The sequence below is a fragment of the Panicum virgatum genome, chromosome 1K, assembly GCF_016808335.1.
Source record: "Panicum virgatum strain AP13 chromosome 1K, P.virgatum_v5, whole genome shotgun sequence".
Taxonomy (NCBI): Eukaryota; Viridiplantae; Streptophyta; class Magnoliopsida; order Poales; family Poaceae; genus Panicum; species Panicum virgatum.
Genome location: NC_053136.1, coordinates 33,737,798 through 33,802,117, shown reverse-complemented (window position 1 = coordinate 33,802,117; position 64,320 = coordinate 33,737,798). Strand labels below are relative to the sequence as shown.

General features: G+C 46.0%; 4 protein-coding genes across 5 annotated transcripts; 2 read left to right on the top strand and 2 right to left on the bottom strand.

Annotated features, from left to right (window-relative positions):
* Positions 1–8,670: 8,670 nt before the first annotated feature.
* On the top strand, positions 8,671–10,377 carry LOC120703505 (CEN-like protein 2). Its single transcript, XM_039987612.1, has 4 exons — positions 8,671–8,982; positions 9,068–9,129; positions 9,404–9,444; positions 9,620–10,377. Exons 1-4 carry the CDS (start codon positions 8,782–8,784, stop codon positions 9,835–9,837), a joined length of 522 nt encoding a protein of 173 aa, XP_039843546.1. The 5' UTR covers positions 8,671–8,781; the 3' UTR covers positions 9,838–10,377.
* Positions 10,378–13,901: 3,524 nt separating this feature from the next.
* LOC120703497 (probable sodium/metabolite cotransporter BASS4, chloroplastic) lies at positions 13,902–28,779 on the bottom strand. The gene is made up of 14 exons (XM_039987608.1): positions 28,492–28,779; positions 28,305–28,395; positions 26,221–26,328; positions 26,076–26,143; positions 25,455–25,533; positions 25,279–25,337; positions 25,105–25,173; positions 24,399–24,512; positions 23,971–23,992; positions 23,811–23,878; positions 21,101–21,186; positions 15,460–15,589; positions 14,281–14,382; positions 13,902–14,200 (listed from the first exon to the last, which is right to left on the bottom strand). Exons 1-14 carry the CDS (start codon positions 28,750–28,752, stop codon positions 14,132–14,134), a joined length of 1,326 nt encoding a protein of 441 aa, XP_039843542.1. The 5' UTR covers positions 28,753–28,779; the 3' UTR covers positions 13,902–14,131.
* A 6,468-nt stretch (positions 28,780–35,247) lies between these two features.
* On the top strand, positions 35,248–40,592 carry LOC120703491 (protein ADP-ribosyltransferase PARP3-like). Its single transcript, XM_039987602.1, has 18 exons — positions 35,248–35,563; positions 36,126–36,475; positions 36,569–36,764; positions 36,866–36,976; positions 37,062–37,119; positions 37,235–37,304; positions 37,418–37,592; positions 37,674–37,807; positions 37,902–38,142; positions 38,245–38,372; positions 38,555–38,631; positions 38,705–38,865; positions 38,952–39,161; positions 39,233–39,335; positions 39,439–39,521; positions 39,604–39,753; positions 39,839–40,021; positions 40,121–40,592. The coding sequence occupies exons 1-18, from the start codon at positions 35,561–35,563 to the stop codon at positions 40,190–40,192; spliced, it is 2,505 nt and encodes an 834-aa protein (XP_039843536.1). The 5' UTR covers positions 35,248–35,560; the 3' UTR covers positions 40,193–40,592.
* A 19,025-nt stretch (positions 40,593–59,617) lies between these two features.
* LOC120703481 (protein LITTLE ZIPPER 4-like) lies at positions 59,618–60,694 on the bottom strand. Of its 2 annotated transcripts, none has more exons than XM_039987588.1 (2): positions 60,538–60,694; positions 59,618–60,203 (listed from the first exon to the last, which is right to left on the bottom strand). In XM_039987588.1, exon 2 carries the CDS (start codon positions 60,187–60,189, stop codon positions 59,896–59,898), a length of 294 nt encoding a protein of 97 aa, XP_039843522.1. In that variant the 5' UTR covers positions 60,190–60,203; positions 60,538–60,694; the 3' UTR covers positions 59,618–59,895. The 2 variants fall into 2 exon arrangements, with proteins under 2 accessions (XP_039843522.1, XP_039843529.1); XM_039987595.1 differs by having other exon boundaries at positions 60,547–60,694.
* Positions 60,695–64,320: the final 3,626 nt, after the last annotated feature.

The following is a 64,320-nucleotide window of genomic DNA, read 5'->3' as shown; positions in this document are numbered from 1 at the left end:
TGCTACACTTATGTGAGGTTAATACATAGGAAATTTTTCTTTCTACTCCGTGCAGATCTTCTCAGTAAGGGGTATCTCGTACATCACACATGTAACTTGCAAATTTTTCTAGGACTCCAGCTTCGATTATTATTTTTACCTAAATTCCTAGATAATATTGCGTACTAAACAAATACCGATGATTTGAAATATTGTAGATTGCTGCAAAAACAAAAAAAAACATCCGAACTAAGCCATGAAACTTCTCCCTAATACTCGATCGCGTATTGTTGGTGTGGTATCTGACTACGTTTTCTATTTTCAGAACTACGAGCCTGACACACCGATCGTCTACACACCAGACGATGAATAGAAGCGGCGTATTTGTTCCCTGCTCCACTCTGACAGTTCAGACTCGTTCAGGTTTCCTGCCAATGCCATGTCTCACGCAGTCACGCAGCGTTCGCCTTACGACTGCTGAAAAGGTCAGTTCTTTGCTCTGCTATGCGCCGGAACGCCCATTCTACGAATACTAGTCATTAGTCAAGAACACAAGCCTTTCATCAGATACAACATCATTGTAAGATCTTATTATTCTTCTAATCCGACAAATTTACGTCACCAAAATCGAGACGAGTCCATGCTTTCTTCGGTCCTCTGTCTGTTACTTCTAACCCTTAAGCTAAAACAGGTCTTTTCCGTACTCAAATTGACCCGTTCCCTGCCATGGAAATCATCCCTGATGACCGGCCAGTAATGGCCTAGGATTGATGCTGGTGACAGTCTGAACATGGGTCGTGCTTCTAGAAGAGGAGCATGGATCAATGCCGGTCTCGATTGTGACTACTTAAAGTCACAGAGTAAGTAAGATAGTCCTGATCATGGGGACAGTTCTTAGCATCTACTTTGAATTTTACGATGGAGTTCAAATTTCCAACAACCGAAGAGGAACCATTCCAATGCCTGATAAAAGGGAAAAACGACACGCAAACTCAGATCTGCATAGCACACATCAAATTTCAAAGTCACTCGTTAAACTTTGATTACCGGTAGTTTTAGAAATACTTTAAAATATACACTCTCAAAACATAAATCAATTTTTATATTTTCCTTCAACAATACCTTTCATCATCTTATAAGTTTACCACGTTTCATTGAAAAATCATGAAGATGGAGGACAGTGAAAATGGAGGATTTCATCAATAAGAACTCCGAAAGACCTCCTTTTGGATTGAAGAATTTCAACAACAGGAATTTTGAAAGAAGGAACGGAAGTGTCAAAGTTATTACGAATTAGCGGGGGTTTCCCCGCTGTGCAGTTTTTTTAAAAAAAAATTGTTACGGATATGCATGCCTATGCCTCATTCTAGGGAAAAGTCCGATATACATTCTCAGACTATCACAAAAGTTCGATTCTTAACCTTCAAATATAAAACCTGATAACGGAGGCTATCCAACTGTCAAAATCGGACAAATTTGGCCCTTGGGATGGTTTCGAAGGTGATTTTATTTGTATTTTTAAAAAATATAAAAAATTCTAACTAGATCTAAAAAATCAAAGCTAATCATTGTAAATCAGAAAAAATATGAAACTAGTACCAAATTTTTTTCTAAAAAGTAACCTATCTATTACTGCTCTATTTGAATATTAGTTGTTTAAAGGGTATAACTACGAGTAACCAAATATTATGAACATAAAAAATAGATCTGAATAATTGATAAGTACCATGCTAATAGATTGGTTATATTTTTAGAAATTTTTTTTACCTATTTCATTTTTTATTTAGCATAAATTACTTATTATTTTTTTAGTTTAAATTTGAATATTTTTAAATTCTTACAAAATGGAAAACCACCTAAACGGCAAAATTTGCCCGGTTTCAATAGTTGAATTGCCTCTTTTATCTGGTTTCATAGTTGAAGGTTGAAAATCGGACTTTTGTGATAGTCGATAGCATAAATTGGACTTTCCCTCAATTCTATAGGAAAACAAAGCATGGGTTCAAACCTTGTGTCTATGACTATGAGAAGCCCAACGCATGCATTTCTCTTTTCACTCCTCTTAATTTTTTTATATTTTGAAAGATAGCACTAAAAATATATGTTTGCTGAGACATTTCCTTCACCTGACCAAGAAATAAAAGCTGTTATATTGCTCTAGGATCAAGCATCCAATGCAAAAATGGGGAAAGCTAGCCAGCTAGTTTCGAGCCTGTGCCTGTGTGGACGTACTCTAGATTGGATGCATATCTGGCATTGCACGCTTTGAACAGTGCCAAGACAACTTTCTCAAACAGATGCAAACAATTCTCTTTCATCAAAAGTCCTGTCGTTTTTTCTATACAGGGGAACTACGGAGGATCAAGTCTCTTCATTTTCTTTCACAGGACGTCACCTTAATTTGATTGTCTTGCTGGACGGACGGCCCAAATTAGAAAACAAGTCCTGTGCTTACCAGTTAACAGGCCGATAGGCGATAGAAGCCCAGCATGCAGGATGCTGAAAACAAACCTAGGCCCTGTTTGGCAGGGCTCCGCGAGCGGCTCCACGAGCAGCTTCGGCCGGAGCTCTGCCAAACGCCCGTTTTTGCTGCAGCTCCAAATGAGGAGCCCGCGCTGGAGCCGGTTGCGGCTTCCACACGGGAGGCGGAGCCACGTTTTCGTGGCTCCAAGCGGCTCCGCTCTCCTCCGTCCGAGATTGCCCCTCACGCGGCCAGCACGGAGGAGGAAGACGGCGGTGAAGGGAGCTCTCACCGGCGACAATGGAGTGTGAGACCGGCCTCGTCCGCTCCCTTCACGGCGACGGCCTGTGCGAGCCGGCCCCGGCGGCGGCGGCGGCGCGCGCCGACCCCCTGAACTGGGGCAAGGCCGCTGATCCAGGGCGCGAGCCTGCGGCATCGCGCAGGTGGCCGCCGTGGCCGCCGGCGCCGGCGAGGAGGTGGCCGGCGGCGTGGTGGAGAGGGCCGGCGGTTGAGGGAGCTCGCAGCGGTGGGGGCCCTGACGCGGTCGGCGGCGACAGCCAACGGGGAGGTCGCGGCAGTGTGGAGGAGGAGAGGATGTGAAGAACACGGAGGGGATGAGAGGTCTGAATGGATAAGGGGGAGAGAGAAAAAGAAAGCGGGAGAGAAAAAAGAAAAAGAGAGGGAAAATAAGAAGGAAAAAAGAAAAAAAAGAAAATATATTGGAGGGTAATTTAGACATTTTACCACCTCAATCTAATAGGTGAAGCCGTTTTGCCAAACATTTTTCAAAACGGCTCCAACTCCATTAGAGAAGCCGCTCCACCAGAGGAGCCAGAGCCGGAGCTGTTTTTGGAGGAGCCGAAGCCCTACCAAACAGGCCCCTAATTAAGCAGCAGAGATTATCCAAAAAAAGAAAATAGCTAATCAGCGGATCTACGGAAGATATCATCGCCAGTCCTTCGATATGTAAGCTGATTAAGCGAAAATATTACGACTCCATTCTACTAAATATGGCAAAACATGATCGGTGGCCAATACAACATTTGTAATAAAGTTTGTAATTAAGGACTTAGCGTGTTATTCGAACTTAGTAGGTTAGTATATGGGACACCATCCTCGGACTGGCAGGGAGCATGCTCTCTGTTTTTTTTATGAAACAGGAGGGGTTTACACCCCTGCTGGTTAGTTATATGTTTTAGTAATAAAAAAGAAACAGTACAACATCCAAAAGTTTGCGGGACAAAACAAAGAAACCAAAAAAATAAGCGAAGTTACATGAGGTTGACTATCCATTCTTTCATCAAAGGTTGTAAGGGGCTCTTTGCTCTTATGATAACCAAAGCAAACTCTTTCTTGACGATGAACAAAGCATATTGTTGTGTCTGTTCAACATTTCTGAAAATGAAATAATTCCTGGCCATCCAAATATTCCAGCTGATGAGGATGATAATTTACATGAAGAAGGGTATTCTGAGCTGATCACGTGAACCCCATTTAGAAGAACTACTGAAGTACCAGAAGAAAAGATGTCCTACATCCAGTTCAACCAAACTGTCAAAAACCCTTATGCTGCATAGTCTGATGTTCATTTTGCCAAAGACCTTTTCAAAATCAAGCTTCAAAATGATGATTTCTTTTTTTATTGGTGGCAGATGTGTAGGTACTCTAGAGCCCAAGCAAGACAATCCTGGATGGTTCTGGATTTGATACATATCGATTTTTATGGACTAGAGATTGGATTACGAGTTGAGGAGATAAATCGGCCTAAAATCAGATGGTGTGGAGGCCCCATCAATCTTTGGAATCAAAGTGATAAAAGAGCCATTAATGCTTCTCAGACACACTTGACCTTGTTGGAAAGCTATGCAAAGATCATAGAAATCCTTTTTTATTATAGGCCAACACTGGCGGAGCTACGTTGGCCCCCCTGGCTATGCAAATTTTCCATTAGGTGAACATTAATTTTGGCACTGTTTATCGGTTTAGCAGCTTAATTACCACATCCCCCCCCCCCAATTCAGTGTTCCAGCTCCGCCACTGTAGGCCAGCATTTCTTCAGGAAGTCAGTATTAAAACCATCAGGTCTTGGTGATTTGTCGGTTGGGAGAGATTGGACAACCTTGTCAGTCTCCTCATGAGTGAATGTTTCTTCTAGAAAGGAAGGTCGACATTAATTTCTAGGAGAGTTTGGAGATCAAAAACATTTCCTGAAACTCTAAAATGCTCAATCTCTCTTTAAAAGCCAAGAGAATATTTGCTTTGTCGTTGTGGGAAGTTTTGTCATGTCCATGGTTGTTTTTCAACACTGTGATTAAATTTCTTCTGTTTCTAATAGTGGCATTTGCATGAAAGAATTTGGTTCCTGCATTCCCAAATTTAACCCACTTTATTGTCCCTCTTTGCTTCCAATAGATTCTCTATTGTTTTACAAGGTTGATAAAGTTATCTTCCAGGGTCTTTTTGAAATTCCATTCTGCCAGAGTTAGGTCCCTAGGGGCCTCAATGGAGCTAAGAAGCATGCTCTCTGTTACTAGGCATTATTGGTATTATTACAATATTGATTGAGGAGCAAACAATTCCAATAACTAAGGAACCAACAAACAATTCTATAAAATTTAATTTAATGCTTATGACACTTATACGAAAGATTGCGTTTAGCGAGGCGCAAAGTTATGTGAGAAGGAAGCAAATTGCTATGCACACGAACCCGTCGTCGTTGACCCAGTTCCGACCATGATTGTGTCGAAGTGGTCGTACAAAAAGCTGCGTTGATCAAGAAATCATTTTCCCTCTCTACTCTATGGTGGGATAACGTGCCACATCTCATGCCTATATAGTACCCACTACTCGCAAAAATGTATCCTAATCCTAAAGACCTTCAAACAGACAAAATTTCAGAACAAAGCATCGCATGTACGAAGCCTCCTTATAGTTCCGGCCCCGACTGCCAGACGATTCTCTTGACTTCTAAGCCCTAAACTAGCAGAGAACTGCAAGTGTTCTAATAGCGTCTTCAGAGAGGCACATAGGTGTCCTATTGATGCGGCATCTGTTCCAAAACTCGTAATGGCACAGCAAAAACTACTACAAGTGCAAGCGTTGAAATATATATAAAAGAGGAGATCAGGAATTCCGTACCTGATATTAGTGTGCTGGCTTATGATTGGATCGTTGCATTCTTTTCTGTGAAACTGCGTAGGAACGCAGCTTTCAAAAAAGAAAAAGAAAAGAAAAGAAAACTGCGTAGGAATGCCCACCGTACGTAATGAGCTCTTCCAGTTTCCACCAGTTTCGCCTATTCTGAACAGAGACAACCATACAACCTGACATAATTTCACATAGAATGATTACATGTGTATCGCAGATGCAAAGCCACAATAAATCTTCAGCCAGTAAAAGAACCAGATGAAGAATGAAAACCAAGGATCCCTTTTTCTTTTCCAGCTCTGAACAGAGCACATTCTGCAACCCAGACATATTTGCACATAGATGATCTTTTTTTAGATTAAGTGCACATAGATGATCTACGCGTCATGGATACATCTTCTCGACCATTAAGATAACCAGGTGACGACTGTGTTAAACTTCGCCCTTTTTGGTTTAAGGAATGGCTTATTTTTCTTCCCCTGCAAATAAGCTTTGCTTTTTTCCATTTGAGAACGGAGAACATTCCCCAGAGCTAGCATGTGCCAGAAATGATAAAGCATTTTGCATTTAGCATCTTCCAATCTTGACGCTTTTTGGGGCGCGTGATTTCAACATCCTGCATATATGTGTCCTTAAAGCAGTCTCAATTGAATCAACAACTCCTCATGGGCAACAAAACTTTTCCATTTGCACAACAGATTGCTGGTATTTTCTCACCTAGTGAACAGATTGAATTCTTTTCACCTGTTAGCTACCATACTACCCCGTCGCAAACCAACTAGCTAGAACGCTTAGTTCTAATGATGGATCCTGTCCTTGCTAGTCCAAAAATATGAAGTGCCACTAGGCTTGGAGCTTGGCTTGTGCCATGGCGCGAACCAACGTCTATGCTTTGCTTGCTTGGTCTGTAGTACAGTGGTCTTGACCCCACTGCTTTGGTCAACCGAATTCAATTACAGTTACAGAAGGTGTCGCAATCCAGTGCCATGGTTAGCCTGCACTGCAACACCAGCCTTTTCAACTTCCTTGGGTGCCACTCGCTGTGAAATTTAGCACCATCAAAGCAGAGGAAGAGGGAAACTCACTCACTCGGCGGCAACCAAAACGATGGGAAGGACATCTGCGTAACCTACAATTTTTATTCAGTGGTTGTGGAAATTTCTGTACAATAGAAAGGTATTCAATACATACAAAGGATACTAGATTATTGGGGATGTTTTCTAGAAGATGGTCGAGATAATGTAAACTTGATCAGAGCAGATTCGCTTGGGATCGGAGTTTGCTGCACGACAAAAAATCTCTTTCAGTTTGTTTAGTGATGGTTTGGCCCATATGTTGCCACTTAATTTCCTTGCGGGAAGAGAAGACAGGTGAATGAACCACCGCCATCAACTCCATCCTGCATATGCTAGCAAGCAAGCATGGAATGCAACTATGAGAGCACGTATGTTAGTGCTAGAAATAGAGATTAGAGTACGCAAAGGACAGGCATGTACCTGTAGATTGATCCACTATTTTTGGAAACAAGAGCACTGACCTTTGCCTAATGAAGAGTTCATAATTGATGAGGATCTCCTTTTCCCTCAAAAGAAGTTTTACGATCAGAGCACTTCGACACAGGGCCACTATGTGAAGTAGTGGAGGGGGCCTAGCCCACTTGAACATAGTTTATGCCCTCCTCTTGCTCCTGCCTGGCAGGAATAATCACCAGGAGTGGCAAGATCGGGCAAGTGCAATGCTGTTTTTAGGGCATGCTCTTTTGCAGCTCATAGCTCAGCAGGGTGGTCATTCAGCGTGCCTCACTTTTTACCTCAAGAGAAAAAGATACGCCTATGGGTGGAGCTGCGCGGCAGCTTTCAGAATACCCAAGCTCACACCAGCTGCAAAAGGCAAAATAAAATACGGTGTTTCAGCGCTAAATAAAATACTTGTAAGCAAAGGGATAATCGATGGAGAGAATTCACATTAATATTGTGTGCTTCTTTAGAAAAGGATGGGCAAAAGACACAGCCAAAAGAATTAGCATAATTAAGCTGCCATCTTTGACATAGTTCGTACCTTCACCACCACACATTGTGTCTCAAGGTATTTCAAATATATACCTATTACTAAAGCGAGTAAAGTTTTCGCCTAAATTTTTGGTTTGGTCCGTCTCGTGTCATTGACAAGTGGGCTTTAGAGCATCTTCAGCATATTATTTGTCTCTCATACCCTATATATTTTTTCTCTCCATCACCAATAATACTTTTTGCGTTATAAATAAATGAAGTTCATGTTTTAGTGAAGATTCTTTGGCGGTTGGCACTCTACTAAGCATGTTCTTAAGCAGCCCTGCAAATTTGAATACATATAAATGCATAGTTCCAATTTTGTGCCAAAAACATTAAGCATGTTCTCAAGCAGCCCTGCAAATTTGAATACATATAAATGCATAGTTCCAATTTTGTGTGAAACACATAAAGCTGTGAAGTGATGAGATGGATCATTACTCATTAGTATGTCAGCGAACTTAAAGTTTTGCAAGGTCCACATATAGATGAATCTCTAAACACATGTCACCTCCATCAATAAAGTATGTAATGCATATGAAATAGTACAGGCTTTATATATTTGAAAGGTATTCATTTGATATTTCAAGGACTTGTGCAGTTGATTTGAGTCAAATTGCGAAATTATAGTATGGACCTAAAGAGACTTTTCTTTTTTTGCCAAATGTGGATTCTAGGCACACAATTGATTATTCACCTTGAATTCTCATAAATCTTCTGCAGAGAATAAATATCTTTAAGGTGCATGTGTAATATATTGGATAATGAGGAACTTTTGTGCCGCAAGTGCCCCTAAATATTCTATAATCCACACCTGAAGGAAAATGACCATGGGACTACAACAATCTAGCATGTTAATCTGATAGCCACCTTATATTACGTGATGATAGAGATGCTCCAACCTGAACTTTTTCAGAGAACTTCTGTTTGGAATGTGTAATATATGTTCCATGCATCACTCTCAGTTCAGAATATAGGTGGTGGCCATCCAGAAAGATAAGGCTCGTCTCTCACACATCTATAAATAGAGGCAGACTCCTGCTGTCCCAGCACACACGCACAAACCTACATATCGATCACCATCTAGGAAGCACAAAACAACACCTACTGATCATCGCAAGTTCAGCTCAGGTTAAAGGGCTAGACATGTCAAGGGCGTTGGAGCCTCTCATTGTGGGGAAGGTGATTGGCGAGGTGCTGGACCACTTCAACCCCACCGTCAAGATGATGGTCACCTACAACTCCAACAAGCAGGTCTTCAATGGACACGAGTTCTTCCCCTCCGCAGTGGCCAACAAGCCGCGTGTTGAGGTCCAAGGGGGCGATCTCAGGTCCCTCTTCACATTGGTGCGCACACAAATCTCTTCTCAAATCTCTCAGACAGAAGCAGCAGGTAAAACATGTTGGCGTGCTAACTACCGTGCTTCTTCAGGTGATGACTGACCCTGATGTGCCAGGACCTAGTGATCCATACCTCAGGGAGCACCTTCACTGGTAATTTAACTGGCCAGACTAAATAGAGTAACAATTATAGCAGATTAAATAAGGGTACGGTATCGCCTAGCTAGCAAAACTAAGAAGGCATCCATGCTACTTGCTATGTGTAGCATGATTAGTGTTCAGCAAGATTCAGGCATGCAAATAGTTTACACAGGCGAGTTAGGACAAGCATGCATGGTCTCAATTTCCAGGCCTTTATTTATATATAAAGAATAATACCTGAAGCTACTAATCAGGTGTTTTTTTTTATTGGACCACAAATTGGCAGGATTGTTACTGATATTCCTGGGACAACTGATGCTTCTTTTGGTAAGTCTTTTTCTTGTACAAGTTGCTTTTGCTCTTGCTAGTTTTTGAGGGGAGTTGGTACAGAGTACAGAGGCGCAGGGCCAAACAAATGGCTAGAAAGGGTCGCCGTGTATTTTTAATCAGCAGCTCCTTGTCTTCTCCCTCTTCTTCTGAAGCTTTTTGTGCATACATGCAGGGAAGGAGCTAGTGAGCTACGAGAACCCAAGGCCAAACATTGGCATCCACAGGTTCATATTCGTGCTGTTCCGGCAGAGCCGCCGGCAGGCGGTGAGCCCGCCGCCGTCGAGGGACCGCTTCAGCACCCGCCAATTCGCCGAGGAGAACGACCTGGGCCTCCCCGTCGCCGCCGTCTACTTCAACGCGCAGCGCGAGACCGCCGCCCGCCGGCGCTAGCCGCTGACCAACTGCAGCTGAACGTACGAAACCCGACCCCAACCAACGACCCTACGCACGCACCTGATCTTGCATGGACAGACGAGAACCTACGATTTAATCAATCAATTAATTTAGCTGGCCAGGGTTTTTCTTTCTTTTTTTCCTGTTTCTCTCTTGATGCATGTTTGTTCAAATAAGAAAAGGGTAGTAGCTAAATTAGCTGCTTTGCTTGTGAACGCACGAGCTAGCTAGCAGCTACTATACTACAGCCTACTGCTAGTACTTGCTGATGCACATTCTAGTTGATTTGTGGAGGTGACAAAATCATTGGGAGGGTTGCAATGTTGACTGGGAACAGTAGTGTGAGAGCTCATAAGCAATGGCCATGGAGGAGTACGTGTCGAGTGGTGGAGCTGGAGGGAAAGCAACGGCCATGGCTCTTGTATTTCCCTTGCCCACTATTCTGTCATATGGGCTCCTCACTGGTGCTTGCAGTGTACTGCTTGTTTTTGTAATGCCATGGTCTTCTGTAACAAGACGTGCATACATATGTAGATATGTATCGATGTACAAAATAGTGGGCTATAGCGGTGTTATAGCGTTTTTCGACCACTGCAGCTATAACAATATTGTACTAAATAATAGGCTATAGCGGCTGAAAAGAGCTCTCCGCTCATTTTCATAGCCCGCTATTTTATACACTGATATGTATACATCTGTTTATAAATACACTTTGGTGCTGCTCTCACACCGGCCAGCCATATCTCTAGCTCAGCTTCCTCTATGAATTCTATCTTGGGAGTGCAGCTGCAAACAAGAAGGCAGCATATATTCTAGACCTCCTTTTTTACATCATTTCAGTCGTTTTATATACACGATCCTGCAGTGCTACATCAGTAGCATCTATGCCTATAATCGCCGTCCGGTCATTAGGATCACAAGCGCATTTATCTTAAAGTAAGTCTATGAACAAATATTCGTTCGAAGATGTATTAGGTCACAAGCCGTCAGTTGACATATATTAGACTCGATATGAGTCACGTCAATAACTCTTTTTCAGGTGTTCTCTTAAACAAAAGTGAGAAGAGCTTTTCATATCAGATGACCTCGCATTCAAGCAATTCATACACTACAAATGATCTCTGGTAAGCCATGACCTCTACAGTATGAACTGAAGTTACAGAAGACCATGTCATGCAGAAAGGTTGTATATGACAAGCTCAGGCAACTGCTGCACTCTTGTTTCATCAGAATTTAAAAGAGTTTAGTTATCAACTGATGGTAGCAACCCGAGCAAGTAAATTTAAAAGAGTTTAGTTATCAACTGATGGTAGCAAACCCGAGCAAGTAATACGAGTCATTTGTACTCAAATTAAATCAAAGGAAGAAAGATTTAGCAACCGAGTGTCCCCTACGAGTCACAGTCTGTTTGGAAGGACTTGTTGCGGCTTCGGCTTCATCTATTTTGTGCAAAACGAGGCATTGTAGCGTGGAGACGTTTTGTATGCCGGGGTAAAAGTTAACTTGAACCTAGATGAAACCATTTTTTTCTTCACCGGTGAAACAACGGTCCCTCGGTCACAAGATTGAGATTGACACCTGCACGACCGCGCCAATCCTTTTTTCTCGGACACGCCGAAGAGCTGCGTATCTTTGTATTAAGAAGAGAGGATTGACCAATTATAATAACCAATCACCCACCTTGGGCCAGAATGGGTGACGGTAGAACACACAAAAAAACTATTACAAAAAAAAAGATAGAAGGTAGGACTTGACAACAACACCCTAATGGCACAGCTAATCCACACGGCCTACGCCGAGGGCCCTAAGCCCCTTAGCGCCTGCAGCTTGCCAGAGGTGAAGTTCATCCCTGTAAGCCTGCATGCAGGCAAGGAGCTGATCCATCGAAGACACAAGCATTACGGTGTTTTCAAAGGATCCAAGCTCCAAGCATAACCAGTGAATTAAAAAAAAAGGTTCTACGATTAAGGTGGAAAGGAAGGCTACACGAGCACACGGCCGGCCTCCTAACGACTAATCTATTGTTCTATTAAAAAAATATGTTGCACGCCAGATCTAACGCAGCAATAAATCGGTACGGTTACCACAGTAATATCATACTCAAAATTCAGAGTATCAGTAAAGTACACATGCGTCAAATCCCAACAAGAAAATGCGTGTTGTAGTAACACCGTACCTGAGCCGGGTCATTTCATTGCCGGTAATCAGTGTCTATAAAATCCAGTGAAATCCTCTTCGCATATGGTGATGACTGAGAAGCCGTTGCCAGGGTGTCGCAGAGTACAAGTGAAGCAAGCACGGCCTAGAAAAGGGTTACACAATCGTTAGATTTATGCAGAGAGCTACTGCTAACACAAACAGCAAATGAGCTACAGAAAAAGAAGAAGAACAAAAGGAGGGAAAAGAAAAGATGAAAAGTAGCTGGATGTCAAGCCGGAGACACATCACGGCACTCATCTTCCTCCCAGGACCTGACCAGGACGGCGTGACCCAGCCAGGCCAAGTACAGAGCATTGCAGGCGAGGAAGCGCGCACAGAGCGGCGGAGCCAATGCAAGCTGGCCTGGCCGCCGAACAAACATGGCCGGGACAAAGGCACGGACGGATTTGATGGTCCTTGCCACAGCGTATCCCTCGGAGCCTAGCTCCACGCGAAACCCGGTGGCCCGTCGACGCCCCCCATCCCATCGCCCAGTCCTCGATAGAGAGCAGGCACGCCACATGCATGCAGGCCCATGAATTATTATCTACACGGATCCGTATGTACGAGATGGATGCGATCTGCTGCCTGCCCCCTTCACATTTCTCCTGTTCATTGATGAGTAGGCCAAGAACCCGTTGTGTTAGCTACAGCTGCTGCAGACATCCTGGGCTTTGCAAGTGTCAAGCAAAACTGCCTACCACTCTCTTACAGACATCAGTGGCTCGAGTCCCTCTACGATACTGCAAAGGAGTCATGTCGTCGTCGCCACTCGCCAATGCATGTGCTTCTGCTCTCGAGAGTCCAAGCTGAATGAGCTTGATATGTATTCCTGTTGCCGGAGCACAGGCCTTTTCCTTGTCTTCAGCTCCTGACCTCAATCCGCATTGCTGGCCGTCGACTGCTGAAATGGTAGCCAACCAGCCACATCCTTTGCCGCTCCAGCCCACACTTTTGGCTGCACAGGGGAGAGGTGGGGGAGCAGCTGTCGGCGCGGGACACAACAGTGCACGCTGTAGATGATCAAATGTGTACAAGCCCATGTGTCATTGTACCAAGCTGCCCTGCAGTGGAAGTACCAGCACGGCAGCATCCGGAGCCTTTTTCTCCCACAGGAGCAGCGGGCACAGCTAGCGTACATGTCGGCTCCCCGGCGCGTGCCCCACGGATCCGCCCGCGTCCACCGCACCGTCGTGCCATCCGGGTACGCCACGCCAGGTGAACAATCAGGGCACTGCACGGCTCGTCAAAAGCAGCAGCGGGCTGAATCTCTCGTCCCAGCTTTTGTCCCCAAAGAAAGAGATGGGCAGGCACACTGGAGCTTGATGGTTTGTAATTGTAGTACCAGAAAACCAGCGGGGTCGGAGGCCGTCCATCGAATTTGCCGGTAGCAATTGGTCACGACTCACGAGCACCCATAGGAGACTCTGCACTCTGAAGTGAAACTGATGAGCTGAACAAGACAGTGAGTGAATAGCAGCTTAGGTTGGAACATAAATGGGTGGGCTACAAGAGTGAGTACCACTGTACCAGCCCGCCAGCCCTCTGTTATCTGCTCGAGTCACCTATGCAAAACAGCATTACCGTTCTACAGGGCAGCTGTAGCTGTCATGGCTCCCAGAATCCAATCAAACCGCATAAATCAACATGGTCTATGCAGTGCCAGGCATCATAACAGTTTGCACGGTTTAGTAACATCCCCAAAAAGAAAAAGAAAAAAGTAAGCATTAAAGGCCACCCAAAGGGTGATGCGAAAAATAGAAGTTAGTAAGATCTGTTTCTGAAGGATACATATGTGATGGTCTTCACAGATCAGCTTTGCAGTTAGGAATTCCCCCCTTTACTGAACTTCCTGGAGGACAAGGACAATCAATGCTTTGATTTATTATTCAACTATCCGAAAACGTTGAGTGGGAGGATCATGGAGGCAAGACAGTATCATTCCTTCAGGCAAGAAAGCATTTCTGTGTAAAATAATCTCGATATGGCTGCTTTCATTCAGACTGAATATGTAACCTCATTTTGCATGAGTGTCACTTGAAACTTGATAAACATTGAACACTGTTTTACATGCCAAAATTCAATTTTGATGTTAGTTCGCAGTAGTAAATTGTTGATCCCTCTTGCGCCACCAATTTACTATCATAGAATCGATAATGATCTGCAAAGTGTTTCAGACATCAGAAATGACTCCCACGAAAATGCAAGTGACAAATAGCAATACTGTGTTGCAATGAGAACCTGGTTAATGTGTGCAGCGACGCCAGGGATGACCAGAAATCCAGACTCCCCAAAGGCTCCTCCAAGCTGATCAACCACAGCAACCAACACGGGCAATGTTTTCTACAGGAGAAAGCCAGTTAAAATATTTTGATGTCATGAGAACAGAAAAACAATTTCATCTTTAGCTACAAGTGTGCCCAGTAATGGACAGAAGCAAAAGTTATGGGAAACATGCCAACTACTCAACTAGCCCAGTTTCTGTCAACCCTAGCTCGTCCAAATAGGCAGTAATTTTCCGGTTCCTCTGTTTTCATATAGGCATATTTCCCATTTGTTTCTTATCTCAGTAGTAACATGAAATTGTGTGTTCATAATAAGAAAACATGAAATTGTGTGTTTATTTGCAATAAAAGTATGACATTAATCAGTTATCAAACATGAATACCTCAGCCTACTGTTTCCTCTTCATTAAGCAACATAGACAAGCCCAGCTGACAAAACCTATACTCACCCCAACCACAGATGGTGTGCCAACTGTTAGCTAGCAAAACTGATTACAATCACTTGTCAAGGGCTTGCTGCTTGACCATGCTATGTCTTGCCCATTAAGTTAGGAATTTAAAAAACTCGACTTGCGAGGGGCAAGCCGCAAGCCACCCCGTAAGAAGAGGCCTTCTCACGCAAGCCAAAAAAATCCCCGAACCCTACCCCGATCCTTGCACAGGCCGCATGACACCAGAGCCGTCGCCCGCGTGAGAACGGGTCGTCCTTCGGGCCGCTACCTCCTTTGCTTCGGTTGCGGGGACAGGCGAGGGGATTTTTTTAACCTCAGTCTGAAATTCGCTCCCATGGGGAGTCGAACCTAGGACCCGAGGAGTGCTATTGAGGCCACCTAACCACTACAACTAGGCACCCGTTCGCTTAAGTTAGGAATTTTAGAGTTTGGATAAGTTAGGAAATAAAAGATAGTTTAAATAGTTTGAATTCTGAGTGAAGTTCAATTTGTTAGAAGAACCATCTAGACCACCCACTTCACACCACAAACCACACTACACAATCCAGGGTATGACAAAGTTGCCAATAACTTAGTCAACGACTGGAGACCATACCAGACAAGCAACCATATGGTCACCAGCAGGAGTTTGATTAGTTTCACTTACAGGCTTTCTGTTTATTTTAGTAATGATAAAGACTGACCTGACTGGCCACCAAAATGACAGCTCGTGCGTACTCTTTTTTAGCAAAGACTGAATCCCCTTTCTGTTCAAGACGTGACAAGATCTGCAACATCACGGCATTGAAAGCAAACAGAGCAAGATGTAGAAGCCTGTGACAAGAAATGTGCTCCTGTTAGATGTTGAGGTATAGCTGAAGTGAAAGTGAAAATAAGAAGCAGTTTATATTGGAAGTAAGAAAAAAAAAAGACTACGCAGTACTATTGACAAGCAAGAAAAGGTTAATAAAAAAACTTCAGTTAAGAACCATTGAAGCAAGGTAATCTCCATTTATTTCTTTTCTTTTTGCTTGGGACTGAGAGTATTGACTCAACTTGATTTTTACTTACTTAGGCTTTGTTTGGATAAACCCATTCCTCCTCAGCCTCAATATATACGGATTGGAGTTAAAACAAATTCACTACCAATCCCTCCTAATACGTATGGATTACAGGGAATTATTGTTAGATATATAGAGTTGTATATGGTCTTGTATTGTATTTGTACCCTAACTTGTACTCCAAGCCTATGCGGCCTATTTAATGAAAGGTCACCCCCCTGATTAGGGTGTGTGGTGTTTGCTCAACTCTCTACATGGTATAGAGCCTAAACCCCAGGCCTGCCTCTCTCCCTCCCTCCCTGCCCTAGCGCGCGCCACCCCCTCCCTAGCCGCGCGTGCCTCCTCTCTTCCGCTGCCCTTCGCGCCGCCGCCTCCCTGGCTGCGCACGACCAGATCCCCTCTATTGATGTCCACCATCACCCACGTGGACTCCGGTGACAGCGATTCCAATTGCACCATCGGGTTTTCTCTTCTCTTCGGCGACGACTCTGATGCACAGATTGATCCTCCCATGGCGCTCCCTTACGCCGCGATCAAAGTGCACTCCTACGTCCCGATGAAGCTTGACTTCCGCGCCGATAACTTCTCCAAGTGGAAGGCGTGCTTCGAGGCTCTGTGCGGCACCTTCGCCCTGATGTCGCACATCGACGGGACGGCGCCTCCCAATCCCCTCACCCCTCTGTGGATTCAGGAGGACTGCTGCGTCCGTTCCTGGATCTACAGCACCATCTCCGACGCCATCCACGACTTCATCATGGAGGACCCGACGGCACACAAGCTTTGGGACGGCATCGCTGCCCGCTTCCGGGCGAATCGGGCACCCCGTGCTATCTTCCTGAGTCAGGCCTTCATGACCCTGACTCAGGGGGATCTGTCCGTCGAAGCCTACGGCCAGGAGATGAAGAAGGCTGTTGATCGCCTTCGTGACGTCGGCAGACCCGTCGATGACACGATGATGGTGCTCAACCTGCTCCGTGGCGCCAATCCTCGCTTCAGCTCCACCTGCGACATCATCGCCGATGACCTGACCCCGACATCACCTTCTCCAGCGCCCTTGATCGCCTTGCCCTCAAGGAGTTGCGCCTGGCCGAGGAGGCCAAGCTGGTCACCTCCACCGCTCTCAACGCCTCCACGCAATCCGGCTGCGGCTCCTCCTGCCGCTCCTCCATGCCGCCGCCTCCTCAGCAACTCCTGGCACAGCAGCAACAGCAACAGCAGGGCGGCGGTGGCCAGCAGAGGCGGAAGAGTAACAACAACCGCAAGGGTGGCGGCGGCGGCCAACAGCCACAACAGCCACGCGCGCCCAACCCTAATGGCCCCTGGATCTGCATCAATCCATGGGGTCAGCAGGGTCAGGCGGGCGGCTTCGGCGGCGGCGGCGGCCAGGGCTCGCGTGGCGGTGGACAACAGCGCGGTGGCCCTAGACTTCTCGGGTCTGCTCCCTAGGCCCATACTGCGGTTGCTGCGCAGCAATCCGGCGGCCAGGCGCAGTGGAACATGGCTATGGCTGGCCTTGTGGCTGCTCTGCAGCAGATGTCGCTGCAAGGCGACACCTGGGTGATGGACACCGGCGCTTCCACTCACATGCATTCATCTGAAGGTATACTCCACTCGTCTTCCAGCTGCTGATTCTTCAATTCTAGTAGGCAATGGTGCACGTATCCCTGTCACGACCCGCGGTTCCTCGATTCTAGACACCAATTCCGCTAAATTCCTCCTGAATAACATCCTTATCGCTCCTTCCATTGTTCGCAATTTACTTTCTGTTCGCCAGTTTACCCGCGATAATGGTGGTTCTATAGAATTTGACGCTTTTGGTTTCTCTGTCAAGGAACCCAAGACGGGACGCGTGATTCTTCGCTGCAATAGCTCAGGCGATCTCTACACCATCTCGCCTGCTGCCCAGTCCACTGCTACCGCCCTCCTTGCAGCATCTTCCTCGGTGTGGCACCGTCGCCTCGGTCATCCTGCTCCAGCCGCCATAGCTAGTCTCAGGAAACACAATCTACTTTCATGTAATAAAATAGACCGCACCCTTTGCCACGCCTGTCAACTTGGCAAACATGCGCGTCTCCCTTTTAGTTCATCTCGTTCACAGACTGTTTCCCCTTTTGAGATAGTTCATTGCGATGTTTGAGCATCACCAGTTCCTAGTATTTCTGGCTATTCTTATTACTTGGTTTTGCTGGATGATTTCACTCTTTTTTGCTGGACGTTTCCACTTAAGCACAAGTCTGAGGTCCGTCAGCACCTTGCTGATTTTATCCCATATGTTCGCACACAGTTCGGTTCTACCGTTAGATGCTTCCAAGCTGATAACGGGACGGAGTTTGTTAACCATGCCATGCACGACGTGCTTGCTGCCCACGGCATCGTCTTCCATCTCTCCTGTCCCTACACTTCCCCACAAAACGGTAAAGCTGAACGTCCATGCCCCTAATAACTCTGTGCGCACCATGCTCATCCATGCGTCCATGCCCCCAAGTACTGGGCTGAAGCCCTTGCAGCCGCCACATACTTGCTTAACCGGCGCCCCTCCTCTTCCATTCGCAACGAAGTCCCGTACACTCGTTTGTACTAGTCTCCTCCCTCCTATGAGCATTTACGTGTCTTTGGATGCCTTTGTTACCCCAACCTACAGGCCACATCCCCACATAAGCTTGCGCCGCGTTCCACCGCCTGTGTGTTTTTGGGGTACCCCTATGCTCACAAGGGTTATCGTTGTTTGGATCTCTCCACGCGCCGGATCATCATCTCTCGTCATGTTGTCTTCGATGAGCTCTCTTTTCCGTTTGCGCGTGACTCTAGCACTCCCACCAGCTCCTTTGATTTTCTTCTCGATCGCGACTTGGATATTGCACCTTGTTCTACTGATCATGCAGCTGGTGGCCGATTGATTGCTTGGTGGGTGTGGTTCCGTACCCCCACCAAGCCCTGACGTTTCCCCGTCTGGTGGGTGTGGTCTAGTGCCCCTACCCGGCGCTCTGGGTGTCTCCACGTCCGGTGGGTGTGGTCCCATACCCCCATCTGGCACTTCGGTTGCTGCAGCTACTAGCCGTCCGGGCGGGTGTGGTCTCGTGCCCCCGTCAGGGCCTCTCGACGACGCTGCAGCCACTGGCAGTCCGGGCGAGTGTGGTCTCGTGCCCTCGTCAGGACCTGCTTCGACTACGGGCGAGCGTCTTCCTCTTGGCGGGACAGACTTCGTGGAGGCTGTTCCTGCGCCTTCTCCAGTCGCTGCTCCACCAACGCCTGTTGTTCCTATCGTCCCTGCTGCTCCACCAGCGCCTGCCGGACCTGCTGCTTTGGCTGGGCGTTTCGGCAACGTCTACCGTCGTCGCCCCGTCAATGGTCCTCTTCCTGTTCGACGGTATGATGCTACAGCGCATGATCTTCGGCCGCCTGAGCCTCCTTCCCGGCCGATGCGCGGCCCCTCACCGCCGCCTACTCTACGGCGGTTGACTCGTCTTCAGACTGGTACTATAAACCCTGTCGATTACCGGAATTTGTCTGAAGCAAGCTCCTCGTGCTTAGCACCAGCAGTTTGCCACCTACTTACGACAATTGGGTTTTGTTCCTACGGAGTCTGACCACTCCTTGTTTGTCTACAAGACTGGTGCAGACACTGCCTATCTTCTGTTATATGTGGATGACATTGTTATCACCGCCTCGTCCTCTGCCCTTCTTCGGCGCATTATTGATCGTCTTCATGCTGAGTTTGCCATGACAGATCTTGGAGCGCTTCATCAGTTCTTGGAGTTTCTGTTACTCGCTCTTCGGATGGGTTGTTTCTATCTCAGCGGCAGTATGCCTTGGATCTTCTTCAGCGTGCTGGTATGAGTGATTGTCATCCTGTATCTACGCCTGTGGATTCTAAGTCCAAGTTGTCTGCCACAGATGGTGCGCCTGTGAAGAATGCTTCTGAGTACAGGAGTCTTGCTGGAGCTTTGCAATATCTCACTCTGACTCGTCCTGATCTTGCATATGCTGTTCAGCAGGTATGTTTGTTCATGTATGATCCTCGAGAGCCACACCTTGCGCTTGTTAAGCGCATCCTGCGCTATGTGAAGGGCACGCTGTCTTTCGGCCTCCACATTGGTACATGTTCTGTTGATACCCTCACAGCCTATTTTGATGCCGACTGGGCCGGTTGTCCTGATTCTAGGTGTTCTACTTCGGGTTATTGTGTCTATCTTGGCGACACTCTGGTGTCATGGAAGTCCAAGCGGCAGCACACAGTTTCTCGTTCGAGTGATGAGGCAGAGTACAGGGCAGTGGCTCACGTTGTGGCTGAATGTTGTTGGCTGCACCAGCTTCTTCAGGAACTCCATATTCCTCTCAAGAAGGCTACGGTTGTCTTTTGTGACAATGTTAGTGCTGTCTATATGACAGCTAACCCAGTTCACCATCGACGAACGAAGCACATTGAGATTGGCATCCACTTTGTCCGTGAGAAGGTTGCTTTGGGGGAAGTCCGTGTCCTTCATGTTCCTTCGTCACATCAGTATGCTGACATTATGACTAAGAGTCTTCCTGTACAGTTGTTTACTGATTTTAGGTCCAGTCTTTGTGTTCGTGATGCTTCCCCTGCGACTGCGGGCGGGTGTTAGATATATAGAGTTGTATATGGTCTTGTATTGTATTTGTACCCTAACTTGTACTCTAAGCCTATGCGGCCTATTTAATGAAAGGTCACCCCCCTGATTAGGGTGTGTGGTGTTTGCCCAACTCTCTACAATTATAAAGTATCCAAACAAAGCCTTAGTGTGCCTCTGGGATCCAAGTAGCAAGTGTTCCAATCTAGTATGAAACCCAAAACAACACAGCAACGGCAGAATAAAGTTATATGTATCACTACTTTAATATGACACAGTAGGTGATTTGTATATCAAACTACCAGCTGGGTCAACTACTTTGCAAGCCTGCCTATCAGTAAAGGTGAAAAATAAACTAGGCTACTATTTAATATTAGTTGTGTATTGATACATAATACTGTATGTCAGGTGGAAGTTGATTTCCTAAGCAAATTCAGAACATATATTTGTATTTAGACAGGGTCTTGTGTGAAGTTGTAATAACAGGAATAATTTAGCAGATAATTGTGAAGCATAGCAGTTCAAGCACAACACTTGTGCTGTAAAACTGCACGGTGAACAATAGCAAAAGCATAACTATAGATGAACAAGAAAAATAAGGATTTAAGCTTCATCCTCCCTCAAACATTTGATCTCATATCCACATAGATTTACAAGCATTTTCACTATGATAAGATCAGAGGGTAACGTACACTCCAATAGCAATAGCAGCAGCAAAAGCTTTTACTTGAACAGATAAGATTAGTGATCTTGATCTACTAACTTGAATCCATGGGACCTGCCAAATGAAATATTTTAGGACTGGAGTCCAAAGATCACAGATGTGCAAACTTGTAAAATACTGAACACAAACTACAAGAGAAACATAAACTACAAAGGAACACCAGAAATCTTTCTCCCATGAAACACCAAAATAGTCTCGGTGTCTCTATCTGAACATGAAAGTTGATTTTATATTTTTATTGTTATATGATGGGATCAAGACGGAGCCCAAATAGGTATAAGTTTAAATTACCCCTTAAAGTATTGAGGTTCATCTACTTAGGCCCCCTGTAGTATGAAAGCAAGTATTATTTTTTTCTCTTGAACGACACATACAAGAAAGAAATAATACAAGGAGAAGCCAGCGGCCAACTCCCAGATATGTCCAATTACAGACGCATCACGTACATTAGTTACCATGTATTATACACCCTAAGGTTTTCAATACCTTCTAAATAACCCAGTAGACCAGTTTTGTAGATGGTTTCACCATCATGGTGCATTAGATGGACACGTGGCTACAATTCGTCACGTCAGACAGCATCTCTTCTTCACTCTCCCTGACACTCTGGCCTCACCTGTCATATCTTTCTCCATTCTTCATTTCACACTCAGTCAAGTGCTGCTAATGATGCCATGTCACAGGTGAGGCCATCGGCCATGCATGGATCAGGCAACACCACACAGGCGCATAGTCACAGGATTCGGGGTCGATGCCTCGTCCCACGACCCGGGAACGCCGTTCCGATTCGAGGGTCGGGGTCGAAGAGGATCAGTGTCCCATTCAAGGTTGGATCGCGTCCCGGTTTGAAAGGGGTCGCAGCCCCATTGTTTGCAGATTTAATTGGGATAAGGAGGTTAAGGACAGTGGATTGGTGTGGTTTTTGTTAGAAAATGAGCTGAATAGGTGTAGCATGTTCTAAATGTACTCTTTTATACGTTTCTTATATGCTTGGGCAGATTAATTTCTTCATTAGTAGCACATATATAGTTTTTGTTTTTATAAAGACACATGGACCCGAAGATAGCGACCCCGATGAATCAGGGTCGCGTTCCACATAATAATTTATCGTTCCATAGAGGTATACCCCCTTCGTACCACAATTTTATAAAGTGACGACCCTCGACCCCGTTCCTCGACCCGGTCGACCCAGGAACTTTGTGACTATGCACAGGCGGCAGGTTATCAAGTGCATGTGAACCAAGCAACTCCTGTCTCGGTCAGCAAGCCAGGGGTAGTTGCCGTGGCAGACCGTGCTCTCACTGTCAACGCAGCTTACGCAAAGACGAGGACGCAGGCATCAGGAAGCAGTACAGGAGTGGATCTAGTGCATGACAAGGTATAGCTGCCAATATGCCTGCTCGGCATTTCTGCACTTGGCCTTGGCTGCATCCAGGAGATCACAGACAAAGTGATGAACTGAGTTGCGTCATGTGCCAAGAAGGAACATGATGAGAATCAGAAGAGAAAGCTGTTTGTGGCCAACTGCTGAGCATTATCCAAACATTCCTTCTCTCTCTCCTACCTTTTGCTTCTGACGCGGCGGCGATATTTTCTGTATTCAGTTCTGCAGGTGTGCAGCATGTATTGCGAGAATACATGATTGCCTTGATGGATAATCCTTTGAATTCTTAATCAAGGGTTTAAAGATGTAAGATTTGGGTGTTGGAGGGGAAGTACAGGACATTTGGCCAGAGCTGCGGAGCTGGTGAGCATAGCACCGGGTGAGGTGCATGGTGGAGCAACACAAGCACTCGTGTTATGTTGCTGTCACTTGGAGAGACGGAGATGCTGGACATGGGAAAGAAAAAAAGTGGGTGAGAAATACGACATCTGGGCCTGGTGTGTAATAGAGATGAAGTGAGAGGGATCAACAAGATATGCTGAGTCACCATCATGTCATCATCCATGTGATTCGCCACGTAGGCAAAACCGGTTGCAAAACCACCTTGAGGGATCATTTAGACTGTTTTCAATACTTTGAGGGGAGCATCCCCTGGTTTCATACATCAGGGAGGTAAGTAGAAAAACCTCGAAACTTGAGAGGGACTTATTTCGCCCAAATACTTGTTGTGCTCAACTTCATGCAGGATAGGGTCTAGGCATGCATAACAACTCAGTTGCCCTCTGTCCCCACTTTGCTCCCAAAGGGTTGGCTGGCTTGAAACCACTACATTTGGACCCAACCAGTGGCGGAACGTGAGGCATATGGAAGGAGAGGCCAATTAGTGCTAACTGAGCTAGTCTACCTATGGATAACTGTGCTGATATATCATATCTCAACAAATTTTCCAGACCAGGAGGAAGGGGGGGTGCAGTACCCTGTTTGGCCTGTACTGAGGTCAACCAGTGGACCCAACAGCATGGCATGCTGAAGGACTAATCAAGGATCCAGATATTACTGATACATCAAAAAGTTTTATCCACTAATGTTGAACTAGCCTGACTACAACCGACATTTTCTACTGAAGCAGCATAATGAATGGAGCACCTGAATCAACCAATACATATATCAACAATTTTTTTGTAAGTTCATGGACTATCACTGGAAGCGGTTGTTTTAACTACTTGTGTAGAACTGACCAGCTCAATAAAAGAATCAAATTTACTTGTCAAATATGTTTCGATTTGAGACATACTAGGCTGAGAAGAACAGCACTTGCAACTGAAAAACCTTGTCGATTTCCATCAACAAAATCAGCAATACCTACATAAAGGGATACACGAACTACAATTGTGAATTAACATTCATAACCTGGAGTTACTGTCAAATAAAGGAGGAAATTAAAGTCTGCACACCTTTTGAGGCTTCTCGAGCAACCTGACAAACAACAAACCATCATAAGTGTCTCCAGGAAGCTCCAGTTATTTTAGCTTGCACTATAGTATTAACAAAAACATAGCGAGAGATGGTAAATTCAATTATTTCTTGTTTGAAAATAGAGAGGAAGTAAATTCAATGTTAAACAGAAAACTATGATACAGAACTTAAAATAGAGTTCCAATCTGAAAGGCCATTCTGGTTGTGCTTTGCATATTCTAGTCAGATGATTCATGATAATATTCATCATGAAAGGCAATTACATGAGACTCAGAGTGAGCCCTGTCAGTTTTCACTTCAAAATATTAAACTGAAAGGAGGTATAAATATAATGTGTGCAATCCTATTGTATTAATATGAAATAGTTAGGTATGTGTGGAGTACAAAGATATGAATAACCGCATACCTTCCCTATAATCAGAGGGATTAGAAGGCGGGTGACCAGACTTCTGAATAGTTGCTCAGTAGGCAGAGACACCCCAGCTCCAGCGCCAATGTACATTGCTAGAGAAAGAGGTACCTAATTCCACGATCATCACGAAGAATGACCACGTTGCACAGAGTACGGATGGTTTTTGCCTTTCAAAAAGTTACTGCACATATAAATATAGGTGGCCCATTATCTAACATCTAATTTGGTCTTGGGTTCAGGACTTCAGGGTTCACTTATTACTATTATTTAACTAACACCAAAATTAGAAGGGCTAATGCTACTAGCCATTCTGAACTCAGATGAATACAACTAAGCACCAGGAACAGTCCAAAGATTAAGTGAAGAGGTTTGTTGCATTTTATAATGTGTCTTTTACCAGTTTGTTCGCATGTTTAAGGATTAGTCGATTACATTTAAGTAACTATCATGTCCGTTTATATTTTCTTTACATGCATATAAAAGAAATAAAGAACCACACGATTTCTATCACATTCAGCCAAGAAAAGCAGTGATTTTCTATGTATCCGTTAGCATTTTACAGACAACGAATTTGGAGGAAAGCTGCATAATTATAAGCACTCAATCAAGCTGAGCTTGTAATTTCATATTGGGTTAGTTAGCACAATCACTGATGCCATTTGAACATCAAGAAAAAAAAATATAGGAAAACTTTGCTTACAAAGATAATGCCAAGTAAATTGGATACAACTGTTATTGTAAGAGCAAGTGCAGAGTTAGCGCCAACAAGCTGCATAGTAGTAAAAAAAATATATTAGATTGTAATGCTCGTCTAGCCATATGAGAAAATATGTGCAGTATTAGATGTTGGTGAATAAACGGAAACAAGAAATACCTGTGTTAGTGTGACTCCACTTGATAATGTTGTTGGCATGCAGCAAAACATTGCTAACCCTGTAAGATGCATTGTTGTTGTTAATATCAAACATACCTTGAAAAAGAAAAAAAATTGGTAATACATGAGAACAGAAAATCCATGAGAAAATTATACATGTACTGGAACCTATTTACCAGTGATAAATTCACGAGGAAAGAGCTGAAGTCGCATAATAAACTGAGCAAGAAAGGGTGTAAACAGCAAAATAGAGGCCTGCAATTATATATAATAACAGAAGAAGTTAGCAAACTTATGCCCAACAGAAGTATGGGACCTAGCATCTCTAACAGCAACAAATGGTATGGAATTTCATATGGAACTATATCTTGGCTCTAAATGTTGGGAGTAAGAACTTTCTTCAACATATTTACAGTTATGACCACATAATAATATTAGAACATTTTTTAATGTGCTACTCCAAGTGTTGTTGGAGCCTTGCTGTTGGTTACTAAGAACCTGCAGTGGTGGTGTATGGGCACGACTTGGGGTCTTTCCTTCCTAACTGCCCTAGTGCCAATGGGAGCTTAGATGTTTCGGTCGAGGATGTTTCTTTGATATATAATCACAAGTGTGAATATAATTTAACAAACTCTTGGTGCGTGGAGGGGTTTTTTTATTCTTTGATATTTTGTAATTGTAAGGGTATCTACCCATTTCTTTATTCTTCTTAATTCAAGTTCTACTGCATGGTTGATAGAAAAAAATATATTAGAGCATGCAACTCTGACAACCACAGAGTAAACATGAGATCATACTAGTCCATATAGTCCAGCAGGCCAAGCTTCTAATGCTGCACCAAGCTCCTTGGTTCGTAGGGTCAGTCCTATACCGTCAGGACGAAGCTATTAACATACAGAACTAATAGGACAAGGATTCACACAAATAGTTAAGAAACCAAACCTGAGATCACAAATATCCCAAAAGTGCTGTACTTCGACAAGGAGTATTTGTGAGCAAGGCATCCAAGATTAGGATCTAGGAGACCCAATATGACCCCACCAACAAGAGCTTAGCAATGAGAAAGACAAAAATCAGTCCATGTCAGCTCAAGAGCAGAGACGCTGCATGCTTTGTCAACTACAAAGCAACATCGTGCAACCAATTAGAGAAAAAATCCCTATACAGCCACTTTATTGTGTTTAAACAGCAGAGTGTACAAGATTTACTCCCAAACTTTCTGCATTTGAAAACCAACCTGCCTAGCGCTCATGATCTATGTTTCTGTTGTGTAGCAAAATTCAAGGATAATACACCAGCAAGGCTATTTGGAAGCTGGAGCTAGATAATCGTATTGACTTATTGTCAATCGTACATAAATTGGGTCGTGAAATACTGGAGTCTCACGCCTCGATACCTGTCTTCTGTGAGGTGTGTGAGAGCAAAGAACATGCCAAACAGAAATGTCCAGTGATGAAAGCTCCAAAGATAGTTGTACAGTGGGGTGAGTTGGATATGCAGCAGATGGTGAGGGCTTTTACCAGATTCCGCATGCACCGATCAAGAGCACCACAGACCATAAGACGGCAAAGATCACCATTGAAGGAGTCCAATTGAGTGCTGCACAACTTATTACTGAGTTACAGCGCCTAATTCCTAGTCCTAATAACTGGATTTGGGATGTCCAGGAGGATGGGCAAGACACTTTATTGTTACCATGTCGTCGAAAGATGAACTGCAGCAGGCAATCTCTTTTGGTGGAATGACTTTAAAAGATCGCAGCATGCATCTTAATCCCAAAATTCTGGATCAACATCTTTAGAAATTCCTAAAAAATTGAAAGAGCTTCCAGTGCTATGGGCTCTTGGTCCTGTAGGGGGTGGTATCGACAGTCCGGTCGAGCAGGTCTCCGCTATCCCCTTTGGTGGTACTACAGGAAAATGACTCCACCAACATGTACAATTAAGAGGCGAGCAAATTCACTTGATGAACACTCACTAGAGAGGGCACAGAGGATGGCAGGCAAGCGGAACTTGGATACTATGGAAATATTTCCTTTTTCAGTTTATCTGAAGATCGCATTTCAACCAATACATCCAACATAGGTGCCTTTGTGGGCACTAATGGGGAATAAAATTAAAAAAAAACGACTAAGAAGATTAGAATCATGGAAACTCATAGGTTAGCCACATCACCAATAGGCAATAAGTAATGGTGAAGTTAAAAGGGACCTTACTAGAGATTTAGATGATGTGAAATCACAGGATGATGATGGTTTGGATCAGTTATCTCCATGACATATTCATAATGACATTCTGGATGATAGCTTGGCTGAGGATAATAGTCACTTAGGTGATATTTATCAACTCGAGCCTAAGCAAAAAATCAAAAGCCAGAACTCCAAAACCTTCCGAGCTAGCAAAACAAAAGACAGGACAAAAGAAAACTACAAAAGCAATATCAACAACTTTTGGGCTAGCAAAACAAAGGGAAGGACAAAAGGAAAAAACAAAACAATTAGTGTCATATGAAAGGCATCTTTTGGAATAGCAGAGGTCTTCGTGACTTCGCTGGCTGAATTTCGTTTTTTTTTGTCAGGCACTACAAAAGGACAACAACTCGATTTTGTTGCTCTTTAGAAACTTGGAGAGCCAATTACACAGATACAGATAAAGTAAACACACAATTTTGCTCGCTAATCCTTTTCAGGGCTACTCACTGGATCAGATTCTGGGCCTCCCTACAGAAGAAAGAGGAGCAGGACACTATACCAGGAGCTTGTTGAGCTCAGTCGATATCTTTACTAAGAATGGGAGGCGGTTTAGTAATAGGCTTTGCTGATAAGCTGGTTACTTTTAATTCAGTGGCAATTTTGCAATAAAGGTTGGATATATTGCATTGTGATATAGAAGCCAGGATATTGAATTATTCCTTTATTTATCTAAAAAACGACATGCTTCTCATTGCGTACACAAAGTGCCGTCCAAAATTGCCCACCGCTACACAACTCAGCAACAGGTGCGACCGCGTAGAAGCGGGGAACTCACCAAGGGGGAGGAAGTTGCTACTCGCGAAGTCGAGCAGCGCGGCCCCCAGCGCTCGAGGCGGCACCGCGCCTTTGCCTCCATCACCACCAACCTGCGGAGTAAGTAGAGGCATTTACAGCCCAATCGAAGCACGCCCCCAAGGAGTAGCGGAGAACCCGAGGCGCCGGGTTTTCGGATTGGGTGCTACCTGCGAGGCGGCGGCGCGCACAGGCCGCAGGCGGAGGGGCGGCGTACAAGGGCGAGCCGAGGCGACGGCGGCGGACAGGAAGGCGTGGAGTGCTGGACGCCGGCCGAGTACCCCGACGCGGCGGGTCAGGATGGGCGGACGGAGCAGGGAGGGATGGTGGGTTATCATCGCGAAGGCGGAGGCGGAGGGAGAAGCCGGCGCGCGTGGCCACCGAGTGGGGATCGGGAATGGAAGGAGCTCCGACCAAACGGCTTGATCCATGGAGTAGACAATTGTGGCCGAATTCAAACCCCAGGAATTTCAGGGAGGGAAAATCGATGTGTTTCGGAAAATCTCTCCTCCAAAAGAAAACGACATTTTTGCTCTCAAAAAAAAAGAAAACGACTTTTTTTGATATAGTATTAAAAGAAGAAAACGACATTTACTTTTCAAGAAAAAGAAAACGACATTTTGCGCACCACTGGCACCACCGAGCAAAACAGTCCGACGGCCACGACATAAAATCGATTATTTTTACACTAAAAATAGGAAAGCTGGTTCGATCCGATTGGAGCCAAGTTTATAGTTTCAAAATGGAGGGAATGGAAGACTTGGAATGGATTGTAATAGGTCCGAAAGAAACCAGACTTTTTTTCTCGATCGGTCACAGGATTTTTTTTACCCGTCTGACAAAACTGCCACCCTCCGATTCCGGTAAACCGGACCGATTTGACCGGTTACCGGAAAAAATGGTCAAATTTCAAATAAAATCGACAATTCAACCGGTTTCCACCGGTTAGCCGACCGGTTTGACCGGTTCACCGGGCCGGTTTGAGTGGTAACCGGTCAAATTCAATTTTTTTTTAAATTCAAATGCCCGCAAAGTATACTAACTGAATGTTTGTATAACATGTTTTAGCCTAAATGAACCCTCCAACCTTTTTTACTACTTTTACATTAATACAATATATAACATGTTTTACATTGTATTTGTATACTTTTGTATGCACGCTTTTTTGTTTAACTTTAAATGCTCGCAAAGTATACTAAACGAACGAATATTTGAAAAAAATTGACACCATTAGATTCGTCGCAACTTGAAGTATTTTCAGGAATTTTTTAAATTCAAATTTAAATTTTAAATTTTGGCCGGTTTGATACCGGCCGGAACCGGTCCGGACCGGTAACCACGGTATCCGGACTGGTTCCGGTCGGGATTTAAAACCCTGATCGGTCATTGTAACCTAGACACAAATTGGTCACATCATGTAGTATCACCTGAGACTGCACATTGAGCGTCATCTGGTGCAAATGCATCTAAATTAGAACAACTTTGAATCTAGACTTGAGGTATACATGAAGCGTCCCGACCCGAAGATCAAGGCTAAACCATGTATTAATTACCGAATAAGGTCTCCGGTATAATATATGTTACATCAAGTGGAGTCCAGAGTCATACAGAGTTTTATTCAACACGTCCACGAGGGGTGAAGTGACAACACAACGCTACATAGAACAACCATAGGATAACGACTAGCATGACGGCATGGAGGGCCAGCTCTTCATCCATCACGGCTCCACTCGATCAGCTTGGGTGCGGACACGATCTACTCGTAGTCTTCTGGCACAAAATCAGTATCTTCTGGAGAAAAATCAACAGGGGTGAGTACAAAAGTACTCAGCAAGCTCCACCTCACCCTACGGGAGGGGAAATGACATGCACGACGCACATTGAACACAATGCATTAGCAATGTAACTAATGGTACGCAACTCTTTCCGACACAACCCACAGAAGGTAGCTCACTAGTTGTCAGGACCACACCGTAGCCTGCCCATACCGTGGGCACGGACCATTCGAATGGATTATACACTCTGCAGAGGTCGTACACTGTACCCACACGCTCGACTGTCCGAACGGACAACCGACATAGCCGACACCCAGCCGTGGTCACGCCCCAGCCCGGCCGCACAAACCCTCGGGCCCTGACCCCAATGGTATATACCCGTAAACCATCCCTGCGACTGTCGGGCTAACCAGTGGAATTAGGCTAAGTCCGGCCCATACCGGAACCTGTGGTCGTACTAAAGTAAGCTAGGTGAGATGTCAAAACAACTCGGTCCTTATGGTTCACCAGGGCAGCAACCATCCCTCAACATATCAACTCGAGCCTACCACCACGGTAGCACTCACCTGCCAGTCTACCACCACGGTAGCGCCTGCTCCAGCATACCCAGCTGCCCTGATCTCAGCCAGATCCCTTCGTATCCTATTCTCAGCTCTGGATATGCATGACTACTCAGATGCATGCATGAGCACACTCAATCACTCAAGTACTGGTATATGTAATCGATCCCAGACCCAGGCTACAGCTAAACGTCCTCACATGGATGCAACCGCTCACGTAGGGGTCGATGAAACTTGCCTTCGCTTGCGTACGCGTCGGCGGCGGCGGCTCCCTGCTCGTGGTACGGGTCTTCTGGCTCCTTAGCAGGCTCCTCCTCGGTCAAACCGTGATCTATGGGTGAAAACGGCACAACCGGCAAACAAACACAAGCAAGCAATAAAATAAGCTCAAATGGAGATGAAAATAGGAGGAATAGATAGTATATGATTTGAGGAGAGTTAAGCAAAAAGAGTTACGTGAAAAGGAGTTGATATGAAGGAGATATTGAGTTTACAGTATTGATTGGTAGAATGATTTGGATTGAGTGCTCACGGCCTGGTGGGTGTTTTGGGCCTTTATTAGTGTTGTGAAGTTAATGGTCGGGGGAGCTTCCTGCCATCTCACCTCGGCGCGGAACAGCTCGAGGAAGAGGGCCAACTGTTGGAGCTTTGTTTCGTGAGTGAGCTGGGCTCGGGAGGAGTGGTTCAGCTAGCGGAGCGAAGCGGCTCGGTATGCTTGGGCTGGTGACAGGGCTCGTCACGGCCTTACTCCTTTTATAGGCGAGGAGAGCAGCAGCGGCGTTGCGCAAGGACGGGCGACGGTGTGGGCTGCGGTAGCTCGCCGTCAACGCAAATAGTGGCAGCGCTGAAGGCGCGAGCCTCGAGGCGGCAAAGCCGGCGAGGACGCTGCAGCGGTGTGGGCGAGGTGGGGACGCGGGAGTGGGCGGCCGGCGTGTCGCGCGTGCGCGAGCGAGAGCGAGCGGGTGAGGCGGTTCGGCGGAAAAAAATCTCGGCCGGCACTGTGCGTGGCGACCCCGATTTTTAGCGATGTGGGTGCTGCCATGATGGGTCTTTTCAAGGTCAATGGTGTGGTTACTCTGTGGCTTCCAGGGAATGATGAAGTTATGGCAAAGGAGGTAGACGATGTCATGATTGTCTGGGAATTATGACATGGTACGGTGACTTGAGAGGCTTTTATGGAAAGAGACGAGATGATTTTTGTCGTAGGTGCAAGCATGCGTATGCTGGTTATTGGAGGGAACGAATGTACTAACATAAGACAAGAGTATAAAATAGTTTACCTAGTAGTTATGTAATACCTCGTATAACGTTAGTATTATTTTACGTACTAGTTTAATTGAAACATAAGTTTTATTTTAGTGATCGTTGGAAATTGAGGTGGCCCTGCTAAGTTGAGGATCTACACCAACTCACTTCAGAGTCGGTCAGCTTCTAGTTACTTAGTGTACCGGGTCCTTTTGACGGCAGAGCCGCCTTTTGCTTCCGGGAGGCAGAGCCTACCAACAGATGAAACTGGCTTCCGGGTGGCAGAGCCAACCTTTGATGAAGCTCATACCCTTCTGTGATCCCGGGTGGCAGAGCCAACCTTCGATGGATCACAACTTATACACTAAGTACTAAACTTAACTGGAAGACTAGCACTTATAAATACGCTTATCTTATTGGAGCAACAAAGGAACACACACCTAGCACACTCTACCTATGCTCACTTCTACCATGCCCTTGGATGTGTGTGAGATTGAGTGGAGTAGTATGGCATGGCAAGGGGTGGCACCCTCCTTGTATAGGCACCCATACTCTTTTGGATGAGTGACACTTGTCACACTCTAGGAAGTTCCCTATAAATATCTAAGTTCCCTACAAATATCTATTTCTAGAAAATTCTAAATTTTACCATGATAAGAAAATATCCAAGCTTCATGTCTTCTTATGATTCTTGTGGAGCATTCTAGAACCTTGTCATGGTGAACAAAATTATGCCATGGTTTATCTTTATTTTTATAGAATCTTCTAGATGTTTGCATTGTATATTTTAACACTCCCCTTAATCGTGATGAAAACTGGGATGTTACAATACATCTCTGAATAAATTATGAAAGCACTAAAAAGAAAAACTTTAAAGTACATTTACAAATAAACTCTATCTTTTCAACATTTTTATATTTCTTTATCAGATACGCACCATAAGATTTCAATCAAGATACAAATGCTAGGCTCGGATATTTTGAAAAAGGCATATACTAAGTACTAACAAGTAACAACCCTTCGGAGGACCAAATTAACAATTCCCACCAATTTGTATAAGTATCTTTCTTGAGCTATGTTACTCCACCATTTACAAGTATACCAGGTGGATCGTTTAGCGCACATCATACTCGCATACATACACGTCTACTACACATACTGGGAAGTTTTCAAAATATAACACTTACCACCTTTTCTATTTTGACATTAGTCGCATAAGATATCCCAGCCATTAACAATTTGCATTGTACATATCTAAATAAACATTACCTTATTGTAAATATGTAATTTAGAAACATAGAACTTTTTTTAGATAAAGGAATGTTCCGACTTTAAACACTCTCAAGGGAATGTCTTCAGCGAATCGAGAAATCGGGCGCTCCAGTTACAAGAGTAGAATTTGTCTCGAGAAATATTTTAATAAACTAAAAGATAGATTTATAATATTTAGTAAAAAAATGATCTACTATAAAATAATAATAACCAAAATTTTCCTGGACAAAAAAAAATCTTTGTTGGGAGGTACAACATTTGTCAATATTTTATTCTAACATTACCTTGCTCCCTGACGCCCTTTTCTCTATGAAATCTGATGTGCCAAATATACACACCACCTGACCACCATCACACGAACATTCGCGTCTCCGAGAAAAGCTAGAGAAGAGATTAGAGTACATGTGCATACATACACATTCCTATAAGTATCTTGCAAAAGATTTGTTCAAATTTTAAGAATCAACAATAATCACAATTCACAGGCGCAAGGATTAGGGGGTGTTTTGGAACAGGCTTCCAGACTTTTTAGTATTTAGAAGTATTAAATAAAGGTTAATTATAAAACTAACTGTAGAACCCTGAGGTTAAACTGCGAGACGAATCTAATGATGTATCTTAATCTATGATTAGCGAATGGTTACTGTAGCATCACTGTAGCAAATTATGAATTAATTAGGTTCATTAGATTCATCTAGCGAAAAAGCACTCAGCTGTCAAAAAAATATTTATAAATAGATTTTATTTAATAATATAAAATAGTAAGATTCCTTTTAATGTGATAGAGATTTTTGAAAAAAAGTTTGGATGCAAAGTTCTTACCGTGTGTTTGGTTCCGGGACCTAGTGGGTTGGGTTGGTTCCATCTCTTGTTTTGGGGATGACTCCAACCCATCTCATGTTTGGTTAATAGTTTCAGTTTGAGTTGGTTCCATCCCATTTTTTGTTTGGTTGGAGGGATTGGAAAAGAGGGTCAGATGGTATATTTGACAACGTTGCTATAGTACTCATGGGTCCCACTCATCAGGGTCACATCCTATCTTCTTCCTCACCGCAGCGGATCCGCCCGGCCTACGCAGCCCTCGCCGGACCCGCCGGCTTGCGTCAAATCGGCCGGACCGCCCATGCTCGCCGGGAGACGCCGTCGCGCCGCCGCCTAGCGACCGGGAAGAAGGTGGCCGCCGCCGCCCGAGCGTGAGCAGGGGGCCGCCGCCGCGTTAGCTCGAGCAGGGGCCGCCGCCGCGCGAGCTCGAGCAGGGGTCCGCCTCCGTGGCGCGAGTGCGAGCGGGAACTAGGAGAAGCGCGCGCGAGGTGGAGGGTGCCGCCGCCGCGTGCGAGTAGGATCCCGGGGCCCCTGCCTTGCCGCCGCCACGCTTTGGGCGGGACGCGGGCGTGCCCTCGCCTGCGCGTGTTGGGAGGCCGGGGCCCTGCTCTGCCGCCGCCGCTGCGCGTTGGGCGGGAGGCACGCGTGCCGTCGAGCGAGGTCGTCGGGGACTCATCGCGGCCGCGGCCGCGGCCGCGGCAGGCGGGAGCCTCTGCACGGACAGACGGGCACGCCCGTGGAGGCGCGGCGCGGGCCTGGGGTAGGCGGCCGGTGGCGCGCGGGCCTGGGGCAGGCAGCCGGTGGAGGCGCAGCGCAGGCCTGGCGCATCCCTGGTCCCCGCGCGGGCTTGGCAGGTAGCGGCAGTCCGGGCGGCGCGGCGGAGGTCCGGGCGGCAGTGGAGGAGGCGACCGAGCGGCGGCGGTCGAGGCGACGGGTGCGCACGCGCTCGACCCGGATGGAGCCGCTCCGTCCGCCATATTTTGAGAGTCCAACTCAACCCACATCTACACGGTATATTCCTCTTAGGTTGGCTCCAACCCTCCCCAATCCCCATCCAAACACCCAAAAACGGGTCGAACCCAACCAGGTCAAACCCAGCACCCCAACCAAACACACGGTTAGAGGTTTGGACTAGAGGACGCGCGGACTAGGGACTGGAGCACCGGACATCCTGCCGCCGCCGCTCGCTCCCCGTCCGACCGCTCCACCGCTTTCCTTCCACCTGCATCCGAGCCGCTCGGCGCCCTCCCACGCGGCCACATGCCCCCCCCCCCCCCCCCCCCCCCCGCCGCTTCGTGTCGTTCCCGAATCCCACCTCACGGAGCCCGAAATGCTCCGCATGGGAGCAGGCGACAGGCGACGTGTCGCGGCGGCAGGCGCCCGTGGGCACACCTGGAGCCCCGCCGCGGCGACACCCAAGCGCTCCCCCTCTGCCGAACTCCGCTCCACCTCCCCCACCCGCGCTCGCCTCCCGCCGGTCCGCCCTCACGCCTATTTATGCCTAGCGACGGGGACGGACGAGGCCCTGATGCTTCTTTCTGCCGTCTTCTTCTCGCCCGGTCGCCATGGTCTGTTCTGGTGCCCTGTTCGCCGCTGCCACGCACATTGCTAGTCTAGAATGTAGAGATTTGTTTTGTGCAGTAGATTAGCCTGTTGTTAGATTTTTCCTGGCATTTTCTGTCTTTCTTGGTTGGAAATCGGTGCAGATGTGGTTCTTGGTGGTTACTAAGTATATTGCAAGAAATTAATCTACAAGCCTTATTGCGTAGAGCTCACTAGCATGGTTTGCCGATTGTTGACAAGTGTGTGGATTATTCCTTATTTGCAATTTTAGTGGTTTTCCAGGTCCCTGTTTCGTTTGTTCTGCTTCTGCCATCCTGGACTGCTCTCGGTGATTGTCCCACCAATCATGACTGTTGGAATGAAATAGTGGCAAAGTAGATTGCTCATTGTCCCATTTGTGAAGATATTGCTACTTGCTGTGAAGCATGACCTATTATTTAAAACTGCATGTCGGATATAAGATCCTTCTGTTATTATTTAGTTATGGTATTTCCTTCCTACTGATTCGTCATGCATAGTTTTAAGTATTGTGTACCTGAAGGATTTTGAACTCTTATGTTCTTGGAGGTGCATGAGACGAGGTCACGGGCTCATGCAGCTGCCCAGGAAGAAGGGAAGGTCGCCTCAAAAAAGCAGAAAACAGAGAGCAAAGACCAGGAGAAGGGCCAACATGTAGCCTCCAAGAACAAGAAGTCTGCTGAGAATAAGGGGCAAGATGCAGAATCCGAGGCACCAACAAAGAGCAAGAAGCTCAAAGCTGAGGAATCTGAGCCAAATGGGAAGGGAGCAGCAGCAAGAGATTTTGCAGAGTTATGTAAAGCCATAGAAGAACACCTCTCTGTTGAGGACATGCGCAAGATCCTTCAAGCCAATGAACAGGATGCTTCTGGATCAGAGGATGCAGTCATTGCACGATGGTACTGAACCTTGTGAAAGTTTTGATGTTCTTTAATTTGAGATTAGAATCTCTTTCGCATGCCAAGTGCTAACCATTTTCTTGATGCCTGCAGTGAGGATATGATGTTCTATGGACCCCTCGAGAAGTGCCCAATATGTGGTGGTCAGCTTGAGTTTAAGGAGTGGAAATACAAGTGCACTGGGAACTACAGCGAGTGGGCACGCTGCACTTTCAGTACTAACAATCCTTCAAGGAAAAGTGGTCCAATAAAAATTCCTGATGACATAAAAGATGATTTTATCCACAAGGTAATGAGACTGTAGTTTGTATATTTATCTGGTGCTGCATGAGTAGGGTTTAGTTAACTGAATTCTCATATGCAATCTGTATTTTGTTTATCGCTTTGCAGTGGCTGAAGCAACAAGAGGGAAAGGAATTCCCTAAACGTGATATTGATGAAGAGGCCCACATCTTCTCTGGCATGATGATTGCATTGTCTGGACGGATGTCGCGGTCACATGTAATGCCTTTTAACGTTCTCACTGATACAACCTATGCTTCTGAGCTTCATGAATCTTATTTTGTTGATGCCTGAACATGGTTAGGGTTACTTTAAGGAACAGATAATGAAGCATGGAGGGAAGGTCAACAATTCCGTCCTTGGTGTGTATCATATATTCCTGTTTTAGTTGTGTCATGTATGATCTGTTTGGTGTTTGATAATTGCTATTGCTATGGCAACAGATTCTTAATGATGTTGGTGCGATTCTGTTCTCAGGTGTTACCTGTGTGGTTGCTTCTCCGGCTGAGAGAGATAAAGGTGGCTCTGGAGGATTTGCTGAAGCGCTGTAATTCCTTGCCTAATGCGCTTCTGTATTTTACACATTCCTTTATCTGAGCTGTGATATAAGTAGATAAGCACACGTCAATTAAATTTACAACTGATACTGCACTTGCACAGGGAGCGTGGAACTCCTGTTGTTAGCGAGAAATGGATAATGGATAGTATCGAGAAGAAGGAAGTTCAACCTTTAGCTGCTTATGATATTGTTTCTGATGTTGTTCCGGAAGGCCGAGGACTCCCTCTGGGCCAACTCGATCCAAGTGAGGAGGCCATAGAGACCTTAGCTGCAGAGGTAAATTGCCTTAATCTAGTGGTCTACTCTTGTGTTGGTAAACTTATTTAGTTTCTCAATAGAAATGATTGGACTGTGCAGGTTAAACTTTTTGGTAAGAGAGCAGTGCACAAGGACTCTAAACTTGAGAAAGATGGGGGGTGTATCTTTGAGAAGGATGGCATAATTTACAATTGTGCTTTCGCTTTGTGTGATCTAGGATGTGATATGAATCAGTATGGACTTGTATTCTCAGTTTCTCACATATACTGGGCGTGTGTCTATCAGATTGTACTTTGGTTGAAGGACTTCATAATTTTTTCGATGCAGGTTATGCATTATGCAGCTGATTATGGTGCCTGAAAATCGTTTGCACCTGTTCTACAAAAATGGTCCAATTGGTCATGATCAGATGGCAGATGAAAGAGTTGAGGATTTTGGTACCCGTGTCAATGATGCTATTAAAGAATTTGTTCGGTTATTTGAGGAGGTTACTGGAAATGAGTTTGAGCCTTGGGAAAGAGAAAAGAAGTTTGAGAAGAAGAGTATGATGATGTATCCCTTGGACATGGTATTTAGCTCTGGTTTCTTTGCAGTAGTTTCATTCTTAGGATGTCTCATCATGATTTCATAGATTTAGTAAGTGATTTGTTGTGTGTTTTTCTTGTGGCAGGATGTTGGGGTTGATGTGCGTTATGGAGGAGCTGCACTTCGGCAGTTGGGTACTGCAGCAGCACATTGCAAGCTTGATCCATCTGTTTCTTTTCTGGTGAAACAACTATGTGGCCAAGAGATTTACAGGTATCCAAGAGAATTACTTTCCTATTTGATGAAAATCCAGTTTTGGGGTTGGTATTTTGAAAATTAAATGTCCTATGGTTCTTAGAGAAGCCATCTTAACAAATGCAATACTCCAGTTGAATTTTCTGCTCTCCATCTCTTGAGGCTCATCTAAACCTGATTCTTCGTATTTCCTGTGACAGGTATTCTTTGATGGAGATGGCCCAGGACCTGCCTGACCTTCCCATAGGGATGCTCACTGATCTCCATCTAAAGAGAGGTTATAACTTCAGTGCTTGTGTTTGTGTCCATGTAGCCGCTAGCAGTTTGTCATCAGTTATTCAAATTTTCAGGGGAGGAAATGCTTCTTCGGATGCGACAAGATGCAGAATTGATTCCAGAGTCTGGCCCAGAAGCTGATGCTTTCTGGACAGAAATCAGCAACAAGTGGTTCACTCTGTTCCCCACAACTCGACCATACATTTTGAGGGGATTTGAGGAGATTGCATACAATGTAGGTTATCTACTTCACTGAAACTCTCACAATTCTTGCAGCATGATCTATTTCATTGAAATGTTTGCAACTTATTTGGCATGCAGATAGCATCTGGTCTGGAGACAGTACGTGATATTAACGATGCTTCTCATCTCATTGGAAATGTGTTTGGTTCGACTCTGGATGATCCACTGTCTGAATGCTACAATAAGCTGGGTTGTTCGATCAATCCTGTAGCCGAGGATTCAGATGATTACAAGATGATTCTGAGGTACCTGAAGAAAACATATGAACCGGTCAGGGTGGATGATGTGGTAAGATATTGTACTCCTCTACCTGTACATCCTCTTCCTCCAAATATGTCCAATGATAAACTTACTTGCAGGTTTATGGTGTGTCTGTTGAGAGGATATATGCTGTAGAGTCCAGTGCATTTCCTTCTTACGAGAAAATAAAGAATCTACCAAACAAAGTTCTTCTCTGGTGTGGTATGTTGTCTTGCTCGATTCTTAATGTCCTGAATCATCATCAATGACCATGATTCATTGGTGCAAACTAGTTTATTTAATGTGTGGCATTCGTCTCGCCCAGGAACTAGAAGTTCTAACTTGCTTAGGCATCTACATAAAGGATTTCTGCCTGCTGTTTGTCACCTTCCTGTGCCAGGGTACATGGTAAGCAACCCATTGCTCATGTGATTGACTCCTGATCAGAAGATTCGAGTGCTTTGCTAAATGATTTATGTGACATTCGCAGTTTGGCAAATCCATAGTCTGTTCTGATGCAGCAGCTGAAGCTGCCCGCTATGGCTTCACCGCGGTGGATCGTCCAGAAGGGTACTTGGTCCTGGCTGTGGCCTCTCTGGGGGACGAGATCACAGAAGTGACTGGCACACCAGGGGCCGAGGTACCAGACCTGCATTGCTTCTGCTTCAGTAGGCTGAGCTTGTTGCTCCTGAGTGAACACTGATGCTCATTTGTTTCAACAACAGGATGCTCAAGGCTTCGAAGAGAAGAAAATAGGTGTCAAAGGTGTCGGGAGGAAGACGACCGACGAGTCGGAGCACTTCACCTGGAGGGATGGCGTCAAGGTCCCCTGCGGCAAGCTGGTGCCGTCCAGGAACAAGAATGGCCCGCTAGAGTACAATGAATACGCTGCGTACAACCCAAAGCAGGTACGTTCTGCTCTGCTCCGGTTGGTCAACAGTTTGGTCATTCCCCTGGTAGCTCTCCCCATCTGCCATAGTTGTAAACTGAGATGCTCGGTTCTTCAGGTGAGCATCTGCTTCCTGGTGGGGGTGAAGTACGAGGAGCAGAACATGGAGGTGGTGGCGGACGACGAGTGAAGCCAGTGCCGGAACCGGCGGACCACCGCATTTTGCAGTCGGTGCGTGGTGTTACTGTGAGCTGGTAGGGTCCGTGCTTGTGAAGCATGGGGCACCACAGCGGTGACAATGCATTCTGTGACAACTGTGAGGGAGCTTGTGTTACGTTTTGGGCTGCCCCGTTCTGGTTGTTCCGTCATCGCTGTTGGTGTGGTAAGATAGAAACCAGTAGTGGTTCTAGTGGGTAAGTAGTGCTAGTGGCGCCTGTAAGGCCCCGTTTGTTGCAGGCCGTGTGGCTGCAGCAGAATGTAAATATTTGTGTTGGATGTTAGCACGGCTTCAGTTTGGCACTCTTTGTTGAAGTATGCTTCTGAAATCTCTTCGTAGTATGCTTCTGAAATCTCTTCGTATCTTCTGAAAACGAAAATTACATGTCCAGTGCGGTGATTCCTCCTTATCCTTCCGAGAGGATGGGAATTTGTATGTTTCGGTATGAGTGTCATGTGGCTGTTTCTCTGCACGCTCGGTCCAGCAGTTTGAGCTCATGAGCTTCGCATCTGTTCGTATCGCCCATGATCATTATGCTTCGGAGCAGCACTCGATGTCTTTTGGCACTTGGCATTATGATTCATGATCAGGTGCTCCGTGGATGCAAGCGTACAAATTTATACCTGGCTGGTTATGTGTGGATGCGCTCAGAGAGTCTCGTACTGGTCCCTTGCAGCATGCTCATTGCAGCGGTTTCTCCTGAAAATTTGAGAGGACAATCACCAGATACTGGGATAAACTGCACGAATCTTACTTCCCGATAGACTGCACGACGAATCTTACTGTCCTATTGTGATGAGTGAATTGTCTGTAGGGAAACGGGTAGGCTACGCTAGCATCACTACCGCATAAACCCAAGATACTTGCGAGTAGAAGATCATAGATCGTTACCACTAGACGCGCAGCGCAGCGGAAGAAGTCGCGCGTCGATGTAGAGGAAGTAGTCGATCACGTCCCACGAACCGAGCTCCTCATACTTGATCCCAGCAGCCGATCAGCGCAGCAGTCGCAGCAGCGCCTCAACGGAGTCCACACGTACGGGGATGAAACGCCGGGCGTCGGTGTGCTAGCACCGCACGCACGGCAAGGGCGGCGGCCGAGAGAGAGGGAGGGGCGGCGGCTAGGCAGGTGGCGCGGCTCAGGTCATCGCCCCCCTAGCCCCTCCCTCATATATATAGGGCGTACTAATGGGCTTCTATCTCATAGGCCCATTAGTAACCCTAATCCCTCTTGGATCAATATCCATTTGGGCTTTTAAACCGTATTGTGATGATGGGCTCTTGGGCATATCACCAATAATCTCCCACTTGCACTAGAGACAATCATACATGCAACCTTTCCAACATTCCAAACCCCTTAAGTGTGTGACCCGTTAGGTTCATGTGTAGGTGGTCGTGATCGGAAATCATTTCCGAATCACAAGTCAATAGCGGCACCTAGCAGGGCATAGTGACTCACAAATACACATAAAGATCATATCGGCCGAACCATAGATATACTCATACACCGATCCCTTTGCCACACGATACCAGTCAAGCTCAAAGCGAGATGCGTGCCACCTTTGTGATAGCTCGACCATTCTCTCGATCTAATAGTGGATTCTATTCATAACTAACCTTTAGTCATCATGATTAACTCTTTAATCACTTTGGCATGGCCATGCACTTTCAAATCCAACTATCTCGAGGGGCCCAGAGATATCTCTCCCGTTATCTAGGAGGGGCAAATTCCATCTTGATCCGCTCACATCCCATTCCATGTTTCATGACATACCTGTAAGCTGCTTTTGTAACTACCCAGTCACGGAGTAGCGTTTAGCAGCCCCAAGATGCACCACTACACACAGTGAGAAACAATGGCGATCTCAGGTCTAAGGATTCAGTAGGTATAACACTCAAGAACAACTGATGGCACATACAAAATAACAATCCCAACATTGTCTTGGAGTGGGTCAATCCAACACCATGTTCACCAACATGTGTCCACATCATTAATCCGATATCTCCATATCCATGATCCGTGAAACATGATCATCAATTAATGCATGTGCTAGTCTCAACGTTGTTGTTGTCCCACACAACGACATAGACTAGGGATAATTTAGAATCATATCATTTTCAACAAAGAGTTTCACGAACAAGTCACATACTTGATAATCAATGTAAAATAATCATCCATGGAACAAATAACAATTATTTATCATTACATAAACATACTCATGACACAAAATCTCCCACGCACACTAGAATCACTGATGTAAGTATCTAATACCCATAGATCTCATGTGCGCCTCATGCTTTGGTTGTGGGAGAGGCTTCGTCAACGGATCGGCAACGTTTGAATCCGTGTGCACCTTGCAAACCTTCACATCACCTCTCTCAACAAAGTTACGGATGAGGTGATACTTTCACAGTATATGTCTGGACTTCTTAGTTGTTCTAGGCTCCTTTGCTAGTGCAACGACACCACTATTATCACAATAGAGGTCCACTGGACTGGACGCACTAGGAACAACACCCAAGTCAGAAACAAACTTTCTGATCCAAACAGCTTCTTTTGCAGCTTCGGAAGCTGCAATATACTCGGCCTCTGTCGTCGAATCAGCCACCGTATCTTGCTTGGAACTCTTCCAGCTCACTGCCCCACCATTGAGGCAGAAAACAAAACCGGATTGCGATTTGGAGTCATCTTTGTCTGTTTGAAAACTAGCATCGGTGTAACCCTTTACAAGGAGCTCATCTTCGCCTCCAAATATTAGGAACATATCCTTAGTTCTTCTCAAATACTTAAGGATACTCTTTACAATTGTCCAGTGAGGTTCACCGAAATCTGACTGATACCTGCTCGTAACACTTAGAGCAAAGGAAACATCTGGGCGCGTGCAAAGCATAGCATACATGATCGACCCTATGGCTGAAGCATAAGGAATCGTACTCATCCTCTTTTGCTCATCAGGTGTCGTAGCACACTGACTCTTGCTTAGAGTAATGCCATGTGACATTGACAAGAAAACTTTCTTGGAATCTTGCATATTGAACCGATTCAATATCTTGTCAATGTACGTGTCTTGGCTCAATCCAATTAGCCTTTTTGATCTATCTCTATAGATCCTAATACCCAGAATATAAGCCGCCTCTCCTAAATCCTTCATCGAAAAACTCTTTTTCAATGAGGTTTTAACGGCTTCAAGCATTGGAATATCATTTCCGATCAGTAATATGTCATCCACATATAGGACCAGAAACACAAGTGCGCTCCCACTAGCCTTTTTGTAAACACAAGGCTCATCTTCATTCTTGATGAAGCCAAACCCTTTGACTACTTCATCAAAACGAATATTCCAACTCCGAGATGCTTGCTTCAATCCATAGATGGACCTCTGAAGCTTACATATTTTCCCAGCATTTTTAGGATCGACAAAACCTTCAGGCTGTGTCATATACACATCCTCACTTAGATGTCCATTAAAAAAAGCGGTTTTGACATCCATTTGCCATATCTCATAGTCATAATATGCGGCAATTGCTAGGAGAATCCGAACAGACTTTAGCATTGCGACGGGCGAAAAGGTTTCCTCATAGTCAACACCTTGAATTTGTCGGAAACCTTTCGCCACCAATCGTGCCTTATAGATGTGAACATTTCCATCCATGTCTAATTTTTTCTTAAAAATCCACTTACAGTCGACAGGTCTTACACTGTCAATCTGATCGACAAAGTTCCAAACTTGATTATCATGCATGGATTTTAACTCGGATTCCATGGCTTCAAGCCATTTGTCGGAGTCGGGTCCCATCATTGCTTCTTTGTAGGTCAAGGGCTCATCATTTTTCATCAATAATACAAGGCGCTCCTCCGTAATAAGGAGGTTGAGCTTGTCAGTAGCGCGACGTGCCCTTATAGACCTTCGTGGGGCTGGTGCCTCAACTACGGGTTGTGCAACATCTTGCACATCCCGTGAATCTTCAGTGGGTGCTGAAACAGTTTCGGGTGTTTCCTGAATTTCTTCAAGTTGCACCTTGCTCCCACTAAATCCTTTTGAGAGAAACTCCTTTTCTAAGAAAACACCATTGCGAGCGACAAACACTTTGCCTTCCGCCTTATTGTAAAAATAATATCCTTTGGTTTCCCTAGGATACCCCACAAAGAAACATTTGTCTGACTTTGAAGTGAGCTTATCTGACATCAAACGTTTGACATAAGCCTCACATCCCCAAACTTTGAGAAAAGATAATCCGGGACGCTTCCCAGTCCATATCTCATATGGTGTCTTCTCAACAGACTTACTTGGAACCCTATTCAGTGTGAACGCAGCAGTTTCAAGAGCATAACCCGAAAATGACAATGGAAGATCAGCTTGGCTCATCATGGACCTAACCATGTCCAACAAGGTTCGGTTCCTCCGTTCGGATACCCCATTCCATTGAGGCGTTCCGGGCGGAGTTAGCTGCGGAATAATTCCACATTGCTTCAAATGATCACCAAATTCAAGGCTCAAATATTCTCCTCCACGATCAGATCGCAGAAATTTAATTGTCTTGCCTAATTGATTTTGTACTTCATTCTGAAATTCTTTGAACTTTTCAAACGATTCAGACTTGTGCCTCATTAAGTAGATATAGCCATATCTACTAAAGTCATCAGTGAAAGTAATGAAGTACTGAAAACCACCTCTGGCTATTGAGCTCATTGGTCCACATACATCGGTATGTACAAGTCCCAACAAGTCACTCGCCCTCTCACTCTGACCAGTGAAAGGCGCTTTGGTCATCTTTCCAAGCAAACAAGACTCACATGTGTCAAATGATTCAAAATCAAATGAGCTTAACAATCCATCTTTATGGAGTTGTTCAATGCGCTTCTCATTTATATGACCTAAGCGACAATGCCAAATAAAAGTGGGATTCAAATCATTTGGTCTAAGCCTCTTAGTATTAATGTTACAGACAGATTTATCCTCAAGATCAAGAACATATAATCCATTCACCAATGGACAATGAGCATAAAAAATACCATTGCAAAAGATAGAACAACGTTTGTTCTCAATTACAATCTTAAAATCACCAACTTCTTCCAAACACGAAGAAGAAATAATGTTCTTGCTCAAAGCAGGAATGCAATAACAATTATTTAATTCCAAAACTAATCCGGAGGGTAGAGACAAGTGGTAGGTGCCGACCGCCAACACCGCAACCTTTGCGCCATTGCCGACCCGAACGTCCAACTCGCCTCTTGCAAATCTTCTAGTCTCACTTAGACCCTGCAACGATTTGCAAGTGTGAATCATCGATCCAGTATCAAATACCCATGATTCACTAGAAGATAATGCAATATTTATTTCTATAACATTTATACCTGAAGTGGAAGTCTCACTTCCCTTCTTCTTCTTTTCTTCCAAGTACTTCTTGCAGTTCCTAGACCAATGTCCCTTTTCATGACAGTGGAAGCATTCATCTTCAGAAGTAGGGCCAGATTTGGCCTTAGGTGCTGGCTTTAGCTTAGAGCCTGAGGACTCACCACCGGAACTCTTTTCCTTGCCTTTACCTTTGGGATTAGGAGGCGTCCAACGCTTCCTCTTTTTGTTCCCCTTCTGAATCATCATCACATGATTGGGATTCTTCTTAATGCTCTCCTCTGCTGTTTTTAGCATCCCATGCAACTCACTCAATGTTTTATCCAAGCCATTCATCTGAAAGTTCATGATAAAAGGCTCATAGCTCGCCGGGAGCGACTGGAGAATAACATCAGTAGCCAAGTCTTGGTGAAGTTCAGAACCAAGTCTATCCAAAGTCTCAATGTAACCAATCATTTTGATCACATGAGGACTGACTGGGCTACCTTCTGCCAGCTTGCACGCAAACAAGGATTTTGAGATATTGAACCTCTCAGTCCTGGCTTGGTTCTGAAACATCTCACGCAGCCCCTCGATCATGGTATGAGCATCCGCATGCTCATACTGCTTCTGCAGATCAGGGGACATGGTGGCGAGCATCAAACAGCTGACATCAAGTGAGTCATTGCAGTGCTTCTCATAAGCTCTGCGATCAGCAGCAGTTGCATTGTCAGGGAGATCATCAGGATATGGCTGCTCAAGAACATACTCCTTTTTCTCTTGCCTGAGAACAATTCTCAGGTTGCGGTACCAATCAATAAAGTTTGTTCCATTCAACTTTTCTTTCTCAAGAACAGAACGCAAATTGAAAGCGGAATTGTTACTGGCAGACATGATCTACAACATTAAAGTAAAGCAAGATTTCAGCACTAAGTTTATGTAAAGACTTTCATTAACAGATTTAACAAAAGACAACCTACTATATCAATGTCATCTTCCCTCTAATGACATATAGTGGTTCAAGATCCATAATCACTAAAATTCTAGTGAGCTTTAGCATCACGGCTAGAAAAGTAGTGATACAGGTAAGTAACAAATTACTAATCACATCTCTATGCGACTCTTGTTTGTTGGGTGGCATCCAATGCCCCGGCCCCAACCCTATGCCTTAAAGCCCAAAACTGTTTTGATAGCTTTGCTGAGTAAATCAATACTATACTTGTGAATGTCCGACATCCACCCTATACAAAAGTGATAGCTGAGGGTACTCTACTTTGGTAAACCTACCACACAACGATCAAAATTTATAGGTGCAGCTATTGGTAAAAGGCATCAAAAACTTAACCTTTTCTGAGGGAAGCTATTCTATCATGATTAAAGCATCCACCATATGTAAAAGCATGAAAGAATAGTATAACAGGAAAATAAACATCACAGGCATATAATCATATTATATTGTGAATAGTATGGCCTCTTGCATCACAATGAGCTCCATCGCCATGGCTCCAAGGTGACCTCCATTGCCATCCGTCCTGTCTTGTGGTGATCATCATCGCCATCATGATTGAAGCCTCCATGAAAAGATACTAAGCTACTACATCTAATAGCTAGTGAAATAATTACATGAGGATTCAAACATCACAAGTCGACACGCAGGTCGTTATACAATAATGGTGCAACCTCAACCCGGTTGTGTTAACTTGCGACATGCAGGCCGCACAAATCATCACATACATCATCACATGACATTGAGGCCATACCATTCACATCACACCCTGCAAAAACAAGTTAGGCGTACGACGTGTTCTACCAAAGTAGCGCTTGAGAAGCCGCTACAGCGAGAAAGCAACGGCGGTCACGGAATTACACAGATCGCATCTATGGAATCCCTTTGAAAATCTCATCAGAGTGATCGCATCACCTTAAATCCGAGCCATTCATAATGCCTCAATTTTCACTAGGTCAATCACCTTGACCGTGCAAACTTTGCACTTGAGAAGACTGCATCTACACATGACCTTGATCTGTTGGTTCAATCTGCTGACTATGCACACAGTTAGTCCCGATGGTGATTCCAGCCGGTAGGGACATGTCGTATGCATAACAGAGAAAGAACACAAACTAATCTTTTGTCATATGCCGCGCAATCAACTCGCTCCAATTTTAACCCCTTATGACCAATTGATCTAATCAAACCGTGCAAAAGTAATAGATCCAATCTACTACAACAACATATCACCTATATGCAAAAGATCCAGACCAAAAACTACGCAAGATGGCTCTGGTACCACTGTAGGGAAATGGGTAGGCTACGCTAGCATCACTACCGCATAAACCCAAGATACTTGCGAGTAGAAGATCATAGATCGTTACCACTAGACGTGCAGCGCAGCGGAAGAAGTCGCGCGTCGATGTAGAGGAAGTAGTCGATCACGTCCCACGAACCGAGCTCCTCGTACTTGATCCCAGCAGCCGATCAGCGCAGCAGTCGCAGCAGCGCCTCCACGGAGTCCACACGTACGGGGATGAAACGCCGGGCGTCGGTGTGCTAGCACTGCACGCACGGCAAGGGCGGCGGCCTGAGAGAGAGGGAGGGGCGGCGGCTAGGCAGGTGGCGCGGCTCAGGTCATCGCCCCCTAGCCCCTCCCTCATATATATAGGGCGTACTAATGGGCTTCTATCTCATAGGCCCATTAGTAACCCTAATCCCTCTTGGATCAATATCCACTTGGGCCTTTAAACCGTATTGTGATGATGGGCTCTTGGGCATATCACCAACAATCTCCCACTTGCACTAGAGACAATCATACATGCAACCTTTCCAACATTCCAAACCCCTTAAGTGTGTGACCCGGGTTTCGCGGACCCTTCAAAACTGCGGACCTGATCTTCATCAAGATGGCGGCATCGCGGAGAAGATTTCGTTTCGAAGAAAGAACCTCGGCCGTCGGATGAGATCGTGTACAGAGGGTGCTGCAGGCCAACCGGTCTGAACGGTCCCTGGCACCGGTCTGACCGGTCTAATCAACCGGTCTGACCGGTCCCGCGGGTATAAATACTCCTTCACTTGTGTTAGGTTAAATGCGGCTTTTGTAATCAGTTCGTGAACTCTTCTGTTCTCCAGGCCGCCGCCCCTGTGTCTCCCTCCCTCTGTTCTTCTCTTTAAAGTAGAATTTGATTATAGTTTTGTGAGACTTTGTGTTGGATTTGATTGGGAAAGGAAGCCCCATCCTCCTTGTGCCCTCTGGGCTTTTGAATCGATCCAATCTCGTCATTTTTATGCCCGTTTGTGATGGATTTTGGTTTCGTTTTTGGTACACACGATTGCGACGGTTCCATGAGCTCTTTGTAGTGGTTCCTCTGCTTCTAGCCTCAGCCAAACCTTCTGGAATCGCTAGCTCTTTAGAATTGGAGTTCTTGAGTTTTTGAGAAAACTCCAATCCTTCTTGATCTCTCCTCGAATTCTCAAGATTTGTTGATTTTTAGGACGAGATCTCTTAGGGATATGTTCATGGGGTAGGGGCGAAGCTATCCCCCAAGTTTCATCGATTTTCGTGGTCGTTTGGTTGAGATTCATCGTTTGAATCCAAGTTTTCTGGGGTTTTCTGGGTGCCACCGGTCAGACCGGTAGGCAAGACCGGTTAGACCGGTCTGCTAGTTTTTGAACAGCCGAGACCGGTTAGACTGGTACAGTGCACCGGTCAGACCGGTCCAGGCAGATCAGGTCGGCTGTTTTCTCTTGCCTCTTTGCCTTCTGTTTCAGATGAGCAGCTAGAGACGCTGGACGACAACGACTTGTGTCTCCTCATCAGCAAGTTTCAGCGTGTCTACCACAACAGGCAGAGTAAGAACCCCGGGTGGTACAACTGCGGCGATCTGAACCACTTCATCGCCGATTGCCACAAGAAGTCCGGCGGTGGCCAGAACAACTCCTTCGACTACTACCGCCACCGCGACCGCGATGAGGGAGGCTCCAACAAGGAGCGTCGGCGCCACAAACACCGCAGTCGTGACCGGGGAGGATGCTTCGACAAGGAGTCGCTCAAGAAGCGCTTCCAGTACAAGGCCAAGAAGCGGGAGAAGGCCTTCCTGGCACAGCTCAGCGACCTCGACTAGAGCTCCGACACCGACCGCTCTTCTTCACCGACCTCCGACGACGACGACGACAAGAAGAAGAAGAAGAAGAAGAAGAAGAAGAAGAAGAAGAAGAAGAAGAAGAAGAAGAAGAAGAAGAAGAAGAAGAAGAAGAAGAAGAAGAAGAAGAAGCGGGACAAGGAAGCCACCGGCTTCATCGGCCTTTGCTTGGCGGCCGGTTGGCGCAAGAGCTTCTGCACCATGGCGGGTGAAGCCGATGGTGCTCGTGCGTCTTCGGGTGGACATGCTACACCGACGCACTCCGGCTCTTCTCCTGGGTCCGAGAGCGATTCAGAGGTAAACTCCATGATCGACCTGCTTGATACAGAGGTTAGTGAGTTGTACGCCGCTCTCGACAACCAGAAGAGGCTGCTTAAAAAAGCAGCTAGAGAGCGTAGAAAGTTTAGGGCTGAGCTGGCTTGTGCTAGGGAGAAATCAAGTGAGGATGAGTGCGCTGGCTGCATATCTCACATGAATGATCGTGTTGCTCTCCGTGCCAAGCATTATGAGAATGTCGTGAACTTAGATGTTGCTAAGACTTCGCTTTCTGACGTGTCTCACGAGCTAGCCAAGGCCAAGCATGAGCTTGAACTTGTCAAGGACGCTCCCATTGTTAGTGATGTGCTTGAATGCGATGAGTGTCCTATCTTCAAGTCTGATCTAGCTTCTTTGCAGTCCAAGTTTGCTACTGTTGTTTGTGAACTAGAGGAGCTTAGATCTAGGCCTGCTTTGCTTGGCGCTTGTAAGCTTTGTCCCACGCTTAGTTCGGAGCTAGAGGAGAAGAACGCTTTGATCAAGTCTTTTGGAAAGACTAAGGTCGTAGAGTCTACCCCACCTATTGACTGCTCTGTTTGCCCTGGTTTGATCTCTGATTTGGATAATCTTGTGGTAGAGAAAGCCAACTTGGAGAATGAGAACACATACCTTAGGGCGATTCTGAGTTGGGTTTCTAGCAGTGAGCCGCAATTGGGCATGATGATTAAGCAGTTCAAGCGTGGTGATGGGTTTGGGGTCGGTTACACATACACGAAGTCAGACTTTGACAGGTTGTATGGTAAGATTGGCAAGGCTGCTGGAAACACTGCTAGCACGAGCACGCAGCCTTCGCTTGTTGACCCCGCGGATGGTGTGCTTAAAGAACCACCGAAAGCACCTCCACAGAAGCAGGTTTGGGTTCCAAAGCCCAATGAGCTGAGGAATCCCCTCGACACGCTCCCTGCTGCCGCAGCCCAGGTTGCCTAGAAGAAGGTGGCTGCTCCTCCCCGTCCGCAGGCTAGGCCTCCACCTCCCAAGCGTGAGGTGAGGTACCACTGCGAGTTCTGTGACAGGGAAGGTCACCTGGAGGAGTTTTGCTTCAGGAGGAAGCGGGCTGTGAGGCGAGAGCAGGAGAGACGGAACGCGGACATGTACTCTGCTCGGGTGCATGGTCCTTCTTGGCGTGGTGGTAGGCAAGATGCTAGGGCGCGCCGTGTAGGTGGAGGTCAGGGAGACGGTGGTGGTTACCGTGCTCCAGCGAGTGGTCGATTTGCCGGCCATGCTCCTGGTCGTTTTCAGTACGGCTATGGACCACGGGATCGAGGCTTTGGAGGAGGTTTTGAGGCTCCACGCTTTCCTCACGGTGGTGTTCGTCAGTCACGCGGTAGACGGAATGGGGGATACGTTTTGCCTGATTTTGCTAACCCTTCTGTAGAGCAAATGGCTCGACACTGGTTTGCTTCTCACTTTGCTAAACCCAGTGTTGAGACATTTGCTCACCCTTTGTCTCACTACTGATGTGCAGGTCGGAGGCTTGGAGAACAGGTGGATCATGGACTCCGGTTGTTCGCGCCACATGACCGGAAATGACAAATGGTTCTCCAGCCTCACCCCGATGCGCTCAAAAGAGTACATTGCGTTCGGGGATAATGGAAGAGGAAAGGTACGTGGACTTGACGCTGTTCGAGTTTCTGATCGCTTTACCCTAAGAGAAGTTGCTTTGATTTCGAATCTTGGCTTTAATTTGCTCTCTGTTTCGCAACTTTTTGATGAGGGGTTTGAGTTTCGCTTCAAGGAGGGTTGTTCGCGTGTTCTTGATTCCAGAGGAGATTTGGTTTGTCGGATTACACCTCGCGATCGGGTTTTCTTGGTTGACTTCTCTGGAACTCCTCTTGGCCCTTCTCGTTGCTTGTTGGCTGGTCCTTCTTCTGATTTGTGGAAGTGGCATAGGAGACTTGGACATTTGAGCTTCGATTTGTTGTCGAGACTAAGCTCACTTGGCCTGATCCGAGGATTGCTCAAATTGAAGTTTGAAAAGGACCTTGTTTGTCATCCGTGTCGCCACGGGAAGATGATTGCCACTTCACATCCGCCTATTAATCAGGTGATAACCTCTCACCCTGGAGACTTGCTACAAATGGACATTGTCGGTCCTTCTCGGGTGATGTCTGTTGGTGGGAAGTGGTACGTTCTTGTAATCGTGGACGACTTTTCTCGCTATTCTTGGGTCTTTTTCATGAGAACCAAGGATGAGGCTTTCGAGTTTGTTCGAGACTTGATCTTGAGGTTGAAAAACGAGCTACCCCAGGCCATGAGAGCGATTCGCAGTGATAATGGCACAGAATTCAAAAACACTCGTTTGACGCCTTTTGCAGTGATCAAGGGCTTGAACACCAATATTCTTCTCCCTACACTCCACAGCAGAATGGAGTTGTAGAGCGGAAGAATCGGACGCTGGTTGAGATGGCAAGGACGACGCTCGATGAGCATAGGACTCCTCGCAAATACTGGGCTGAGGCGGTTAACACCGCTTGTTACGTGTCCAACTGCATTTTCTTGCGTGCTTTCATACACATGACTTCTTATGAGTTGCGGTTTGGACGCCAACCCCGTGTTGACCATCTCAGAGTTTTCGGTTGCCGATGCTTTGTGCTGAAAGATGGAAATCTTATTAAGTTTGAGTCTCGCTCGTCTGACGGCATTTTTCTCGGTTATGCTTCTCACTCTAGAGCGTACCGTGTGCTGATTATTGATACTAACATCGTCAGAGAGACTTGTGAAGTCACTTTCGATGAGACTGCACCGTGCAATTCTTCTGTCTTTGAAGTTGCAGGAGATGATGAGCTCGGCACCTCCATCTTTGAAGATGAGGAGGAAGAAGCTGCGGAGGGTGAGACTGAGGCTACCACGCGTGCTGTGGACCCAGTTGCCTCCGCCACGAGCTCGGACGATGATGACGGCCCCGATCTAACTACGTCTACTTCCAGGGGGGCGATCGAGGAGGTGACTCAGGCTTCACCAGATGCACCTGAGGAGACACCAGCTTTGGTTGAGGAGGAGACGACTTCGACACGGGAAGCACCGCGACACATTCAGCGTCACCATCCACCTCAACAGATGCTAGGTGATCTCAACGAGCGAGTCACCAGGTCCAAGGTAACAAGTATCGCTGGCTTTGCTCATTCAGCGTTTGTTGCTTCTTTTGAGCCCAAGGATATTGGACACGCTCTTTCTGATTCTAATTGGGTCAATGGCCATGCATGAGGAACTTGAAAATTTTGAAAGAAACCAAGTTTGGGTCTTAGTCGAGCCTCCACCTGCTTGTAATCTCATCGGAACGAAGTGGGTTTTCAAAAACAAGCAGGGTGAGGATGGGTTGGTTGTTCGGAACAAGGCTCGTCTTGTAGCCCAGGGGTTTTGCCAAAAAGAGGGTATTGATTTTGAGGAGACTTTTGCCCCTGTTGCTCATTTGGAAGCTATTCGAATTTTTCTTACATTTGCTGCTTCCAAGGGTTTTAAGGTTTTCCAAATGGATGTTAAATCTGCCTTCTTGAATGGTTTTATCGAAGAAGTTTATGTGAAGCAACCCCCTGGTTTTGAAAATCCCAAGTTTCCAAACCGTGTTTACAAACTTCAGAAATCACTTTATGGTTTGAAACAGGCACCCAGAGCTTGGTATGATAGATTGAAAACCTTTTTGCTGGCTCAGGGCTTTAAAATGGGATGTGTGGATAAAACGTTGTTCCTCATGCGGTCTGGCAATGACTTTCTATTAGTTCAGATATACGTGGATGATATTATCTTTGGTGGCTCTTCTTACGCTCTTGTCTCCAAGTTTTCTGAGCAGATGTCCAGGGAGTTCGAGATGAGCATGATGGGTGAGTTGCAGTTCTTCCTCAGGCTGCAGATCAAGCAAACTCCTCAGGGCACTTTTGTCCATCAAGCCAAGTACACTAGAGACTTGCCGCGGAGGTTCGACATGAGTGACTTGTCTCCTCAGCCGACTCCGATCAGCACATCTACGGCGCTTGATGAGGACTTGGACGGCGAGGCGGTGGACCAGAAGGAGTACAGGAGCATGATCGGCTCTCTCCTGTACCTGACGGCGATGCGACCGGACATCCAGTTCGGCGTCTGCCTCTGCGCGCGGTATCAGGCTTCGCCGCGCACCTCCCACAGGCAGGTGGTGAAATGCATCTTCAGGTATCTGAAATTCACCCCTGAATTTGGTCTTTGGTATTCTGCGGATTCCTCTCTAGTTTTGGTGGGCTTTTCTGATGCCGATTTCGGTCGGTGTCGGTTGGATCGCAAGTCAACTTCCGGCACTTGTCAATTTCTCGGTACATCTTTGGTGTCTTGGTCCTCTCGCAAGCAGGCTAGTGTAGCGCTTTCTTCCACAGAAGCTGAGTACGTTGCCGCTGCTAGCTGCTGCTCTCAGATCCTTTGGATGAAACAAACCTTCCAGGATTATGGCTTGAGTTTCGGTAGGGTTCCTATCTTTGTACACAACATGTCAGCCATTAGCATTGCAAAGAACCTTGTCCTACACTCCAGAACCAAGCACATAGACATCCGATTCCATTTCCTGCGAGACAATCATGAGAGAGGACACATAGACCTGATCCATGTCCCTTCAGAGAGGCAAACCGCAGATATACTAACCAAACCGCTTGAGCAGGACACTTTTGCTCGCTTGCGAGGGGAGCTCGGGGTCTGTTACCCCTTTTGATTGCTGACTTCTCTTTGGTTAGCTTTGTAGATTTTATTTGCTTCTCTTTGTTTTCTAGGTTTGGTAGTTGCATTGTGCATATGCATTGTACATGTTTGCATCTTGCATTGTCTCACTTGCACTAGCATTCTTGTATACATTGCTATGATCTTCTAGTGCCTGCTAGTGTGAGTTGATAAACTTGATCATGTATAGCTTGCTCCTTTGTGTATATGACATCATCTGAGTTAAGCTATTTTGTTTTGAAAATCTGAAAACATGATCACCCTGTCTTGGCTACTAGCATGTTATGGCGTGTTGATATGCTTTGCTATCTTATTCATGCTAGTGTAGCTTTTCATTCAGCAATTCATACTTGAAATGATATAAATCTGGTAAAATTGCTTGAACTGTTCTTGAAATGGATTGAAAAGATCCAGGTGGGATTGCTTGTCGCACTGATCGAGCTTTCGGGACGGCTCACTTTGCACTTGTGAGAACCCGGGCAAGACTGTGCATGACTGAAACGAGTGCTTTAAGCTTCTGATTGTCTTTTGGCATAGGCTTGGCCTTATTGCTAAGTAAAGCATGACAAGCTTTCAACCCCTGGCAGTAAGAATTGATTGCTATAAATTTGATTGAAAAATGAATGTTGGCAACTTGTTTTGGCTGGTTTGGCTCACCTGTATGAGTTTGAGTAGCACTGCTTTCTATTTCCTACTTGTTAGTGCTAGATCATGGGTGATGCTTTTATTTCTCCTAAACTGAACTTGCCTACCTCTAGACTGATTTGATATACCCTGTTGAGCTAGATGCAGGTCTTGTTTTTGGATGCACACGTGCTTGTGACTAGATGTTGCTCATATCCTTGTATCCCTGAATGCATTCACTTACACCTCCTACATTGCATTCATTACATAGCATCTGTTCAGGGGGAGTCTCAGCTTCAGGGGGAGCTTTAGGTCTTTTTAGCCTTGATGTGTGCATGTGCCAACAAGGGGGAGAGTTTTGGGAGAAGTGATCGAACAAGGGGGAGACTTGTTTGATTTTTGAAAAACCTGTTGTGCACAGGGCTTTGAGAGTGCATCATTTTGGGAGAGTTGCACTTGTGAGAGGGAAAAGCTTTGCTTGGGGAGTTTCTGCTTTGTTCTTGGCTCCTGGTATTCCTCGTTTTCCCTCTGCTTCTTGCATGACTGCGTCGAGCGTTACCTCTGTCTTTGAGGAGTCATGTTTTGGTTTTTGATCGATTGCGTCGAGCCTTTGCCCTTGTATTAGGGGATCGATTTTGCTTGAGTAAGTGACTGTTCTTGCCTTTCTGAGCCTTTCGTCACTTGCTTGTGCTTCTTTGTTCTTTTCTGGTTTCACTTCTCTTGGTTCGTTTGTGGTGTGTTGACAATGCACTCATCAAGGGGGAGATTGAGGAATCTTGAGTACTCTATTCTGCTTGTGATGAGTGAATTGTCAACCGTGCGGTGTGATCGTGTGCTTGGTCTTTGGATTGTAGGTACACTGGCGTCGAGTGCCGACGGGGAGCTGCCGTGGAGGTGCTGTGGCCGATGGACCGAGCGGTGGACGGCGGTGAAAGGCAGCCGGGACCGGAGCTCGGACCGGGCGGCAGCTGTGGCGTCCACTCCTGGATCGAGGGTGCAAGCGGCGATGGAAGGCGGGTTTCTTGGTTTGCGCCACAAAACCAAGGAGGCGGACGGCGGTTGAAGACGCCAAGTCATGGAGGCACGGGCGTCGGTCTCGGGATTGACGGAGGCGACGGGCATCGACGGCGTCTAGGGCCTCGCTGCGGGCGAGGAGGTGACGGGCGTCAGGCGGCGTCTAGGGCCGTCAGAAGGCCGAGGCGGGAACGGCGTCTAGGGCTACGGCGTGGAGGCGGGAATCTTCCCGCGCGTGAGGTTTTGGCGGTTTTCTCAAAACCGGCCACCTACTCGGGTTTCGCGGACCCTTCAAAACCGCAGACCTAATCTTCATCAAGATGGCGGCATCGCGGAGAAGACTTCGTTTCGAAGAAAGAACCTCGGCCGTCGGATGAGATCGTGTACAGGAGGTGCTGCAGGCCAACCGGTCTGACCGGTCCCTGGCACCGGTCTGACCGGTCTAATCAACCGGTTTGACCGGTCCAGCGTACCGTTCTGACCGGTCCTGCGGGTATAAATACCCCTTCACTTGTGTTAGGTTAAATGCGGCTTTCGTAATCAGTTCGTGAACTCTTCTGTTCTCCAGGCCGCCGCCCCTGTGTCTCCCTCCCTCTGTTCTTCTCTTTAGAGTAGAATTTGATTATGGTTTTGTGAGACTTTGTATTGGATTTGATTGGGAAAGGAAGCCCCATCCTCCTTGTGCCCTCTGGGCTTTTGAATCGATCCAATCTCGTCGTTTTTATGCCCGTTTGTGATGGATTTTGGTTTCGTTTTTGGTACACACGATTGCGACGGTTCCATGAGCTCTTTGTAGTGGTTTCTCTGCTTCTAGCCTCGGCCAAACCTTCTGGAATCGCTAGCTCTTCAGAATTGGAGTTCTTGAGTTTTTGAGAAAACCCCAATCATTCTTGATCTCTCCTCGAATCCTCATGATTTGTTGATTTTTAGGACGAGATCTCTTAGGGATATGTTCACGGGGTAGGGGCGAAGCTATCCCCCAAGTTTCATCGATTTTCGTGGTCGTTTGGTTGAGATTCATCGTTTGAATCCAAGTTTTCGGGGGGTTTTCTGGGTGCCACCGGTCAGACCTGTAGGCAAGACCGGTCTGCTAGTTTTTGAACAGCCGAGACCGGTCAGACCGGTACAGTGCACCGGTCAGACCGGTCCAGGCAGATCAGGTCGGCTGTTTTCCCGAGTCGCTTCCGAATTGCTTCGGGTTTTCGCTCGCTCGTTCGAGACCTTTTGTGTTGGTTTAGCTTTTCAATAGCTATTTCAAACTTTGGTCAGAACGATTGAGGGCTTGGGTGATTTTCAGGATATAGTCCGACGATTCGAATTTCGAAGACATTTTGATCGGCTCCCATTCACCCCCTCTGGTCGCCGGCTTCGGTCCCTCAGTTTTATCATGCGTGTGTGCTTGCGAGATCGAACCATTTCCTGGGCAATGATGTGGCAGTGAGATCTAACTGGGGACGGCTGCATCATGGGTGTGTCCGTGACCGGTGGTTATCCAGCTCCATCTGATGTGATCCTAGTCATCTCGTTCTCCTGCTGTTTCTGAAATTTTACCTCAATTCACAGTTGAAAGAACCGTTTGTCCTTGTTAGATCAAATGTGATTCCTCAGATTTTCTTGATCGAGTGGCACTGGTGCAGGCCGAGTTCATACTCAGGACTCAGGAGCATGGTTGTGACCCCGGTTAGTCATTTTTATCTCAATTTCACTGGTTTAATCTGCTCATGTGCCTGAAGCAAGCAAAGTGGAAGTACGGAAGGCATGCCAAGGTGAATGAAGCTGGTAGATGTAAGGTTTGGATAATGTGCTTGTTTCTCGCGTACAAAATTTGTGAATCTTGCAAAGTAGGTAATATTGAATGGGCCAAAATATACTGAATTTCTTTTCTAAAAAATAAAGAAGATTAAGTTTTTTTAACGAAATACAATACAGACACAAACGCTCACAAACACGCGCATACTCACCCCTATAAATACATATACACAACTCTGCCTCTATGAGCACCTCCAAGAGACTAAACCGGCAAATTTTCGAGATTGACGAAGTCACCACTGTCACCTCGCTATCGACGGGCACGTCGCCTACCACTAAAACAATCGTCGGTTAAATCCTGAAATAAATCCAAAAAAAATACGAGCACCAGTGCCGAATCGAGGACTAAAGTCCTCTTCACAGTCATGTTTAGCCCTTCATTATCCTCAGTTCAGAAATATATAAATATGAGTCTAGTCTTCTGAAGTCATATTCTTAAAAAAATTAGACTTAATTTCTAGGCCATTTACCATCCCAAGGTGTAGTAGCAATTGAGCATGAGACGTGATAAGGGAACAGGGGTACGATAATTCAGGCTCTCAGAGCGTTAATTGTTCCTGTGTAAGTATTAAGTAGGCAAGACAAATGAAAGGTACAATAGACCATGTTGAATGATGATGGCAGTGGCATGTGCATCGCAGGAATCCAGTGGAGTGCACCGTGTACTGTCTTGGACCTATTTGTAGCCAATCATAGTGGTGACTGTCAACTAGCATGCGAAAACAAAAACGAAGTGAAACTGAGGATTCAAATATGCACCCCTCGTATTCAAAATATATACCGCCTTAGTCGAACTTTTTTACTTCGATCATCGATATATGAAGAAATCATACCGACAATAAGATAGCTATCACTAGATTTACCATGATAAGCATTTTTGAATATTTGGTTATCTTCATTTAAGATGTCACACTTTCATAGAGTGTTGCCCTGTACTCTGTATGCTGATTTTTATAAATAATAATGTCATGTGTTCTGAACCGGAAGGAGTATCTTAGAATGAACAATCAATTCAGTGACAGAATAATCACCTTTTGTCATGTGAAGTTTTCTCTTAATTGATCTGCAGGACTCCTGCATTTTGTTTTTTTCTTCAAAAAGTGCAATTATAATCAAAGTTGGCGTAGTTGAGCCGAGTGCGTATAAAAAAGAGAAATCATCAGAGAATGGTTCATGGTTCAAAAATTTTGAAACTTGCCACATTTCATGCCACGATATACTTTGTCATTGAAATTGATGTGCAAACCCGTTTTAGTTTAATTCATACAAAATCGAAAGACTTTGAGCGAATATGCACTGAGAACAAACTATCACTGTTCTCAAAATCTAAGTTCAAAAACTGTTCTCAAAATCTAGGGCAGGGCTCTGCCCCTGTAACCCTTACATGTGCTTTGATATTCGTGCTAATTTTCATAAGGTTTCTTTTTTTTTCATGCAGGACAGGAACCACGCCGTGAGAAAATGCTCCTCAAATCAGTCTGAAGAAAGCTCTCAGAGACACCCATGAATCCATGATCTCTCTGCACCCCCAACCGATCTAGTCGCCATCCATTCAGTACAAGGGCATTCCTGCTACACCAGTGCCCGTCGGGGCAGGACTCCTGAGATTTCCATCAACTCTAAAATTAAACGACTAAACCTTTCTGAAAATCAACATCCAGAGCTAACTGACTAAACCCAACGCCATGAAGGCCACTAGGACACAAGCTCGAGCAGACACCGCGTGTGCACCACCAGGTAGCTTGCGATCGAGCTGCAATGGTGGGCTGCCTGCCTACTTGGGCTTGGGAGCAGGCTTGCCCTTGCCGCCGGCCTGAGCCAGCGGCGCGGCGTCGATGCCGGGCTTCGGCGACGCGCGGTTAGCCGCCGCCGCCGCCGCCGCCCCGTTGCTGCTGTTGTTGTTGCCGGCGCCGGCGCCGGCCGCGGCGGACTTGGCGAGGCGGTGCTTGAGCTCGGAGAGCAGGGCCTGGTTCTCCTGGTTGAGCAGCAGGGCCGCCTTGCGCAGCCGCTCGTTCTCCTTCATGATGTAGCAGTTCTGCAGGTACAGCTTCGTGTTCAGCCGCTCCATCTCTCCCGCCGCAGCTGCGCAACACAAAGCACGCAAGAAATTGGGGGAACAGAGAGACATCATCAGCCGCATTGGCATGTAAAAAAGATGCTGCTGCTCTGCTCGTCACAATTGCACAATCACCGCCGGCGCATCAAGAAAGCGAGCTGTCGTCTCGGACGCATCGACAAAATCGACGGATGGGTCATGAGAAACAAAGCAAACCACATAAACGGAAAAAAAACAATGCCGCCGCCATGAAAGCAAGGAAACAGAGGAGCGGTGTCTCCGTTGCCAGGTGCCGTTGCTGATGCGTGCATGAATGGAGCAGAGCAGAGCAAAAGCGGCAGTGGAGTTGGGGAGCATCACCTCACCGACCTTGCGGTAGTGGTGGAGCTGGTGACTGCTGCCGCGGAGTTCCGAAGCTCGGGAGCTCTGCCGGTGGTGGTAGCGCGGCTAAAGGCGGAGAGGCTGTCGGATGTTTGTGGGGGCAGGGCAGGAGACGGCAAAAGGGAGGAGGGGTTTGTTGGGGGGGGGGTTGTGTGCTCGGTGTGTGACCGGGCCGGTGGTCGGGCTTATTTATAGGCACATCTCTCCTACGGTCCCTTCTACTGCCCCAACCCAATAGACGTGTAGCATCTAGGAAGATTGTAGTACGCGATGGTCCGTGGGGCTGCCATGTGGGCCCTTGGTGGCTATGTGGTCCACGTCTTGGCGGTACATGCATGCTCATGATCAAGAGGTGATATAGGGGCTTGTACAACGTTTATTAGTAAAATGGACATTAACATATGTAGCTAAAATTAGTGGAATAAAAGAGATTTGCAACATTGCGATAAAATATAAAGACCATATGTATTTGTAGACATTATTTTGATTTCTAGTTCAGCAGTTGTGAGGAAGAACTGTGGGGAGCTTTCTATTCATCGTTGTCTACAGTGCGGCAGATGCGTCACAGAAGAGCGCATGTTGTTGCTCCGCCGCCCTCCCTTGTCGGCTCGTCTGCGATGCTGGTCCAGCGCCTCTGTCGTCGTGCATTGCCGCTCCTACTAACCATATACCCGTCTGGTTCCTAGCCCACCAGTTGTCAAGCCGCCGCCCTGCAACCTGGCAAATCCCCTCCTCTAACCACAGTGCCTATGGAGGCTTCAATTCCCCCTTTTGCAATAGATCGGCGCCCAGCAGCATGCAGTGAATAGATTTTGAGAACTCTATATTATCTCAAAGATGTCTCAGTTTTGATGTTGGTGTGACCCGTTCTCTACCCTCTAAACAGTCTCTCGGATGGTCGAGAGAAATCTAAACCGTCGATTGCCGGCCTCTATATGCTATACTATAGATTAATTAGGTGGGTAAGATTTCAGCCATAAATAGGCTACAAAAGATGTCCAAGCACGCACAAATAGTGAACTAGTGAAGTCAAGCACCTGCGTATCTTTTTTTTTTTACATTTGCGTATCTATTCTTCGAACAACTTGGCATAACGACACTCTTGGTGTTCTGGGTGGCATAAAATTGAGATGTTTTCTATGTAGAGTCATATTTTCTCTTAAACTATTGTCCTTGCCATGAAAAAAGTATTCAAATAAAAGCTTAAGCTATATTTCGACGAGGAAATTTTTTCTTTAGGAATTTCGGGGCCAAAGTGCTAGCACTTGAGAAATGAAGGGCAAAATGGGCATAAAACAAAAAGAAGGTAGGGGCAGAGAGGGCTTCCAATGATGGTGATGATTATGGGCCTTGGCCGGCCCAAGATTCGTAATGATAGCTCGCCTCCTGGTCACCGCTCATCATCGCATCTCTGTGTTCTCTTGTGCCCCCTTCTTTTCCCCCTGATCCCTTCTCCTCATCTTTTTCAACCAGACCTGACCTGCTTTGCCCTCTCCTCATGCACCATGATGAATCGATGATCAACACCATCCAGACCACATGAATTCCTCGCGATTTTGAGTTTTTTTTTTATCCGCCTCACCTCTCCTGATATTTCGCACTGATTTATTTTCGTCTGCAGTTTTGGACCAATTTCGCTAGTGCAATGGCTGCTTTGTCACAGGCCCAGATACGATCCGGGATTGCGATCTTGACCCCGAAGACGATCCGACCGTGGACGATGAATGAAGTCTTGACCTGATCAACCACCGTTCAAAAAAAAAAGAAGTCTTGAACTGAATTTCTCAGCTGCCTTCATTTCTTTCAGTTGTTTTTTTGTTCTTTAGACCCTGTGCATGAGACTAGCAGAGCACCGCAACCTTGACCGCAAACACTATTGCTGCAGCCTTGCAGGCGCTGCATCATCCATGGACATGATGCAGTAGGCGAGCTACTCCAAACAAAGATCCCATCCATCCCAAAGGGAGCGCGAGCATGATTACGAAATAAAAGCGAGGCCATCATTGTACGCTGTTCCTAGTAGCAGCAGTGATTGGGGTATCTCCGATCCGCCATCGATGGATTTGCCTCGCCGGACCTCTCTGCTCGTGCCATTGCTGCCGTGCCAGCGCGGTCGGAGCTTTCTCGGCGGCGGTGCCGGTGCCGCCACCCAGTGCTAGGTAGCCGGGCAGGCAGGCACTCGATCGCGCGCAGCGGAAATCGAAAGGGGTTCTTGCTCGATTCGGCGGGTGTTGGATTCTTCTTCTCGTCGCCCTTCCTCGCTTTTTGGGGGATGGATCAGCAGGGTCCAAGGAAAAGCCGGATGGGAATATCTGTATAGGCAGGGACGGACGATGATGCTATGATGTGTACTTGGTGCTCTCTGTGGAACTGCATCATGGTGCTACTAGCCATCAGTATTCAGTGGACATCAGCTATAGTAGCTAGCTTCGTGCACGGTAGCTGCTTGCTGCATGCACATGGCAACAATGTCGTTGAAGGCTTGTTGGGTTAGTTTACTTGCTTGCATTGGTGGAATACCAGGCAATCGGAAACTTTTTTAACTGATATTCAAGAAAAAAGGATTCTAGAAGGATTCATAGAATTAGAAGAACTTTTTCTCTTGGACGAAATGATAAAAGAGAAACCGAAGACACATGTACAAAACCCTCCTATAGAAAAACACAAGGAAATAATACAATTGGCCAAAATAGATAATGAGGATCATCTTCACAGCATTTTACATTTCTCAACAAATATAATCTGTTTGGCTATTCTAAGTGGTTCTTTTTTTTCTGGGTAAAGAAGAACTTGTCATGTTGAATTCTTGGGTTCAGGAATTTTTCTATAACTTAAATGACTCAATAAAAGCTTTTTTTATTCTTTTAGTTACTGATTTTTTTTTGTTGGATTTCACTCCACCCGCGGTTGGGAACTACTAATTCGTTGGGTCTACAACAATTTTGGATGGGCTCCTAACGAGCTAATTTTTATTATTTTTATTTGTAGTTTTCCTGTTATGCCTCCGTTTTCCAAGCCTTTTTTTTTGTTCCATTAACATTACTAGTTGCTAACATTTGCAATTTATATAATTACTGTATGTTACAATAACGACCAAACTAGATTATAGATGTAGCTCCTGCCAAGGCTGCGACCGCGATCGACAGGATCTCTTTTTATTTGAACGTCGACGAGAAAAAGGAAAGGAGCCCCTGCAAATATTAGGCAAAACACTAATGAGCTGTCTGCGCGCGTGGTTTCTCGGACCGCATGATGGGACTTGCGCAGGGGTGCAATGAAGTGCATGAGCAGAAAAAGCTACCGATGATCCGGCTGCAAAAGGAAGGAGAAGATCAGAGTCGAGAAGCAGCAGCAGAGCCTGCCATGCCATTGCCAGCACGTACGTGCCCGGCAGCAGGGCGGTCAACGCGACGCATCGATTTGCTCCGTGGAAAACCTTTTTTTCTCTCGATCGATGGTCTTTTGCATTTCCATGCATGATGCCCGTGTCAGAGAGAGGCCGGACAGGAATTATCATGGAGCAGAGACCTCAGAGCTCCAATGATAAGGTACCAGGCTACCAGCCGGTCAAATCTGTGCCATGCAACTATGCAAGCCGGCCGGGCAGCTCCTGCATGCCGGCAGCCCAGCACTACGAACATTACTAGGTAGAATCACGCGCTCCACCGCTTGAAGAAAAAAATCACAAAGATAAAAAGAAGAGGGGAAAAATACAAAAGAGGCGAAAAAAGAAAAGGAAAAATAGAGAGAAAAAAGGAGAAA

What these genes read in the sequence shown, in the direction of transcription:
- LOC120703497 (XM_039987608.1), bottom strand. Translation starts at nt 28,752, where the DNA reads ATGGATCAAGCCGTTTGGTCGGAGCTCCTTCCATTCCCGATCCCCACT. An exon ending in GCTGCTATTGCTATTGGAGT is followed by an intron (nt 15,590 to 21,100) that starts GTACGTTACCCT and finishes TTCTTGTCACAG; the next exon opens with GCTTCTACATCTTGCTCTGT. An exon ending in TCATTTTGGTGGCCAGTCAG is followed by an intron (nt 14,383 to 15,459) that starts GTCAGTCTTTAT and finishes TTTCTCCTGTAG; the next exon opens with AAAACATTGCCCGTGTTGGT.
- LOC120703505 (XM_039987612.1), top strand. Translation starts at nt 8,782, where the DNA reads ATGTCAAGGGCGTTGGAGCCTCTCATTGTGGGGAAGGTGATTGGCGAG. An exon ending in CTCAGGGAGCACCTTCACTG is followed by an intron (nt 9,130 to 9,403) that starts GTAATTTAACTG and finishes ACAAATTGGCAG; the next exon opens with GATTGTTACTGATATTCCTG. An exon ending in GACAACTGATGCTTCTTTTG is followed by an intron (nt 9,445 to 9,619) that starts GTAAGTCTTTTT and finishes GCATACATGCAG; the next exon opens with GGAAGGAGCTAGTGAGCTAC.
- LOC120703491 (XM_039987602.1), top strand. An exon ending in CTAGGATGTGATATGAATCA is followed by an intron (nt 37,808 to 37,901) that starts GTATGGACTTGT and finishes TTTTCGATGCAG; the next exon opens with GTTATGCATTATGCAGCTGA. An exon ending in CTGCGTACAACCCAAAGCAG is followed by an intron (nt 40,022 to 40,120) that starts GTACGTTCTGCT and finishes TCGGTTCTTCAG; the next exon opens with GTGAGCATCTGCTTCCTGGT.
- LOC120703481 (XM_039987588.1), bottom strand. Translation starts at nt 60,189, where the DNA reads ATGGAGCGGCTGAACACGAAGCTGTACCTGCAGAACTGCTACATCATG.